General features: G+C 39.8%; 1 protein-coding gene across 1 annotated transcript; it reads left to right on the forward strand.

Moving 5' to 3' along the window:
* The first annotated feature begins 20,410 nt into the window (after nt 1-20,410).
* Vps29 (vacuolar protein sorting 29) lies at nt 20,411-59,683 on the forward strand. Its single transcript, XM_067158674.2, has 5 exons — nt 20,411-20,573; nt 20,653-20,844; nt 27,626-27,861; nt 48,403-48,535; nt 59,435-59,683. Exons 1-4 carry the CDS (start codon nt 20,571-20,573, stop codon nt 48,518-48,520), a joined length of 549 nt encoding a protein of 182 aa, XP_067014775.1. The 5' UTR covers nt 20,411-20,570; the 3' UTR covers nt 48,521-48,535; nt 59,435-59,683.
* The last annotated feature ends 12,406 nt before the right edge of the window (nt 59,684-72,089 follow it).

Genomic DNA, 72,089 nt, shown 5'->3' on the forward strand with positions numbered 1-72,089 from the left:
ATAGGAGGTTGATCTACATAAAAAATAAACAGATACGTGCCTGAAGCTTTGTGCTATTGGTCATTTAAATTCCAGAAACTTCCTCAAGAGTTGTATACCCTAAAACAGTTGGCTGGCATGTGATGGATGGTGTGGTGAAGGGTATTACAAAGGATCTCATTCGTTATCGGTGCCCTTCTGTCAATTCCTTTAAGTATCTGCTTTGCAATCATACTTCCCCCAGAACCCAAAAGCTTTGGTTTCCAAGGAGCTGCCCGCCGAGTCTTCCGACGATCCAAGAATTTCATCTCTAATGTCGCAATACAAATGCCCCCACCTGTTCTTGTAAATCTTTACCTCGGGTTCCGAAAACCAACAAAATAGAACCGACGTCCTGTTGCATTATTCCATACACACAGTATTTCATCATGCGGGCAAAAGCCAAGGACATGTGATGCCAACAGTGGTTATCGTCCAGACTTCTCCCCGGCACAGCTTGGACTGCAGAAACATTACACTTCATTTTGAGGGCATCCTTCCATTCGGAGCAAGAGAGTCCATTGTGGTGCCAGATACAATTATTAGCAGAAGTATAGTCTTTATGAAGAACACCACCATGCATGAGCTCAGTCCTAACTTAACAAGCATCTATACAATACTGTGTAGGGTCTCGCCATTGAAGGAGTTGCCTTGTTGTATTGAAATCTAAACTGAAGAATAAGACTCTGCCTCCACGGCAAGGATTAATGATTAAGGAGAGCTACTAGAAGGAAAGAGACAGATTAAACCATAGATCCTGTGTAAAGGCTTTCTTTGCCCAGTGTAGTGAAAGCTGGCTGAGCCTAGCATCAGGCAGTTTCTTTCAGAAAGTTGTCTAACTTTGCCACTGTCCCTTCATTTAATTTGTTAAAGAGTTCAGCTTGTGTGTTGAGAGCTCAGTTGTCCTCAACTAATCTCCTTCCTTTGTGAAATGCAATACTTTGTTTTATCTATATGTATATTATATTTACTTGAGTGGATGCTATGATGTATAATTTTGAACTCTAACGAAGGGTATATAACAAATAAATGAAGTAATTGGTTCTTTAAATGGTTCAATAAATAGTGTTCTCAGCACTGATCATGTGAGTGATAACCAATCATAGCGGGTATAACAATATTTTGACATTTTAAATGTGCAGTGTATGCTGTAGATTGTACACTACTAGGTGCCTATGTGTTGTATGAAATACAGCTTGATAATAATATTGGAACCACACTGCCACATTTATTTCCTAGTACCTCCTCTGCTTATTGGCCTTTTCCTTTTAATGTGACAGCGCATCACTCCACAGGCCTGCATCTATGGGAAGTTGGTGTTATGAAAATCAACTTATTTATGAGAGGCTGTTTCTGTAAACTATAAGTAATACGCTAGTGTAGTGGTCCACAAAGTGGGGAGGTGGTATCTAAGATCGGCAGAGTACAGTAAGCCAGGCGAGAAGTTCTTCCACTCCTATTCAGCACTACGAAGGGAGTTCAATATATAATACAACACTTTTTTTTTCCTTCTAAAAGCAGGTTGGTTTTATTGAGGATTCAAATACACCATGTTATTCCCCAATCCTTTTGCTACAATACCCTATTTTTCAACATAATCTCCATTCAATGCTACGGTCTTATGCCACCGTAATGTAAGGGCATGTATGACTGTATGGTACCACTTGACTGGTTGATGTCGGAGCTAACGTTGTGCTGCATCGATAACTTCCCCGTCATCCACGTAATGCTTCCCATGGAGTGCATACTTTATTGGGCCAAACAGTTGGAAGTCGGAAGGCGTGAAATCCGGGCTGTAGGGTGGATGAGGAAGAACAGTCCACTGAAGTTTTGTGAGCTCCTATTGGGTGTGCAGACTTGTGTGAGGTCTTGTGTTGTTATGGAGAAGAAGAAGTTCATTTGCATTTTTGTGGCTATGAACACGCTGAAATTATTTCTTCAGTTTCCTTATTTATTTATATCGTGTCAGAAGCATACATAAGTTTAAAATTAAAGATAAGGAAGAACATAAAATAAAGGGTGGGCTTCCGATGTCAACACCTTTCTCTTTTCTTTCTTGGCTGCCACTTCACTGCGAATATCGGGAGGTGCTATCCCTGCAAGGCAATACACTTTTTCCAAAGGTGTAGGTCTCAAACATCCAGTAATAATGCGGCAGGTTTCGTTGAGTGCTACATCAACTGCTTTGGTATGGCAAGATTTGTACCACACCGGGCATGCGTATTCAGCTGCGGAATAGCAGAGCGAAAGGGCAGATGTCCTCACTGTGTCTGGTTGTGCTCCCCAAGATGTTCCAGTTAGCTTCCGCACAATATTGTTTCTAGCAGCCACTTTCTGCTTGATGTTCAAACAATGTTTTCTGTAGGTTAAGGCACGATCCAGAGTGACTCCGAGGTACTTCGGGGTAGGATTGTGTTGTAATGCTATGCCTTGCCAATTGACCTTCATAGTTCGGGAAGCTTCTCTGTTGTTTAGATGAAAAACACAGGTTTGCGTCTTAGTTGGGTTTGGTGTTAGTTGATTCTTCTTGTAATAGCCAGCAAGAGTGTCTAGATCTGTGGACAATGTTTGTTCAATCGCCTCGAAGTTATACCCCTGAGATGTGATGACACAATCATCAGCATAGATGAAACTATTCGTCCCGGCAGGAAGAGGCTGATCATTTGTGTAAATATTGAAAAGCATTGGTGCCAACACGCTTCCCTGAGGTAGTTCCGTTCTTCTGTATCCTCCACCTGCTTCTTTTTCCCTGGAACTCAACGAAGAAACTTCGATTTTGAAGTAGGTTTCTAATGGCACAAGTCAGATGGAAGTCCTTTGTCATGCTGTATACCTTTCCAAGGAGAATTCGGTGATTAACAGTATCATATGCTGCTGAGAGATCTATAAATGCAGCTCCTGTGATTTTCCGGCTTTCAAAGCCATCTTCTATGTGTTGACTTAATTTCAACACCTGCGATGTGCAGCTTTTCCCTCTCCTGAATCCAGCTTGCTGTGGAATCAGAAGTGGCTCAATTTTATCAGTCAACCTAGTAAGGATTAGTCTCTCCAGAATCTTAAAAAGATGGCATAATAAGGAGATTGGCCTGTAGCTCCTAGGGTCATTTTTATCTTTGCCTGGTTTTAAAATGGCTATGACCCTAGCCTTCCTCCATATTTTAGGTATCATGGAAGACTGAATGCAGTTATTCATGAGTTCTAGCAACCAGCACTTCGCAGTAGGACCAAAGTTCTTAATTTGTTCCATTCGAAGGTCATCGAGTCCTGCTGACTTCCCAATCTTACACTTACTGAGAGCTAATTCCAGTTCAGTTAGTGTGAAATGCTTAGATAACTCATTGCTCTCGTCTGGTTGTCTGACTATAGGATTCTTCCCTACTTTCATGGAAAGCTTTGGTTTTCCATTAAGCAAAAGTTGGTGTGCTATTTGAACTGCACTCACACTGACATGTGTGTTACCTTGCGTAGGATCATTGCTCAAGTGTTTTAAAAGTCTCCAAGCTTCTTGACTGCTCCTACCCATATCGACTTCAGACATCAACTTCATCCATGTCTCCTTCTTTGCCTGGGAGATAGAGGAAAGAACACTTTGTGCTGCTTGAATCGTTTGCTCACTAAATGGGTCTTCTTCGTGAAGCCTGTAGTAATCATGCAGCAGAACAGTTGTTTCACGAGTTATACCTTGAAGGTAGTGTGTCCTGCAGCCTCTGGGAATTGATGCCCGTGAACAGAACTTCACGATATCAATGAATTTGTCATAATCTTGGGGTATAGGAGAGACAGTTTTTATTCTCTCATCCAACATACTGGATAACCTTTTCCAGTCAGCCTTTCGAAAGTTATATCTCCGTCTGAACCGAACTTCGTGTGGTCTTATGGGTGAAGAGAGGTGACATATTAATGGCCGGTGTTGTGTTCTTGGGATTGGTGAACCCATTTCTTTAGAACATTGCTGCACAAAGCAGTTGCTCACAAAGAGAAGATCTGGGTTATACCCTCGGTGCCATCTTCCACTGTTGAAGGAGGAGGGAAGCTTACTGTCATGAATAAGGGAAAACTCCTGAGTTTCAGCCCATGCAATGACGATCTCTCCATTCTCATCTTCTTGAGCATATCCCCAGACGTGACTACGGCTGTTAAAGTCACCGATTACTATTGACTTTGTTTGATTACCAAAATTTGCAGGTGGTAAGAAAGAGAACTTTTCATTTGGAGGCTTGTACACAGATGTAATGGTCATGTTGCTTAACTCCACGGTGATTATTTCGATGTCGTTATCTTCAGTATGATGAGTACTGATGATCTGGATGTCTGGCTTTACAAATACAGCACTACCATATTTCGCATGAGGCCTTTCTGCAACTAAAATCATTCCTGAAATCTTTGGACATTTCTGATGTTCATCCCTATGCGTTTCCTGAATGCACAAGACGTCACATTTCTGATCTTGGCATAGTTTTTTCAAGAGTTCCTCTTTGGCAGCTGACAGGCCTTCAATATTTATGGATATTATTGTCATGGATGGCTCTGAAAAGAGCCGTTTCTTAAAATACATTTTAAGATTGATTAGTTCTGCTTCTGGTGTGAGAGAATCAGCCGTCTAGGAAGAGTCCTAGTCCGTTGCCCAGGAGACACCCGGATGTATAACAATATCACATGCAAATACACCCTACTGGGAGGTTTCTCTCGTGTCCCCCTTCAGTTTCCTTAGAGTAGCACAATACACTTCAGAATTGATCATTTCACCACGAGGGAGGACATCTAACAGAAGAACCCCTTTAGTATCCCTTGAGAGCGATGATGAAACATGCCTCGCACAAAGACTCACCATACTTTTGCCCACTGCCAGGTCTCCGTAGACATTCTGCAAGCACCTATGAATATCTGTGATACCCTGGTTTCTCACCAAAAGAAAATAACTGCTCTCTGTTTGGTATGCACCTCCATTATAGACGCCATTTGTAAAGCTAGTTATAGTGCCACCACCTATCAGAAATTAATGAAATACAAGATGAAGCAGGAATATTCAAAGATGTCTCACAAACAAAATTCCAATTTTCAGAAACCGAAATTGGCTGAGAAATAAAATGTGATGCATTATACATTGAATGCCCCTCGTAATATACTTTCAAGGAAACACAATTACCTTATTTTCGAATTTAAGAAGTGCTGACCAGAACAAGTTCAAGAGATTAGGCGTTGTCACACGTCTTTGACCGCAGCAATCCAAATCGACCACCTGTGGCGCCAACTTCCTCTCATTGTAGCTTTGATGACATAAAGCTACTCATAATACCAATATAGCATAGCACTTCAGTATTATAAATTTTGCTCATTTGGGACAAATATTTCAGATTCCCTGTGGGAATCAATATCTATATCATAAAGCTACTTGACAATCATTTTACTGCCACTATGTCACTGTGCTATGAGTGTGTTCTTTCTCAGCTTGAAACTGGTTGTCAGTCAATACAAGTGAACAGTACACTGTTCTGAGTAGGGGTAGCTAGCCTGATTTTAGTGGTAAATGTACTGTCATGGCCATAGACAAGTGGCTGATTCACAGTAGTAAAGACTGAGCTTGTGTCTTGTTGAGTGTGTTCTCTCCCAGGAAAATACCTAATAAAGAATAGGATTCATCTACTTCCTTTTTTGCCAGTAAGGTTAATTATTCAACAAAAACAGAAGTGTGCACATTTTACTAACATCCTTGTGAATAATTAGGAACAGTCACAATGTGTTCCTCTCTCTGATATTTTAGCCAATGTTAGTTTGAAACCTACAAAACTTACAAGACACTTCCAGACAAAACCTTCAAAACCTTCAAAACATGTGAGTAAACCTACAGACTTTTTAAAGCGTCATTAGCAGTGATGGCTCATGGGGTTCAAAAGAGATTGGGCACAATGATTTAGACCTTTAGCAAAATAACAGGTTAGTTAACTGTGAGGTTTTTTTTTTTTTTTACAATTGGTTTTATGTCACACTGACACAGACAGGTCTTCTGGCGACAATGGAATAGGAAAGGGCTTACAGTGGGAAGGAGGCGGCCATGGCCTAAATTAAGGTACAGCTCCACCATTTGCCTGGTGTGAAAATGGGAAACCACGGAAACCATCTTCAGAGCTGCTGACAGTGGGATTCAAACCTACTATCTCCCAAATGCAAGCTGGTAGCTATGCGGCCACTTGCTCGGTAGTTAGTTGACTGATAACCACATATTCGTTTAGAGATCAGTCTATTTTTTTAATCTATTTTTATTCTTTAAACACCTGACTTAAACAAAGTTTGGGTTGTGGTGGACCTAATTGCTTTGCAAGTAATTGACCCTCGTCAGAGTCCGTATTGTCAACCTTAATGAGTTAGGAGGTAGCAAAGCTATTAGGGAAATGCTAAGAAATGAGGAGTTTAAAAAATGGTCGCTCTTCCTAAAAAAAAAAAAAAAAAAGGTAAATGAATTTCCCTCTTCACACCGCACCCTCAAGGAAATAAGTGGTTTGCAGAAAAGATAGGTCTTTCAACTTCCAAAAACCAAACCCCACGGGACTTAACACCCTTGAAAGGGCTTTGGCCTGCCCAGCGACTGCTGCTCTGCCCAAAGGCTTGCAGATTACGAGTTTACGAGGGGCCATGTGGTCAGCACGGCGCATCCTCTTAGCCGTTATTCTGAGCTTTCGAGACCAGGGCTGCCATCTCACCATCAGATAGCTCCTCAATTCTAATCACATAGGCAGAGCGGACCTCGAACCAGCCCTCAGGTCAAGAGAAAAATCCCTGACCTGGCAGGGAATCGAATCCGGGGCCTCCGGGCGAGAGGCAGGCACGCTACCCGTCCACCACAGGGCTGGCTCCTTTCAACATCAAAAGGATAAAAGCATCAAAATTATGGCAGACGTGGTTCCAGTAAGAAGCTTGTATGGTAGAAGCCAGGAGAGCAACTACTGCAGGCGTTCCTGTGGTGAGATTGAAACTTTGGGACATGTTCTCGTCTACTGCCCAACAAGCCTCCATCGCTCAGGCGGCAGTGCGTCGGCCTCTCACCACTGAGTCACTCCATGTGCGGGACCGGGTGCTCCGGTTTTTCTTGTCATCTTTCATTCCAGCAACACTCTCCAATATCATTTCATTCCACTGTCAATCATTAATCATTGCCGGCACAATTCCTATCCTCGCCGCTAGATGGGGCTTCATTCATTCCATCCCTGACCCAGTCCATGACTGGAAAACAGGTTGTAGATTTTCATTCATTCATTCTTGGCTACTGCCCATTGCTTAGGAATACTCATCGTCACGCAATTTGCGGCCTTATTGCAAAAACCTTACGCGATAACAGGTGGGGAGTATATGAAGAAGTGAACTGCTTAGCATGAGAAGAGTAGATATTCTAGCCATCGAGAGATCGTTTAAAGTTAAAAATTTCATTGTTCCGTATTGAAGAATATCACATTTAAAATTGAAATAATTGATAAGGAGAGATTCCACCTATTCAATACCAAAGAATAAGAAATGTAGTGAATTACATTCTCATTTAATAATAATTAGAAATGGTACCGGTTTCGACCCTAGTCCAGGTCATCATCAGCCGATTAAGAAATGGAAAACAATGCATATGATCAGTAGAAGAGGCAATATGAAAAGGAAATGAACGGGGGTAGACACTGTAAAACTTAGAAGAAGTAAAATACAAGTCATTCAAAAGAAAAACAGTGCGCAAGAGAGAATTGCTGATCCTATGCATTGTTTTCCATTTCTTAATCGGCTGATGATGACCTGGACTAGGGTCGAAACTGGTACCATTTCTAATTATTATTAAATGAGAATGTAATTCACTACATTTCTTATTCTTTGGTATTGAATAGGTGGAATCTCCTTATCAATTATTTCAATTTTAATTGAAACAGAGATCGTGCTGTAATATTGGACGCAACAGTATGACAACAGCCACACGATGTACACTCTGAGAAGCAGACAATCTACGTTCTAGATTCCAATTACATCATGGAGAAATATCATGTAAATTCCATCACCGTCTACAAATTGTTAGTGGGCGCAAGAGGCACCATACCGGGGATGATGGCCGAGTTCTGGAAGAGGTTTGCCCTCAAAGAAAGCTATCTAGCCACAACTGCTGAGGCAGCTGTGCATTGGTACGTGCTTCTGATAAGGAACCATTTATATTATAAAGTGTACAACACTTATGGCAAACCTGTTGAGGGCCAGTTTCCTAAGTAAAAGAGTTAGCCCAGTTTAGACAGCCGGATACCCTTCCTGTCGCCAACCTATGTGGAGGGATGTAATCGATATGGCATGTTTCTGTGCTGGTTGGTAGGGTAGTGTGTTGTCTGAATATGAAGAGAAGAGTGTTGGGATGGACATAAACACCCAGTCCCTGAGCCACAAGAATTAAACAGAAGCAATTAAGATCTCCAACCTGGCCGTGAATCGAACCCGGGACCCTTTGAACTGAAGGTATCAACGCTGACCATTCAGCCAAGGAGTCAGACACAAATAACACGTGAATATTCACCTTTTGTAAAATGCATCAAACAGTGACGTGCGTTAGAATAAACTGTGACCATGTGTTATCATTTGTGTTTGGCCAACACAATTGCATGGAAAACCAACAAGCACGAAACAAAAATCTGCTAAATTCCTTTTTCATAAACGAAAAGTAATGTTTCTTTGCTGCTAGAAGAAGCTGAAATAGCCACAATTTTTAATTTGTCTTGCTAAAGACATCTCAAATCTGCTAGGTCCAGTGGAAGAATTGCTACATTGGCACCACTGGTGAAAGTTAATACTGCACGATCATTTCTCTCTTCAGCTTTTTATTATTATTTCCATTTCTAGTTTTGTACATTTTCTATCATGAGAAAGATTTTCTTTGTTGATGATAGAGGACTGAAACTTTTCACACAGAAAAAAGTATTTCCTTCAACTTACCAGACTCCTCTAAAGAAGTTAGCAAAACTGTTCTTGTCACCATCTAGTGGACTGTGTGGAAGATTTAAGTATCTGCTCTCAAAATCTTTGTGACGTTAGTCAGTGGATTTCACCATAAACCCCTTCCTCCTCTCGAAGCAGTAAGTGTGGGTATGGTGCTGATGAATGAGAGGAATGAAACCATTGCTATGTTACCAAGTTTCTTCTAATATAAGATAAAGGAGCATAACACATGAACGCTATAAAAATCACCTTTGAAAGAAAAATAATGTCATAAATACGTATTAAATTCAATGTTTCATGGTCAGTAAAGCACGTGACCATATGACCTAAGGGTAGAACTGCACCCCGTCATTAGTAACTATCATATTCCTAGTAAAGCATGCTACAGTTCGTAAGAAGGCACTAAGAGCATCATAGAGGTTTTAACTAGCATCATTTGCTGTCGCAGGCCACTAATAAGAATTATTATTATTAACAGAAGTTCTTGTGAGCCGGAATTTTGTGCAAGCTAAGGAGTAATGAGAGGGAGGGAAGGAAGGAACGGGGAGCCTCCATGGCTGTCAGAGAGACCTTTCGAAGGGGTCAGAATTGATATTTAAACAACAAAATCACACCGGCCGCTCACCGCTGGGTTCTGCGCTTCAAATCCTTCCATGTGGACAAAGCGGAGGCAGGACAGGTTTTTGTCCGGGTACTCCGGTTTTCCCTGTGATCTTTCATTCCAGCAACATACTCCAATATCATTTCATCTGTCAGTCATTAATCATTGCCTCAGAGGAGTGCGACAGACTTCGGCAGCTGGCACAATTCCTATCCTTGCCGGTCAATGGGGGCTTCATTCATTCCTTTGCTGACTGGAAACAGGCTGTGGATTTTCAAGGGCCATATTGTAAAGGTGGATCATTTACCCTCCAGGGTTGGTTTATCCCTCAGATTCAGCTAGGGATCCCACCTCTACTACCTCAAGGGCAGTGTCCTGCAGTCTGAGACTTTGAGTTGGGGGATACAACTTGGAAGGAGGACCAGTAGCTCACCCGGGCGGCCTCACCTGCTTACTGGACAGGGGCCTTATGGGGGATGGGAAGATTGGAAGGGATAGACAAGAAAAGCGGGAAGGAAGCGGTCATGGCCTGAGGTTAGGTACCATTCTGGCATTTGCCTGGAGGAGGAGTGGGAAACCATAGAAAACCACTTTGAGGAGGGAATCGAACCCCCCTCTACTCAGTTGACCTCCCAAGGCTGAGTGGACCCTGTTCCAGGCCTCATACCACTTTTCAAATTTCACGGGAGAGCCGGGAATCGAACCCGGACCTCCGGGGGTGGCAGCTAATCACACTAACCACTACACCACAGAGGCAGATGAGACTTTAATGTTAATATTCATACAAAGAGACACACTGGGGGAATGATAGAGTAAAGTGAAGGGGAAAAAATGGCATGGAAAACATCTAAGACTGAAGAAAGTAGAAGAAAATATGTGACGGCAAAGAATGTGGCCAAGAAAGTAGTGGCAGAAGGAAAGAGGAAAAGCTGGGCCTTATTCACACAGAAATTGAGAGGTGATATGCAGGGCAGCAAGAAATTATTTCATGGTACCAAACAAAAAGAGAGATCAAGTAAGCACAACATTTGTGAAGGATAAAGGTGGCGTAATATTAACAAAGCCAGAAGAAATAAGAAATAGATGGAGAGAGTATTTTCAGAAGTTACTGAACATGAGAATTAATGACTCATTCAATGGACCACCAGGAAAGGCAATTAGTTGATGAAGAAATAGATAAAGAAATTACAATGAATGAAATTGAAATGGCAGTAAGAAAGATGAAGAATGGAAAAACTGCTGGAATAGATGAAAGTTCAGTGGAGATGATAAAGGCAGCTGGAACTGTAGGCCTGCAGTGGACATATCGAGTTCTCAGGATTGTCTGGGAGAATAAGGAGGTCCCTGAGGATTGACAAAAAGGAATAATCATCCCAATTTTCAAGAAAGGCGATAAGAAAGTATTGAAGAACTACAGGGGAATTACTCTTGATATCCCATGTTGCTAAGATAATGGAGAGGATACTGGAAAGTAGGATAAGGTTGAGGGTTGAAAATCAAATTGGTTTCAGAAGTGGAAGTTCAACAATAGAGCTTATTTTCATTATGAGACAACTAATGGAAAACAGTGGGAATATGGGAATGATATGGTGATGACATTCATGACACTGAAAAGACATATGACAGTGTCCCCAGAACTAAAGTTTGGGACAGTCTGGTGCAAAAAGGAATTGGACAGGGATTAATAAAAATGATCGTGGCAATGTACAAGGAATGTTGTAGTTGCATGCAAACACAAGTTGGTTCAAAATCACTAGTGGGCTCAGACAGGGAAGTGTTCTATCACCAATCCTGTTTACAATAGTAATGGATGACATAATGAAAACAGCAAAAGCAGGATATGGAGAAAGAGAAATGAACATGTTGTTATTAGCAGATGATATTGTGATTTGGGGAGAAGACAACATGAAGGTTCAAAAACAGTTGGATGTGGAGAATGGGAAGATCGAAGAATGTGGATTGAAAATAAGGGTAGAAAAAAAATAAAACTCCTGTTATGACTAGAGGGGAGAAGGAAGGGAAAGGTCAGATTAGACTTGCAGACAAGCCCCTGGAAGTAGTGGAGACGTTCAAATACCTGGGGAGTGAATTAATGGAGAATGCTCGACTAGATGCTGAAATTAGTAAGAGGATTCAAGCTGGAAGCTGTTTCTATCATAGTGTAAGAATCATGTTATGGGACAAAGATGTGCCAATGAAAACAAAGGATACTATGTACAAGATGTATTACGTACCCATAACAACTTACGGGGCAGAAACTTGGACAATGACAAAGGAGGATGAGAGTCGAATACAGGCAGCCGAAATTAAGTTCTTGAGGAGTATGATACAGAAGAGTAGAAGAGACAAAATAAGGAATGAGAAAATCCAGAAAGAAAATGGAGTGGAAAAATTAATGGTAGAATAGAGGAGAGCCGATTAAGATGGTTTGGGCACATAAAGCAAATAAGTGATGAAAGAATGTCAAAAAAAGTGATGGAAATGCAAATGCAAGGAAGGAGAGGCCGTGGACGACCACGATTGAGATGGAACGATACCATCCAACGCAGTATTAGCGAAATAAACCTGGACTGGGACACAGTGTTGGAGGAGGAGTGGTGGAAAGAACCAAGAAAGTGGAGAGGAACCATGTTTGCCTCTATCTGGCTACAGCTGGATACTGGGAAATGATGATGATGATGATCTTTAAACTGTTCACAGTTGACAATACGAGATAAACATGTCGTATATTACTTCTACTGTAATAATATAAAAAGTTTGCGGAGGACTGTATTAGTTACATGTTATAAACCTCATTTTAGGTCCGTATTGAAAATTTTTTAACAGTTCAACAATAATAAAGGTGTTTTAATTTATTCCACCTATTCAATACTTATATTTTCACTTATAGTTGTTACATAATTAAATTCTTAGTTACATGGGACATGTTTCGCCCTCAATTAAGGGCATCTTCAGCCTAAATACAATAATCAAAAATACAACTAAATTAAAAGTGGAAGTTAAATACAATCATCAAAAATACAACTAAAATAAAAAGTGGAAGTTAAAAGTTTAGTCTGTTATTAAAATTCGGAACAATAAAAATGTGAAAAATGATAAAATAAAAAGATGCTAATGGAAAACTGTCTTATGATTAAACTATAATCTTGTCGGAGACTAAAACTTCTATTAAAATTCTAATTAAAATTGGAAAATCAAAGTGGTAGTAATAAAAAGCCAACGACATGAGGGCGTGTACACAAGCATAAACTTGATTGTCATGAATACAATCTTTTCAAGGCCGCTGATGAAATTCGTAGCAAGTAAGGCAGAAGCGTCTATTGAAAAATTGTAAGAGGCCGTTAGCACCGGTAGGTAATAAAATGGCTGAATCCTTGCCAGAAAATGTCAACAGATGCAGAAATAAGTTTTCTGTAAGAGAAGGAAAAGAAGAAATAAGAAATTGAACGTAAGGAGAGAATTCAGTCTTACATAATTTTGAAACAGATGAGGACTTACATGTAAGTGGAAGTTGTTATTTGTTAACTACTATTGAGTTGGTTGCTGCCCGTCTGTTGGCTCTGAGTCTGGTGTTATAACTGTGCTGCAGAGGCGGTAGTGAACTCGGAGGGGAAGGAATAGGGGAGTGCGGAAGGGAGGAGAGGATGGGTGGAGTCAAATGTGACGAGGCTGACAAAAGGGCGGAGTCAACTGTATTGCTGGAAGTAGGCCTAATATCTGTAGGTATGGGAGGAGTATTAGGGTTTGAAGAATTAAATATATTAGGTATCCTAAATTTATTCGAACTAACTGACTTTAATAATTCCGGCATTAATTCATGTAGCATACTTTTATTGTCCGTGGTTTCATTGAGATTCATTTGCTTATTGTACGTCTGATCTAAATAGATGTATAAACTTTCTAATTCGTTCAGCATTCTTCCTTTTTGTATGTTTCTAATTATCGCTAAGTCTTTCTCTATGGATTCAAATCTGTGACCAGTCTCCCTCATATGCAAACTCATCGCTGAGTATTTCCTATGTTTTTCCGCATTAACATGTTCCATGTATCTTGTCATAAAATTTCTCCCAGTCTGTCCAACATATGAAAAATTACACTGAGTACATTTAAGCTTGTATACTCCTGATCCTAAATAACGATTCTTATCATAATTAACTTTTTTATGATTAAAGAATATGGACTGGTTAGTATTAGTAGTTCTAAAAGCTATATTAAAATTATGTTTCTTGAATACGCTAGTAATCTGGTGTATAGCTGGATTATTAAAAGTGAATGTAGCATACTCAGTTTTTTTGGTCTTTTCTGGTATCAGATTCGTAGATAATTTGTTCTTAATTTTATTGATTAATTTGTTGATCATTTCTATTTTGAAACCATTTTATTTAGCGAGGTATCTAATATAATTTAATTCTTTCTTCAAATTCTTGGGAGATAGAGGGATTCTAAGTGCTCTATAAATTAGACTGTGAAAAGATGCTTGTTTATGTGAACTCGGGTGTAAAGAGGAATTGTTTATAGTTGTAGATGATTGTGTCGGTTTTCTAAATACACTGACTGACAGAGCAAATGCAACACCAAGAAGGAGTGGTCAGAACTTTATGCCAATTGCAGGGTAGACTGACGTCACTGAGGTATGCTCATGATGTGAAATGCGCCGCTGTGCTGCGCACGTAGCGAACGATAAATGGGACACGGCGTTGGCGAATGGCCCACTTCGTACTGTGATTTCTCAGCCGACAGTCATTGTAGAACGTGATGTCGTGTGCCACAGGACACGTGTATAGCTAAGAATGCCAGGCCGCCATCAACGGAGGCATTTCCAGCAGACAGACGACTTTACGAGGGGTATGGTGATCGGGCTGAGAAGGGCAGGTTGGTCGCTTCGTCAAATCGCAGCCGATACCCATAGGGATGTGTCCACGGTGCAGCGCCTATGGCGAAGATGGTTGGCGCAGGGACATGTGGCACGTGCGAGGGGTCCAGGCGCAGCCCGAGTGACGTCAGCACGCGAGGATCAGCGCATCCGCCGCCAAGCGGTGGCAGCCCCACATGCCACGTCAACCGCCATTCTTCAGCATGTGCAAGACACCCTGGCTGTTCCAATATCGACCAGAACAATTTCCCGTCGATTGGTTGAAGGAGGCCTGCACTCCCGGCGTCCGCTCAGAAGATCAGAAGACTACCATTGACTCCACAGCATAGACGTGCATGCCTGGCATGGTGCCGGGCTAGAGCGACTTGGATGAGGGAATGGCGGAACGTCGTGTTCTCCGATGAGTCCCGCTTCTGTTCTGTCAGTGATAGTCACCGCAGACGAGTGTTGCGTCGGCGTGGAGAAAGGTCCAATCCGGCAGTAACTGTGGAGCGCCCTACCGCTAGACAACGCGGCATCATGGTTTGGGGCGCTATTGCGTATGATTCCACGTCACCTCTAGTGCGTATTCAAGGCACGTTAAATGCCCACCGCTATGTGCAGCATGTGCTGCGGCCGGTGGCACTCCCGTACCTTCAGGGGCTGCCCAATGCTCTGTTTCAGCAGGATAATGCCCGCCCACACACTGCTCGCATCTCCCAACAGGCTCTACGAGGTGTACAGATGCTTCCGTGGCCAGCGTACTCTCCGGATCTCTCACCAATCGAACACGTGTGGGATCTCATTGGACGCCGTTTGCAAACTCTGCCCTAGCCTCGTACGGACGACCAACTGTGGCAAATGGTTGACAGAGAATGGAGAACCATCCCTCAGGACACCATCCGCACTCTTATTGACTCTGTACCTCGACGTGTTTCTGCGTGCATCGCCGCTCGCGGTGGTCCTACATCCTACTGAGTCGATGCCGTGCGCAATTTGTAACCTGCATATCGGTTTGAAATAAACATCAATTATTCGTCCGTGCCGTCTCTGTTTTTTCCCCAACTTTCATCCCTTTCGAACCACTCCTTCTTGGTGTTGCGTTTGCTCTGTCAGTCAGTGTATTTGGAAATCAAAAGTGTTAACCTTACGCGTAACTGTTATATCTAGAAAATTCAATGAGTTATCGACTTCGTCCTCTCTCGTGAATTTCAAATTAGGTTCGATTTCATTTAATTTATTTAAGATTTCTTGACTATTAGTGACATCTTTGTTTATGATTACAAATGTATCATCTACATATCTCAACCATAAATCTATTCCTTTAATTTTTGCTATTATTTCATTGTGTTCGAATGAATCCATAAATATGTCAGCAAGGATGCCCGATATTGGGTCACCCATTGCTAATCCATTCTGTTTATAAATATTATTGTTAAATGTGAAGTAATTATTGTCTAATACAAACTTTAACAATCTAGTGAATTCTTCTACTTCCATTTTACTAAGATTACTGTGTTTACAAATATTATCATGAATGATATTAAGAGTTTTATCTGTCGGAATATTCGGGAACATATTCACTACGTCATACGAACACATCATCTGGTTTGGAAGTACGCCAAATCCAAGCAAAATGTCACACAAGTCAATGGAATTTCTTAATGGTTGTTTATTATTAAAAGTGTAATGTCTTTTCAAAAAATTGTGAATGTATTTGGAGACTTTATACGTGGGAGAATTGCGGCATTTGATAATCGGACGAATCGGAATATCTTTTTTATGTATTTTGGGCATAGCTCTAGTTTCCGGGAGCCTAGGATTCATATTGACAAGTTTTAATTGTTCTTGTTCAGTAAAGAGAGATGTGGATCTTTTAAGTAAGGCTTTTAAGTTGCGTTGAATTTTAGCTAGCGGAAAAACATAGGAAATACTCAGCGATGAGTTTGCATATGAGGGAGACTGGTCACAGATTTGAATCCATAGAGAAAGACTTAGCGATAATTAGAAACATACAAAAAGGAAGAATGCTGAACGAATTAGAAAGTTTATACATCTATTTAGATCAGACGTACAATAAGCAAACGAATCTCAATGAAACCACGGACAATAAAAGTATGCTACATGAATTAATGCCGGAATTATTAAAGTCAGTTAGTTCGAATAAATTTAGGATACCTAATATATTTAATTCTTCAAATCCTAATTCTCCTCCCATACCTACAGATATTAGGCCTACTTCCAGCAATACAGTTGACTCCGCCCCTTTGTCAGCCTCGTCACATTTGACTCCACCCATCCTCTCCTCCCTTCCGCACTCCCCTATTCCTTCCCCTCCGAGTTCACTACCGCCTCTGCAGCACAGTTATAACACCAGACTCAGAGCCAACAGACGGGCAGCAACCAACTCAATAGTAGTTAACAAATAACAACTTCCACTTACATGTAAGTCCTCATCTGTTTCAAAATTATGTAAGACTGAATTCTCTCCTTACGTTCAATTTCTTATTTCTTCTTTTCCTTCTCTTACAGAAAACTTATTTCTGCATCTGTTGACATTTTCTGGCAAGGATTCAGCCATTTTATTACCTACCGGTGCTAACGGCCTCTTACAATTTTTCAATAGACGCTTCTGCCTTACTTGCTACGAATTTCATCAGCGGCCTTGAAAAGATTGTATTCATGACAATCAAGTTTACGCTTGTGTACACGCCCTCATGTCGTTGGCTTTTTATTACTACCACTTTGATTTTCCAATTTTAATTAGAATTTTAATAGAAGTTTTAGTCTCCGACAAGATTATAGTTTAATCATAAGACAGTTTTCCATTAGCATCTTTTTATTTTATCATTTTTCACATTTTTATTGTTCCGAATTTTAATAACAGACTAAACTTTTAACTTCCACTTTTTATTTTAGTTGTATTTTTGATGATTGTATTTAACTTCCACTTTTAATTTAGTTGTATTTTTGATTATTGTATTTAGGCTGAAGATGCCCTTAATTGAGGGCGAAACATGTCCCATGTAACTAAGAATTTAATTATGTAACAACTATAAGTGAAAATATAAGTATTGAATAGGTGGAATAAACTAAAACACCTTTATTATTGTTGGACTGTATTAGTCTTGAATAACCGAGGTTTCATGTTATCTGAATCCAATAAAAGAATGAATTTACTCCACATGACATTTGTGCTGGACAAAGCAGAGGTGTGGACATCTAAAGCAGCACTGGCATGACACAGTAAATGTTGATATGAAGACTCACAACTTAAGATCACACGATGCCCAAGATTGTGCAAAGTGGCAATGCAAGATTAAAACAGTGGACTCTGCACCAGCAACAAAATGCTAGGAAGAACAAGATTATACAATAGAGAATACAAGTGACTGTAAAGATTGAAAATTTGCAACTAATGTTTCAAATCTTGACAATTTTGCTGTTTAAATATCAATTCTGACCCCTTCGAAAGGTCTCTCTCAACCTGAGGTAATTGCACCACAGTCCTTAAGAACAGAATTATATGGGGTCGAAAATGTGAGAATTTCCTTCATTATTCAACTAGCTCACGCAGCACTGAAACATTCCAGAAATAACAGATATAAAAACTTCATAAATAATATGATCCAAAGGACCAAGTGAGTTAGCCATGGCACAAAATCAATGGAACTATATAAGTAATTAAATTTGCAGATGATCAGGCCATTCTAGCAGGCAGTGATATCAAGAGTTTCATCAACAGTGCAGAAATATGGTATGAAAATAAATACCTTCCATTCCTCACTGCATTACTACAATTTTCTGCTACATTCCATATGAATTTAATTACATTTTTTAAATTACTTACACTACAATTTGGATTTTAATTCATAAGGAAAACTACCAGTAATTTTACTAATTAAGAAACCTAAAGTCCACCTCTGTGGTGTAGTGGTTAGTGAGATTAGCTGTCAACCCCGGAGGCCCAGGTTCCATTCGCGTCTCTGCCATGAAATATGAAAAGTAGTATGAGGTCTGACCCACTCAGCATCAGGTCAACTGAGTAGAGGGGGTTCGATTCCCACCTCAACCAGTGGTTTTCTGTTGTCTCCCCACTTCTCCTCCAGGCCAGAATGTTACATAACTTAAACGCTATGGTCGCTTCCTTCCATCTTCCTTGTCTATCCTTTCCAATCTTTCCATCCTCCAACAATGTCCCAGTTTAGCATAGCAGACGAGGCTGCCAGGGCAAGGTACTGGTCATCCTCCTCAGTTGTACCTCCAATCAAATGTCCCATGTTCCAGGACACTGCCTTTGAGGCAGTAGATGTGCGATCCTTCACTGGTCTGAGGGAAAAACCAACCCTGGATGGTAAACTGACTAAGGAAAAAAAAGAAACCTAAAATTAAATTGTTATGCTCACCAAAATTTTTATTCTTGATAATAGGTACTGTAGCAATAATAATAATAATAATAATAATAATAATAATAATAATAATAATAATAATGAGAAAAGTCCAGTAGGATGACCGAGATAGAGTTGGCTTCACACCATATACGAAAATCTAAAAATTGCATGCCTTCATCCTGACATGGCAATCGTATAAAGTGGCGACAGAGAGCCAAAAATGCAGACCCCCCCAATAGTATGTAGGACAAATGCAAAAGAAGAAGGAAAATAAGATCGTTATACCTTACGGAACAGCTTCGCACTAGTTACTGTCAACTATTGGTATATTATCAACACTACAGTATAGTAAACTGGTATTAAAAGGATTGTATTTCAAGGGTCGTCCGCCTCTGTGGTGTAGTGGTTAGCGTGATTAGCTGCCACCCCCGGAGGCCCGGGTTCGATTCCCAGCTCTGCCACGAAATTTGAAAAGTGGTACGAGGGCTGGAACGGGGTCCACTCAGCCTCGGGAGGTCAACTGAGTAGAGGTGGGTTCGATTCCCACCTCAGCCATCCTGGAAGTGGTTTTCCATGGTTTCCTACTTCTCCTCCAGGCGAATGCCGGGATGGTACCTAACTTAAGGCCACGGCCGCTTCCGTCCCTCTTCCTTGCCTATCCCTTCCAATCTTCCCATCCCTCCACAAGGCCCCTGTTCAGCATAGCAGGTGAGGCCGCCTGGGCGAGGTACTGGTCATTCTCCCCAGTTGTATCCCCCGACCAAGAGTCTGAAGCTCCAGGACACTGCCCTTGAGGCGGTAGAGGTGGGATCCCTCGCTGAGTCCGAGGGAAAAACCGAACCTGGAGGGTAAACAGATGATGATGATGATGATGATGATGATGATTTCAAGGGTCAAACGTAGTTCACTACTACTAAAAATGTTTTCACTCTGTACACTCCGGGCCTCCTAGAGGGTTATGCCCTCTCTCAGATCAAGGAGATTTCAAGTGGCGATTTATGGTGTGGAGAAGTCGACTAAGGTGGTGACCGTGGCCTAAAAAAATATATGGCCCTGCATTTGCCTTACTGCAGGAGGATGGCAAACCACGCAAAACTATTCACAGGATGGCCGACGGTGGGGACCTGCCCCTCCGCCTCCCGAATGCAGAGCTGCTAGCGCTGTTGAACCGAAGTCCACTCTGCTCGGTGACGTAGTTCAGACGAAGCGCTTTTGTCATCGTAATGACTGAATTGAAACGTTTGTGTCGCGGTCTTTGAAGCAACACCTGTACAAAACTGCCCGGTTATGGAATGCAAACTTTGAACTTCCCACTGTGCAAAAGTTAGGTTCTAGGAATAGCTACTACCTCGGCCGAGCGCTGACATAGAACTTTTACGGCGTCAAATCAAAGTAATTACTAAGTTCGAAGATGTTCATTTACACTTCTATACAAAATGCGTCTCTTTAAGAATTATAAGAATATTGAAAGTTGAGCTTTGAAACACAAAATAATTTTTATTTCGATGATATGAAACTTCAGAAGTTATCTCAACATCGAGTCAAAGCTAGGACACTCTTTGATAGAAGCAAAATCGTGAAGTGTACCATCTTTGTAATGTACGAGTAACGAGTGGCTCTATCTGTAAACAGAGGCGTTTTCCCATTATAATTCGTTCTGATTTTTGTGATACACACCACACTTGCAATTACATTAGTGTTATGTTCACATTGTCCAAAAGTAGATAATTTGTATAACGTTGACTACAAGTAATATCTGGAAATGGTAAATATTTAAGGGTTGTGTATTGGATGCTTTATAGTCTGAACTTAACCTGTTCTAATCATGTAATTTCTCTTGACAGTTGGTTTTGGTGCTTGGGGACTTGCATATACCTCACAGATGCAGCAGTTTACCAGCAAAATTCAAAAAATTACTAGTACCAGGAAGAATCCAGCACATTCTCTGCACAGGAAATCTATGTACGAAGGAATCATACGACTATCTCAAAACATTAGCAAGCGATGTTCATGTAGTTCGCGGTGACTTCGATGAGGTACGGTACCCTAAATTACTGGTTGATTAACCTTAAAAACATTACATTTGTTTTTCTTCAAGTTACCGGGCACCTACAGAATACCGTTAAATTAGAGACCGTGACCAATTTTCAGACAAAAGAGAATTATTATTCTACTTCACTTACCAAACCAGATATGAATATAAACACACACACACTTGATCACATGAGCATAGTGCCATAAATACCACGACTCGCTGCTTAGCATAGCCTAGTCCTTTCGTGTTAATTTCAATGTTTCATGGTCAGTAAAGCACGTGACCATGTGACCTAAGGGTAGAACTGCACCCCGTCATTAGTAACTGCCATATTCCCAGTAAAGCATGCTACAGTTCGTAAGAAGGCATTAAGAGCATCATAGAGGTTTTAACTAGCATCATTTGCTGTCACAGGCCAGTAATAAGAATTATTATTATTACTAACAGAAGTTCTTGTGAGCCGGAATTTTGTGCAAGCTAAGGAGTAATGAGAGGGAGGGAAGGAACGGAGAGCCTCCATGGCTGTCAGAGAGACCTTTCGAAGGGGTCAGAATTGATATTTAAACAACAAAATCACACCGGCCTCTCACCGCTGGGTTCTGCGCTTCAAATCAAATCCTGCCATGTTCTTGTCAATAGCCAAAAGTATTGTTACTAACCTGGCCTAAGTTCCGAAGCTTGCACCTGTGTGTAGAGGGCCATGACGCTGTGCGAGCCACACCATGTTGCATTCTTAAACTCTCTTTTGCAAACTAGTTTGTTAAGATTTACCACTGGTTTCAGGACACATTAGAGTGCCAGAATGTTGCATTAAAATGAAGTTCCATAACATGCATGGCTTTCATATCACAGCATACTTGAACATTAACCAACTCCGCTGGTTTTTCACCCAACACTTTGAGAGCTTTTCTCTTTTTATTCACACAGATCAATTGACGTATCCAATCGAAGACAACTGTGAAGAGGGGAGCACTTGCACTAATTAAACCAGACAATGAGGCTGACACCATAAAATGAAATAAGACAACATATTATGATGATGTTAATGTAAATTAAGTAGCATAGAACAAATACTGAACGTGTGTACTCTTCAAGATCAACAGCCCACACCAGTGAACATACTAGAATATTCGGCAAACTACAAATTAATTAAATATTTTATTGACACAGATCAAAATGCTGTTAATGTGTACTATAAGAATGCTATAGAACAATTTTAAGCTAGAAGAACATTATACACCATTATTTTGATGGATATGTGGCATTTAGGAATAGATTAAATGGAGTTTCAGAGAATCACATTGCAAGTCATAATGAACATTTTAGACTTAGAGAAAAACACCTAAACAAATTTTAACACTACAGTATTATTATTTGTATTATGTGATAATCATTATTGGATTCAGTGATGCTTTGAATTGTACATTATGTTAATATTAGGTTCTATGATCAGCTGAAGATGACCTGAATAGGGTGCGAAACCAGTCCTGGATACTAATGTGATGTAGATATTTTTAAAAGCTATGTATATATATATAAAATAAGAGTTTTGTCTGTCCATTGCTCAGAATTTGATAAGAATGGTATTTCTGTATCAGTCATGTTCACAGTAACAAGGAAATGCACTTTTTACTTTTCCGTAATTTCTGTCTGTCTGTACACGCATCACTAGAAAATGGCTAAAGAGAATTTAATGAAAATTGGCATGCAAAGTCGGAGAATAGGTCGCTACAATCTAAGCTGTAAATAATTTATTGACGCTGATAAAAATGGTAGTTTAGGGGAAGCCCTAAAATTTAATTTTCAAATATTTGTTATTATTGGTCCTATCTTAATAAAAATTGGTATGTAAAGTCTGAGAATGAGTCGCTACAATCTAGGCTATAAATAATTTTATTCACGCTGACTGAAATGGTAGTTTAGGGGAAGGCCTAAAATTGAATTCTTAAATATTTACGTCATTAGTGGTTCTATCTCATTGAAAGCTGGTATACAAAGTTGAAGAATGAGCCACTACAATCTAGGCTATAAATCATTTTATTCACGCTGAATGAATATTTATATTATTAGTGGTCATATCGATAAATCCTACATAACTGATGTTATATAGAATTAAATTTCCGACCATTTATGTCCTATACGTTTTTACCGTACCGGCTATGATAACACAGATATTCATGAATTTGTATTTTTGTTGCTAAGTCCATATCGACAACGAACCACGAGAAAATGGGTTAACAGAATTTAATGAAAATCGGTATACAGAGTTGGGGAATAAGAAACTGCAGTCTAAGCTATAAACAATTTTATTCACTCTGGATGAAATTGTAGTTTAGGGGAAGGTGCGTAAATTTAATTTTTAAATACCTATGTTTTTGGTCCCATCGAAAAGTACTACATAACAAAAGTTTCAGAGAATACAATTTCCGATCATTTATGTTTTATTCAGTTTTACCGTACCGACTATGATGAGTGGTATTTCAGAGTCGGAAGGAAACTAAATGTCAAGGCCTACAATATCAAAAGCGCATAACATTGATGAACAATAACATTACATTGGCCATTGTTTGTTGTGATGTTCTTCGTGCCTCTCAACTCCGATAGATGGGATTACTGCTGCGTACCGCGTATAATAGCCTGACTGAATATTGGCGGGAAATAGCCGGGGAGGTAGGAAACTTTCTTCTTTAGCATGCCATTCCTCTGGTTCATACATTTTTTGATACAGCTGGTACGTAAGACACTGGTTCTTCATAATATTCCAGTTATTCGAGCCCTACTCTGAAGCACTGTTTTGAATGAGCAGAGGCTGACTTAGTAGTAGTAGTAGTATGGCCTGGTCTAGAATAACAATTTAGGCCTATTCCAAATTATAGTGCCACAGTTCACAAAATAACTCAAATTTCAACCCTGAAAAGAGCAGTTTCTTACGAAATGCTTCTTTCTCTTCACTTTTATTAAATTCCACATTCATTTTATTCCAAATTATCAGTGAAGAGGGGGTTTCTCCTCTGGTTTGGAGGAAAAATTTACCTCCAAGTCAGATAGATTTTTTTCCTCCACCCGTGTAGTGAATTGATATTTTCAGACTCATCGGGTACTCCTAGGAAACAGATTAAAAAAGGGCATCGTTTTTGTCCTGGGAGTCTCCACTATTCGACCCTCTCCCCGCCGAAAAAGGACAAAGTGTTCACGAATCGCGGCTGTCTGCGGCTCTGGAAATTTGGACTGTTAGATCAGCAGTGTAGTCCTGTTCATTAAAAGTGAGAAAATGTGCGGTGTTTCATTTGATTGAGTATTTCACACGAAAGCATTGCTTTTAAACACGCCGTTCCTACTGACGTCATTGTAATGTATGCTCATTTCGGTTGGGAAAATCACTGACAGTCTTTCTGAGGATATAAAAGTCAGGTTGTGAGTGAGTGTCTACCATTATAATGAAAACTACCCAACCTGTTGTTGGTATGCAAGCGGGGTCTACCATTACAGTGAAAATTCCCTAACTCGGTCTTCATATGAGAAAAGATGTTTGGTGACTTCCCCGTCGCGTTTCTAGGGTAACGTTAAGAGATATGCAATTTAATACAATCTTGCCCACAACGTGTACACTACAATTCCATATACAGGGTAGAATTCCGTAGCGAAGCATGGGTACATCAGCTAGTATGTCAATAAAGTATTGATTTGGTGGAGGATTCCCATCTTTTTAATTGTGCATAAGTGACATTATCACAAAAAAAAAAGAAAAAGAAATTCTACAAAGAAAGAAGGGAATGCTAATGAATAGTTTCAAGCATTACTGTGAAACCCCCTCGTCTCAATGCTTGTGAGTTGGCAACAATACTTCTATCGTCACTTCCTTTTGCTACCCGTGAGCATTGCGAAATGCATTAGTGAATGAAGGAGTTCTGCTCCGCTCTTCTCTGCTATAAAATGTAATGTTTTTGTTGTAGTATTGTGTATCTGGCAGTATTTCTCCCACATAAAGAGTTTTCAGGGTTAATAGGAGAAAACTTTCAGGCCTACGTTAAGCGCATCTACATTACAATTGCTAATTGTTCAGAATGTTAAAAGAAGTAAAAAGCAACAGTTCCACCTGATCGATACTGTTTATTTGCTTAAGGCAAATTAAAAACTGTAGAACATGTTTCAGCTACATATGTTTAGAAAATATTCCTGTTATCTTAATGTTAAAACACACATTAATACCTTTTTAAAAATTTACACTTACCATAATTATACTAAAAAGTATGATTGTGTCATGGAAAAAGGCAGGGGCGTGGAATATAGTAGATAAACTAATTCTCATTAAAATATCCTGTTAACAAAAATAGCTTAAAGTCAAAATGTTTGCCTGTTGTTGCTATTCATATGTTATGTAAAAAACTTCTTGTAAAATCTTTGTGGCAAATCTAGCTACAGTTCACTAGGTGTACAGTTGTTTGGTATCCTTCTTTAGAATGCTATTCTTGTTGTTGTGTTTGAAAGGGAACCATTGTCTTGTGACTGTCCTGTATTTAACTGCTGGCAATTTAGATTGTGGTTTGCAACCAGTCCTGCAATCGGGAAGAAAGGAAAGTGTATAAACACTTGTGTACGAAGAAATTATTTGTGTGAATAACTGTTGTAATATATTAATTTAAGTTCACAATGAATATTAAGATGTGGCTTACCTTCTGATCTCCCCGAGTTACTTATCTAATATATTTTCGAGGAGCGGTTTACCTGTCCGTGCCTTAGCTCTCTGCCTAGTGTTGTACTGGTGCATACGCGCAGAGTCTCGTTCGTTACGGTAGCGAGGTGGAGGGGGAGGGCGTGTCTTTAGCTGTCTACTACTTGCGGAGAGGGGACTTCATGTTGTGACCACCACCATTCTGCATTTCATTCCCATATCTCTCAAATGAAGTAAAAGATGGTCATACAAGGGATTTTTGTCCCAAAACATCATTTAAATTATTGTCTTTATTAAAAAGTTAATCTAAATATACTGTATGTATAGAAACTCTTGTGATTATTCATTAGGCTGCCCTTATTCAGTCTTTTTATAATTTCAAGATCTTGCTCAGTGCAAACGAATTTGTGACTTGTTGCGGTTTTAAGAGCTCCCATTGCTGAAAACCTGTTACGCCTTATTGCATTGATATGCTCTTGGTATCTAATCATAAAACTGCATCCAGATTGCCCAATGTATGATTTTTTGCACTGAGAGCACGTTAATCTGTAGATTCCTGAGTTGAGAAATTTTTGGAATTATTATTAGAATTATTAATTTGTGATTGAAAAAACCTATGATTTGTAGTTTTATTGGTTGAAAGTGCAACTTTGTAATTATGCATATTAAACTGGTTTGTTATCGGTGTATACTGGGATTTAATTTGTGATTGAAAAAACCTATGATTTGTAGTTTTATTGGTCGAAAGTGCAACTTTGTAATTATGCATATTAAACAGGTTTGTTATCGTGTGTATACTGGGATTTTTATAAGTGAATGTCACATAATTCTCGATTGGTTTTGATTCCACAATAACCAGGCGAGTTGGCCGTGCGGTTAGGGGCGCGCTGCTTTGAGTTTGCATCCGGGAGATAGTGGGTTTAAATCTCACTGTCGACAGCCTTGATGATAGTTTTCCGTGGTTTCCCATTTTCACACCAGGCAAATGCTGGGGCTGTACCTTAATTAAGGCCACGGCCGCTTCTTTCAAACTCCTACGCCTTTCCTATCCCACCGTCGCCATAAGACCTATCTGTGTCTGTGCAACATAGAGCCACTAGCAAAAAAAAAAAAAAAAAAAAAAATCCACAATAAGATTTGTTTTCTGTTTAGTAGTAAATTTATTGATTATTTTATCAGCATCCTTAAGACTGAATCCATTCAAAAAGGCCTGTTGGTGGATAAAATTGAGTTATTTTCCTGTTCATGTTTTGAGAGAGAAATCATGAATGACCTGTTAATAAAACTGAAATAGGTCAATTTTTTTTTTTAGCTTTAGGGTACAGGGACATTTTCTTAATGGTATTTAAATCAACATGGGTTTTCTGTAAATTGGATGATTGCTTGCGACACATTGTTCAGGCGAAAACGTCATCACAGGGGAAAAGATGCTTCAAGAAAACCCACACAGAAAAACAGGAGCTACAAGGAATATTTTATGACAGATCTAACTGGTAATGTCCAAATTTTATTTCGTAATACGATATATTTTAAAATAGATTGCTGTCGTGAAGAGCAAAGGGGGTGTTATTATTGAGAAGGGAAAAGGATCTTTGTATTTAACTCGAAATTTTTCTGAGGGAAGGATTACTGAAAAGCCACTTCAAAGGTTGGTACATCTTGTCAACCACAAGTGAGATGGATAGTCATTAAGGATCTAGAGAGATCACAGTTTGTGAAAAATTGTAAAATGGTCTAATATCTTGTGTATTCCAGAATTTGTTCTCAGCGATGCAATTTGTAACATTGAAACACCTTTCATTATTTTATTGCAGACTGTTAAATCCAGCAATCCAGAGTTATAAATTTTTAAACATGAATGTACATTACAAATTCTGTATAGCTTGAGAAAAGTTACACTTAGAGAAGTCTGCTTGCACCTTGATTGTTCCTGTTAGTATACTACCATCCTGAGGGAGTACACAACCACCTGGCCCAGTATCGTATTTCCTACCTGACATTCAGTCCTCTTAGGTTTCTTCCCTACTGACACTGATTTTCATATGCTACTAGCTGCACCCCTTTTCCAAGCGATATGTCTTGAATATGAACCATAATGTTGTTCTTTCAGAACTTGAACTATCCAGAACAGAAAGTGGTTACCGTGGGGCAGTTTCGGATCGGCTTGTGTCACGGACATCAGGTGGTACCGTGGGGGGACCCAGAATCTCTTGCCCTGATCCAGCGACAACTTGACGTGGACATTCTCATCTCCGGACACACCCACAAGTTTGAAGCCTATGAGCATGAGAACAAGTTCTACATCAACCCTGGCTCAGCTACTGGAGCATACAACCCTCTTGACACGTAAGATGAGTTTTCATCGTAAATGTTTTGTAATCTGGCATTGGAGCTCTTTGTTCTCTAGTGGTACCTGTAAAATGTTAACAGATCAGGAATGTGGGGAAAATGTGCACCAAGAACTCCAAAATATGTTTAACAATTTTGTATTGAAATACAGGTGGGATAAAAGGATCATCTCATTGGCCTTAGTAGCCTTGTATAGCACCACAATTCCAAGGCTTCAGTCCCGCGGTGCTCTGCCGTTTTCACAGTCCCAGTTTCTGGCACATCTGTTGTGATGGGGAAGACGAGGGTTCACACCAATCTGAGTTTCTTCTTCTTGGTGATGGAGGTGTTCTTCCAGATGCAAATGAGCTTGACTGTTGAATTTCTTACCTCCACAATACGGCTGCTGATTTCATCCATATTTCCGCCTGCATTACCAAACTTTCACCGCATACATGTATGTATGGAATGACTGTTCTTTGTTTACATCTCGCGGCCTTCTCACAACAGATGTGGTCGAGCGGTGCACAAGGCTGCCAACCTCTCTGCTTAGAAACTAGGGCCATAGGATGGAGCTGGGAAGCCAGTCATATGAGGACGAGCAAAGGGGGTCTGTTAGGCCTCTACCTTCCTGTGCATACTCGATTGGTCTGTACTGGTTAGGATAGGGGCTGGACAAGACCACTGGTCTGTACTGGTTAGGGTAGGGAATGCCCAAGACCAGTGGTCTGTACTCATTAGGGTAGGGCCTGAAAAAGACCACTGGTCTGTACTGGTTAGGGTAGGGGCTGGACAAGACCAGTGGTTTGTACTGGTTAGGGTAGGGCCTGGACAAGACCACTGGTCTGTACTCATTAGGGTAGGGCCTGGACAAGACCAGTGATCTATACTGGTTAGGGTAGGGGCTGGACAAGACCAGTGGTCTGTACTGGTTAGGGTAGGGGCTGGACAAGACCATGGGTCTGTACTGGTTAGGATATGGTCTGGATGAGACCAGTGGTCTGTATTGGTTAGGGTAGGGGCTGGACAAGACCAGTGGTTTGTACTGGTTAGGGTAGGGCCTGGACCAGACCACTGGTCTGTACTGGTTAGTGAAGGGCCTGGACAAGTCCAGTGGTCTGTACTGGTTAGGATAGGGCCTGGACAAGACCAGTGGTCTGTACTGCTTAGTGTAGGGCCTGGACAAGACCAGTGGTCTGTACTGCTTAGTGTAGGGCCTGGACAAGACCAGTGGTCTGTACTGCTTAGTGTAGGGCCTGGACAAGACCAGTGGTCTGTACTGCTTAGTGTAGGGCCTGGACAAGACCACTGGTCTGTATTGGTTAGTGTAGGGCCTGGACAAGACCAGTGGTCTGTACTGGTTAGTGTAGGGCCTGGACAAGACCAGTGGTCTGTACTGGTTAGGATAGGGCCTGGACAAGACCTAGGATAGGGGCTGGACAAGACCAGTGGTCTGTACTGGTTAGGATAGGGCCTGGACAAGACCAGTGGTCTGTACTTGTTAGGATAGGGGCTGGACAAGACCAGTGGTCTGTACTTGTTAGGATAGGGGCTGGACAAGACCAGTGGTCTGTACTGGTTAGGATAGGGGCTGGACAAGACCAGTGGTCTGTACTGGTTAGGATAGGGGCTGGACAAGACCAGTGGTCTGTACTGGTTAGGATAGGGGCTGGACAAGACCAGTGGTCTGTACTTGTTAGGATAGGGGCTGGACAAGACCAGTGGTCTGTACTTGTTAGGATAGGGGCTGGACAAGACCTAGGATAGGGCCTGGACAAGACCAGTAGTCTGTACTTGTTAGGATAGGGGCTGGACAAGACCAGTGGTCTGTACTTGTTAGGATAGGGCCTGGACAAGACCAGTGGTCTGTACTTGTTAGGATAGGGCCTGGACAAGACCAGTGGTCTGTACTTGTTAGGATAGGGGCTGGACAAGACCAGTGGTCTGTACTTGTTAGGATAGGGGCTGGACAAGACCAATGGTCTGTACTGGTTAGGATAGGGGCTGGATAAGACCAGTGGTCTGTACTGGTTAGGATAGGGGCTGGACAAGACCAGTGGTCTGTACTTGTTAGGATAGGGGCTGGGCAAGACGATTTTGCTATTTTTGTGCCCTGGTTGGTAGTTATTATGATTGACGATATTGGTGCCACATGCGACTTAACGTTGGTCAATAGGAATGAAAGTTGTTACGTCAGGAAAGGAGAATGGTGTGCATTTTCCTTCTTTATGTTATAAAAAGAAATGTGTTTGTGGGGGTGGGATGATGGGTTCCTGGACATCTCAAAGGACACCTCTCTCCTCTGACACTCTTTCCAAGTAAGATTTATTAATTTCTACTTCTTTAGAATGTTACAAACATAGGGTAGTACGGAATAAATTTATACCCAAATTTCATATTCGCAGTCCCCAATAATAGTGACGATGGATCCCAGGAACAATACAGTTTACTCACAGACAGTACATAGCGGTCATCCTCAGCTATTAGGAGTACGAAATAGTGACGTCATAAACGAATTGGGGTGGGGTTGTAAACCTCTTAGTTGAGGCTACAAACACGTAACTACACTAGTGTTCACATTAATATTCTGAAAGATGTCTGAGCCAGGTGCTTTGCCATGATGAAATTTATTTTTCCAGAGTTGGGGGCTCGTTTAACTCTGGTTAAATAGTAAGGCTAAAGTGCATCATTACAAGGAAGATCGGTGCTTTGCCTACATGTATTCAAAACCTCGATGGAATATTCAGCCCAGCATCCAAGAACATCATGAGGCTCACTGAGTGGAGATACAACTTAATTGACCTTCGGAAAAATGTCTGCTCTGCCTCAGAGAACACAACGTACCATTTTTGCAATTGGAGGGAATCACCACACTTGACAACAATTTTTCTGTGCATTTTACCAAGCGTCTCCCACTTCTTTGTTCCTCCTGATGGTGCAAACTCAGTTCAGAGTGATGTGAAGAGAACCCATGTATGTGAGAACAGCTGTGTGGAGTTTATCCTTGTTGTTCTTTTTTGTTATTTCCTGTACCCACACTAGCTCCTTTCTAGCTTCCTGCCTTTAATGTACACTAGCAGGAAAAAAGTTTAAACCCACCCGAAAATTCTCTGTATTTTCTTGAAACTGATTACAGTGGAACCTCAATTCTCCGCTTTTGAAAGGACCACCGTAAAAAAAACGTACAACACGGGAAAACGGAAAATCCGGTAATGAATGAACCATGAACAATTTGGCTAAACGTCACAAAAAAGAAATATGTATACTTAAAATCTTACAAACAGCCCTAAACCAAACCAAACTACAGCCACAATGGGCCTTCCGCCTACCAAGCGACCGCTGCTCGGTCCGAACGCCTGCAGATTACGAGGTGACGCATGGTCAGTGTGACGAATCCTCTCGGCCGTTATTCCTGGCTGTCTAGACCGGGGTCGCAATCTCACCATTAAATAGCGCCTCAATTAAAGGTAATCGTAGAATGAGTGAACCTGGAACCAGCCCTCATATCCAGGTAAAAATGCCTGACCTGGCCGGGAATCGAACCTGGTCCTTCGGGTGAGAGGCAGGCAAGTTCGACCGCGGGGCTGGCTTCAAACATTAGTTACTGGTAAGCGGCTTAAAAGTCTCGCAACTTTACATTCAGTTTTACCGGGGAAACTTTGTCGGTTTCCTCTGAAAACTACTTTCAGATCAGCAACTTTGATCGGTCAAACTGTTCGAAAAACACATCAAGCCAAACAATCGACCACAAGTATTTTTTAATTCTCGAATCTCATAAAATAAAGCACATTGGATACAAAAGCGCCCAACATGATGGCGAAATCCCTTTTTCTTTAAATCTTCCATTGTAATTTGGTCACCGGTACCTAGGTACTGTTCGTAGTCAGTTTGTGGAAATCTTGTACCGCGCAAATTAGGCCTACAGCCTATATCGACTTTTAAAGGTTATGTTGAACTTGAGAATATTGTTTCGAATGTAAGTATCGATTCTCAAGCTTTCGAATGCATTATATTCAATTATGTTCGTCACTAATGACGATTACATTGGAAAGAGAAAAAATATCATCAAAACTTCCGAATTTACGGTTATTCGCGACCTTGAGCTCAGCTGGAAAACGCGCTCGCTGTCCAAGTCGGCACAAGTGCGAAATGATGCAAAGGTTTTTACATGTAACGTGAGCAAATAAAACAAGTGCGGTTTTAACATTTTAACACAATAACGTGAAATTCCTAGTCTTACATTAGGACCAAAACAGTAAAAGATAATCCCAAAACCTCCCATGGCTTTATGTATGTAAGGTGCAACATCTGTTCAGGTCTCGATGACATATTATTATAGGCTACGATAATATTAAGATACCGGTACTCAATTTGTGCTACTGTACTTAAGGAGCAGTTTAGATTCCCGCCTGAAAGCTCAGTGACTATACAGTGCCCTGAGGGAAGTGCCGAAAACCTGTTCGGCGATACACTCGGGGGAAACATCTAACCCTGGACATAATGTACACGCTTTGCAAGTACGAACATTTGACGAAACTCGTTCCATCTTCAAGCAGAGCTGTCGAAATGCATTCTGTCTCCTTCCAATTGTTGTGGACACTCTCTGCTTTATTATTTCGATTCTCTAAACAATACCACCCGAATGCGATGCTAAAATGGTCCCTTATGCAAGTTCACCGCCGATCACTTTTCCTCTTCCTCAAATTACCGCAGTGACTGGACGTTAACACCAAGATCCGCAAGTATGCCGTAGCCGTCCTTTCGCAAGATACAGTTTCTTGAAAAACAAGTGATCGAGGATTTAGCGTTGATGGGACTGAAATTTCTGAACGGTTGATGCGGGAAATCGTTTCTTCGAGGAACGGATGATGCGGGATTTTTACAACGTGATTTAATTAGGATGCTCGCGGGACCACGTAATTTGAACGGATAATACGGGAAAACGTAGTTTCGGGGAACGTATAATCGAGGTTCTACTGTATTGTATTTCTGTTTCATTTTCTACTGCAGATATTTGTCCACTCTGATCTTGGCTGTAATGCAAGCTACTTACCTTCATTTTTTATTATTACAGAATGGCGTAAGCCTACGTTAAGTAAGAAATCAAAAAATAAGATACTCTGTCAATAATATTACACTACTGTTGCAGTTTAGTGGGAAATGTGGGCTTCTTTACTTTTACCCAACTGTTTGATGCAGGAAAGATTCGCAGACCAACACACCCGTAATTCTTGGTCTATAGAAAGCAGTCATTCGTGTTTCTTATTTTGATTGCAGGTCCGTGCTGAAAATTCCTGTTCGTACAGATATCTTGTTGAAAACTGTGTTAATATAGATATGGCGTGCTCCGATAACACGGAGAACTTTGTTTTCACTGAAATCCAGAACTGAAGTAGTGTTTCTTCCCTAAATTTCAGCTTCAAAGTTTGATCAGCTTTGCCAATTCTTCTGCCTCTTCTAATGAAATGGCATATGGCTTTTAGTGCCGGGAGTGTCCGAATACATGTTCGGGTCACCAGGTGCAGGTCTTTTGAATTGACGTCCTTAGGCGACCTGCATGTCATAATGAGGATGAAATGATGATGAAGATAACACAAACACCCAGCCCCCTTGCCAGCAAAATTAATCAATAGTGGTTAAAATCCCCGACCCTGCCGGGAATCGAACCCGGGACCCCTGTGACTAAAGGCCAACATGCTAACCATTTAGCCATGGAGCTGGAGGCCTCTTCTAACTGTACATGTTTTGTGACCTCAGCAGTAACAGCAAAGGGATTGCGAACCTAGTCGCATTCGTTCACACAAGGGAAGGAAAATTTTTTGCAGTTGATTCTCCAAAACAGAAAGCTTTTAAAGTTAAAAATTTAATTGTTTTTCTTTTGAATGACTTGTATTTTACTTCTTCTAAGTTTTACAGTGTCTAACCCCGTTCATTTCCTTTTCATATTGCCTCTTCTACTGGTCATATGCATTGTTTTCCATTTCTTAATCGGCTGATGATGACCTGGACTAGGGTCGAAACAGGTACCATTTCTAATTATTATTAAATGAGAATGTAATTCACTACTTTTCTTATTCTTTAGTATTGAATAGGTGGAATCTCCTTATCAATTATTTCAAAACAGAAAGCTGTTTGAAAATCAGACTGGAACATATGTCTATCAGCTGTGAGAGGAAACATTTCCAGATCTCTTTTTTCAAATTTTTACTTCCACAGTTGAACTTTTCATAAGAACCCATTGAGCTTGTCAGTTCATGTAAGAATATTCTCTTTCCTTCCCTGCATACTGGTATTGAGGTTATTCAAATGTCTAAAATTATCAGCTAGGTATGCAACTCTGGAACACCAAGTTTTATCGGTAATGAGGTCAGCAAACTCAAGTTTTTCTGTGGCAGATATTTCTAAGTTCTTAAAATCTGGAAAGTACACTTCCTTTGGACAACCAGCGAATTTCGGTGTTAAGGATCAGAGTTTCACGAACAGCTCCTGCTTTCTGACACATGACTTTAAGTCCAGTTTTTAGAGCTCTACTTTTAATGTAATTAACCATTTCAACAACCAAGCTCATTACGTTCCTTAGACCTGAAGCTTCCCGATGTAGAAAAAAAAAACAATGTGTGCAAAATTTTGCTTCAGCCTTGAAGTAGAAGTCCATTAGAATGAGAATTTACAACGGCGAAAAATCTACTCACTTTATACCCGATTTTCCGCAAATTTCAGAAAAGATACTCAAAAAGACAAATACTTCACCATGCATATATCATGGAAACATATTGTACATCCCAGCAAAATAATAATAAATTTACGAGGGAACAGCCTTTTTGAAATTTAATCCAACGTGGTATTACACAAACTAATCTTTGAAATCAGTGATGCATACTCTCGTATCTTGACATGTGTCACATTTTTATTTACTTACTGTACCTTGTACTAAAATAACTGCTGGACTGAGTGGCTCGGACGGTTGAGGCACTGGCCTTCTGACCCCAGCTTGATAGGTTCCATCCTGGCTCAGTCTGGTGGTCCCAGCTTGATAGGTTCCATCCTGGCTCAGTCTGGTGGTATTTGAAGGTTCTGAAATATACCTGTGTCAGTGCGACGTAAAGCAACTAGCCTCGTGTGTGTAAATTTACTGGTATGTAAAAGAATTCCTGCGGGACTTAATTTTGACACCTTGGCGTCTCCGAAGCCCACAAAAGTAGTTTGTGGGACGTAAAGGGAATATTATTAATATTATTATTATTATTATTATTACTAAAATCAGTTTATTTCAGATTTTATTTTTACTGAGCTAACGAAAGCTATCTGTCACATTATTTACACACTTGTGATGATGAAGAATAATTTTGAAGGCATGTTTTCTTTCGTTTCGAACTCAGATGTTTCTTTTCACCAGTGAATGGGGGTTAAACATCGGCAGCGCGAGATAGCTCACTAGTGTGGGTAGTGGATGTATTGAGAAATCGATATGGATGATTGATTGTGTTCAGTTTAAATTTAGCCTTCAGAAACACGACTAAAAATGCCTGTTATATACCATCACATTTTTCTTTCAGATCAATACTTCAGTAGAAAAATTGTTCAACATTGCTGAAGGTTTGACAAGATTTGAAATGATTTGGCAAGGTTTGATAGGATTTTGTTTTAATGTGGAGGAAAGTCAACCTTTAGATAACCATCAAATTGACAGGTGACTTCCAGCTGAGAAGAGACCCGATTCCAGCTATCTGGCACTTCAAGATGAGGATATTCCTCCTCTAACTTTGCTTTCTGTTTCACTTCGTCAGAAGCCAGCACGTCTGAAACATGCAGAAATTGCAGTGGGATATGGTTTCCCACCACACTGCAATACCTCAGATAGCTTCCAGTACATTCCATTTCAGTGCTCATTTTACCTCAAGCCTACGCATCAATGAGTTGACCAGTATGCTATAAAAGCGGTGTTTAAGAAGTTTAAATATGCCCTGATGAAGTGGTTGTAGCACAATGCTACAATTGGGTAGTAGGAGTACCAGTTCAATATTCCGTAGCTCAACATTTTAATAAAAACGATTTTTCTGTTCTTCTATTCCATTCTCGAATCAAACGCTTGAAGCCACTGCTTAAAAAGCGCTGATGTCATCCATGCTTTCGTGTTCGCTTCAAACATGCCCAGAATATTTCGCGTGCCTTTAAATGCTCACGGGTTGGATGGCGTGCTGATAAATGGTTTTGGTTTATCACTACCGTCTATGTTGTAGCACAAAAGAACGGTTAGTTGGTTCTTTGCTGCGTTTTCCACCTTTGCAGCGGTCGTCCTTCACCGCAAGAGTCCGTTGGGGTAATAAATTATAGAAAAGTACAGATTTATCAGCATTGTAGACATCTTTGGACTCGTATCTTTTAAGAATTTCACAGATAATTGGAAGTCGGTCATTGGTGGCTTTTTTGTCTACGCTCATGGTGTGGGTTAGTGGGTTACTGCAGTCACGTCCTAGTTCGTGAACCATGGGCAACGGCTGAGTGGCCCAGTAAGTGGTCCTGAGAGTTGGGATACCTGTTGCTATGGATTGGGAGTGGGCATCTGAGACATATTCTGAGTCCTGGCCCTCCTTGTGCTCAGGCGACTAGGACTATACAATTCACCGGTGGTCCATAACCCGTTAAAGGAGAGATCCTCACTTGGACTATGTGCAAGTAGGGCAGCATCCTGCTTCATGAATTTACCCAGCTCAGAACACTTTAAGCAAGCCTCGGACCTATGGGAGTGATGGAGTCCCACTCCCATTTGACAGGCGAGGGACTCCTTGGAAACAACTTGGCGAACGAAATGGAATTCGATGCGGAGCTATCAATATTAATGGGGCTTATGGAAGAAAGAAGGTAGAACTGGCTGAGTCAGCAAAGAGGATGCATCTGGATGTGCTAGGAGTAAGTGATATTCGGATAAGGGGAGATAATGAGGAAGAGATAGGAGATTATAAAGTGTACTTGACGGGTGTTAGAAAGGGAAGGGCAGAGTCTGGGGTAGGGCTCTTTATCAGGAATACCATTGCACGCAACATAGTTTCTGTTAGGCATGTAAATGAGCGAATGATGTGGGTAGATTTGTCAGTGGGAGGAATTAGGACAAGAATTGTGTCCGTGTATTCACCATGTGAGGGTGCAGATGAGGATGAAGTTGACAAGTTTTATGAAGCATTGAGTGACATCGTGGTCAGGGTCAACAGCAAGGATAGAATAGTGCTAATGGGCAATTTCAATGCGAGAGTTGGGAATAGAACTGAAGGATACGAAAGGGTGATTGGTAAATGTGGGGAAGATATGGAAGCTAATGGGAATGGGAAGCGAATACTGGACTTCTGTGCTAGTATGCGTTTAGCTGTTACGAATACATTCTTCAAGCATAAGGCTATTCACCGCTACACATGGGAGGCTAGGGGTACCAGATCCATAATAGACTATATCTTAACAGACTTCGAATTCAGGAAATCTGTTAGGAATGTAAGAGTTTTTCGGGGATTTTTCGATGATACAGACCACTATCTGATCTGTAGTGAACTAAGTATCTCTAGGCCTAGGGTAGAGAAAGTGAAATCTGTCTGCAAACGAATAAGGGTAGAAAATCTCCAGGATGAGGAAATTAGACAGAAGTACACGGATATGATTAGTGAGAAGTTTCGAACAGTAGACAGTAAGCAGGTTCAGGATATAGAAAGTGAATGGGTGGCATACAGGGATGCTGTAGTAGAAACAGCAAGGAAATGCCTAGGAACAACTGTGTGTAAAGATTGGAAAAGGCGAACATCTTGGTGGAATGATGAAGTGAGAGCAGCCTGTAAACGTAAAAAGAAGGCTTATCAGAAATGGCTCCAAACAAGGGCCGAGGCTGACAGGGATTGCTACGTAGATGAAAGAAACAGAGCAAAACAAATAGTTGTTGAATCCAAAAAGAAGTCATGGGAAGATTTTGGTAATAACCTGGAAATGCTAGGTCAAGCAGCTGGGAAACCTTTCTGGACAGTAATAAAGAATCTTAGGAAGGGAGGGAAAAAGGAAATGAACAGTGTTTTGAGTAATTCAGGTGAACTCATAATAGATCCCAGGGAATCACTGGAGAGGTGGAGGGAATATTTTGAACATCTTCTCAATGTAAAAGGAAATCATCATGGTGGTGTTGCAAACAGCCAAGCTCATGGGGAGGAGGAAAATGATGTTGGTGAAATTACGCTTGAGGAAGTGGAAAGGATGGTAAATAGACTCCATTGTCATAAGGCAGCAGGAATAGATGAAATTAGACCTGAAATGGTGAAGTATAGTGGGAAGGCAGGGATGAAATGGCTTCATAGAGTAGTAAAATTAGCGTGGGGTGTTGGTAAGGTACCTTCAGATTGGACAAAAGCAGTAATTGCACCTATCTATAAGCAAGGGAACAGGAAGGATTGCAACAACTATCGAGGTATCTCATTGAATAGTATACCAGGCAAAGTATTCACTGGCATCTTGGAAGGGAGGGTACGATCAGTCGTTGAGAGGAAGTTGGATGAAAACCAGTGTGGTTTCAGACCACAGAGAGGCTGTCAGGATCATATTTTCAGTATGCACCAGGTGATTGAAAAATGCTACGAGAGGAATAGGCAGTTGTGTTTATGTTTCGTAGATCTAGAGAAAGCATATGACAGGGTACCGAGGGAAAAGATGTTTGCCATACTGGGGGACTATGGAATTAAAGGTAGATTATTAAAATCAATCAAAGGCATTTATGTTGACAATTGGGCTTCAGTGAGAATTGATGGTAGAATGAGTTCTTGGTTCAGGGTACTTACAGGAGTTAGACAAGGCTGTAATCTTTCACCTTTGCTGTTCGTAGTTTACATGGATCATCTGCTGAAAGGTATAAAATGGCAGGGAGGGATTCAGTTAGGTGGAAATATAGTAAGCAGTTTGGCCTATGGTGACGACTTGGTCTTAATGGCAGACTGTGCCGAAAGCCTGCAGTCTAATATCTTGGAACTTGAAAATAGGTGCAATGAGTATGGTATGAATATTAGCCTCTCGAAGACTAAATTGATGTCAGTAGGTAAGAAATTCAACAGAATTGAATGTCAGATTGGTGATACAAAGCTAGAACAGGTCGATAATTTCAAGTATTTAGGTTGTGTGTTCTCCCAGGATGGTAATATAATAAGTGAGATTGAATCAAGGTGTAGTAAAGCTAATGCAGTGAGCTCGCAGTTGCGATCAGCAGTATTCTGTAAGAAGGAAATCAGCTCCCAGACGAAACTATCTTTACATCGGTCTGTTTTCAGACCAACTTTGCTTTACGGGAGCGAAAGCTGGGTGGACTCAGGATATCTTATTCATAAGTTAGAAGTAACAGACATGAAAGTAGCAAGAATCATTGCTGGTACAAGCAGGTGGGAACAATGGCAGGAGGGTACTCGAAATGAGGAGATAAAGGCTAATTTAGGAATGAACTCGATGGATGAAGCTGTACGCATAAACTGGCTTCGGTGGTGGGGTCATGTGAGGCGAATGGAGGAGAATAGGTTACCTAGAAGAATAATGGACTCTGTTATGGAGGGTAAGAGAAGTAGAGGGAGACCAAGACGACGATGGTTAGACTCGGTTTCTAACGATTTAAAGATAAGAGGTATAGAACTAAACGAGGCCACAACACTAGTTGCAAATCGAGGATTGTGGCGACGTTTAGTAAATTCTCAGAGGCTTGCAGACTGAACTCTGAAAGGCATAACAGTCTATAATGGTAATGTATGTATGCATTTATGTCATATATTGTTATTGTACCGGCTTTGATAACACAGATATTCATGAATATGAATTTTTGTTGCATAGTCCATATCAACGCCGAGCCACGAGAAAATGGGTTAACAGAATTTAATGAAAGTCGGTATATAGAGTCAGGAAATAAGAAACTACACCCTAAGTTATAAACAATTTTATTCGCCCTGTATGAAATTGTAGCTGAGGGGAGGGCGCCTAAAATTTAATTTACCGGGCGAGTTGGCCATGCGTGTAGAGGCGCGCGGCTGTGAGCTTGCATCTGGGAGATAGTAGGTTCGAATCCCACTATCGGCAGCCCTGAAAATGGTTTTCCATGGTTTCCCATTTTCACACCAGGCAAATGCTGGGGCTGTACCTTAATTAAGGCCACGGCCGCTTCCTTCCAACTCCTAGGCCTTTCCTATCCCATCGTCGCCATAAGACCTATCTGTGTCGGTGCGGCGTAAAGCCCCTAGGAAAAAAAAATTTAATTTTTAAATACCGGTACCTATGTTATTGGTCCTATCGAAAAGTACTATATAATTAAAGTTATAGAGAATACAGTTTCCGACCATTTATGTTTCATTCAATTTTACCTTACCGACTATAAGAGTGGTATTTCAGAGTCGGAAGAAAGCTAAATGTGAAGGCCTACAATATTGAAAGTGCATAACGTTGATCAACAATATCATTACATTGACCATTGTTTATGGTGATGTTCTTTGTCTCTTATGCTCCTGTTCAACTCCGATACATGGGATTACTGCTGCTTACCGAGTATAACAGCCTGACTGAATATTGGCGGGAAATAGCTAGGGAGATAGAAAATTTCCTTATTTATCATGTCATTCCTCTGGTTCATACATTTTCTGATATCGTACTTCTGGTACGTAACTCACTGGTTCATCCTAGTATTCCAGCTATTTGACCCCTACTCTGACGCACTGTTTTGAATGAGCAGTGTGCACTCTTATGGCAGAGGTTCAATTAGTTGTAGTAGTAGTAGTAGTAGTAGTATGACCTCGTCTAGAATTACAATTTAGGCATATTCCAAATTATAGCACCACAATTCACTAAATAACTCAAAATTCAACCCTGAAAACCATTTCTTCAAAAGAGCTTCTACCCCTTCACTTTTATTAAATTCTACATTAATTTTATTCAAAATTAGCAGTGAAGAGGGTTTTCTCCTCGGGCTTGGAGGGGAAAATTGCCTCCAAGTCAGACTTTTCCACCGCCAGTGTAGTGAATTGAGATTTCCTACTCGTCGGGTACTCTTAGGAAACAGATTAGTAGAAGGGCATAGTTTTTGCCCTGGGACTCGCCACTATTCGACCCTCCCCCTCTGAAAAAAAGACTGAGTGTTCACGGATCACGGCTGTCTGCGGCCTGGTCATTCCAGCTCTGGAACTTTGGACTGTTAGATCAGCAGTGTAGTACTGTTCCTTGAAAGTGAGAAAATGTGTCATTTTTAATTTGATCGAGTATTTCATATGAAAGCCTTGCTTTTACTCTCGCCATTCCTACTGACGTCATTGTAATTACCTATGTTCATTTCAGATGGGAAAATCACTAAGGCAGTCTTTCTGAGGATGTAAAAGGCAGGTGGAGAGTGAGTGTCTGCCATTATATTGAAAACTCCCCAACCTGATTGTGGCTGATGGTAGGCAAGCGGGCCTACCATTACAATGAAAATTCCCTAACGCAGTCTTCATATGAGAAAAGATGTTTGGTGATTTCTCCGTCGTGTTTCCAGGGTAACGTTAAGAGCTATGCAATTTAATACAGTCTTGCTCACAACGTGCTACTCTACCTAACCTACAATTCTGTATACAGTGTAGAATTCCGTAGCGAAGCAAGGGTACGTCAGCTAGTAATGCATATAACAAGTGCATTGAGAATTGATCGAAAAACAATTCATTCAAAAGTACAGAGTTACACAATACATTTTCTTACTTTACCTTACCTTATTCCAGCTGAAGTATCCATGTTACAGCACTCCGACACTCGTCATTGTCACTAGAGCTGTCACCAGAAATATCCTCGTCACTAGACTCCCCACTGTGGCTGTCGTCCCGCAGATTTATGATGATATCATCAATGACTAATACCACGTGTCTTTTGTAACCGTCCTCCTAAAATTTTTCAGCATGTGACACATAAGCCCCGCACTCCTGTTTGGTTACTTCATCCAGCTCCTCTTCCATTAAAAATTGGACGTCAGCTAGTTGGAACATTTTGTTCCTTTTCCTTACAGCATTTTTAAAGTTTCCCCCAAACCAACTCTATGGTGTTATATTGAGGGTGATAAGGATGATAGGAAAAACTTAAAACGGTCCACCTTTTCAATACAAAAAGTTATATTTTATTTATAACATGTATTTGTACTTGGAACTAGTTTCGACGCTGTGTTTGCGTCGTCATCAGCCAAAATGGGAAACAGGCAAGCATGTAGGCATTTATGTTACACAAGGCGTTACATTAAACAATACACATCTTACAAGGAGATAAAAACAGGGACGAATATAGGAAACAAATGAATCGTTGAGAAAACAAAAGTTATACAAATTAAAAATAACCTTAACCACACATCTTGCAGTGCGAAAGTGTTCTTCTTGAATGATTCCTGAATGTAAAACACACGCGCATACATTTCTGAGGAGCCAGCAGGCAGGACAAAGTAAAGTGAAACCTTAATAGTTCTTCTGAGAAGAGTTCATCATTTTTCTATGTTCCGACTAACTAATGAAGTCTCTCTTGAGTTCCTGATAAACATACACAACAGGAAATTCTCCTTCACTTTCAACAATAGCTATAAAGAACAACGGTAAAATTTTAAATATTGCGCAGAGACGTGAAAGCATGATTTTGAACATGATGTAACTCCTTCAGATAACCCAGTTTTTACACAAGGTGTTACATTAATTAATACGCATCTTACGAGGAGATAAAAACAGGGACGAATGTGGAAACACATGCATCGTTGAGAAAGCAAAGTTATACATATTAAAAATAAGCTTAACCACACAACTTGCAGTGCGAAAATATTTGCCTTGAATGATTCCTGAATACAAAACGCACGTGCACACACTTCTAAAGAGCCAGCAGGCAGGAAAAAGTAAGGTGAAACCTTGAGAGGAGTTCAACATTCTTTCTATGATCTGACTAACTAATGAAGTCTCCCTTGAGTTCCTGATAAACATACACAACAGGAAAATTAAACAATACACATCTTACAAGGAGATAAAAAAACAGGGAAAGTTATACATATTAAAAATAACCTTAACCACATATCTTGTAGTGCAAAATATTCGTCTTGAATGATTCCTGAATACAAAACACACGCGCACACATTTCTGAAGAGCCAGGAGGCAGGAAAAAGTAAAGTGAAACCTTAAGAGTTCTTCTGAGAAGAGTTCATCATTTTTTCTATGTTCCGACTAACTAATGAAGTCTCCCTTGAGTTCCTGATAAACATACACAACAGGAAATTCTCCTTCACTCTCAACAATAGCTGTAAAGATCAACGGTAAATTTCATTTTAAATATTGTGTAGAAACGTGAAAGCATGATCTTGAATATAATATAACTCCTTCGTCCCTGTTTTTATCTCCTCGTAAGATGTGTATTGTTTAATATAACACCTTGTGTAAAAAATTGGGTTAAATGAAGGAGTTATATTATATTCAAGATCATGCTTTCACGTCTCTACACAATATTTAAAATGAAATTTACCGTTGATCTTTATAGCTATTGTTGAGAGTGAAGGAGAATTTCCTGTTGTGTATGTTTATCAGGAACTCAAGGGAGACTTCATTAGTTAGTCGGAACATAGAAAAAATGATGAACTCTTCTCAGAAGAACTCTTAAGGTTTCACTTTACTTTTTCCTGCCTCCTGGCTCTTCAGAAATGTGTGCGCGTGTGTTTTGTATTCAGGAATCATTCAAGACGAATATTTTGCACTACAAGATATGTGGTTAAGGTTATTTTTAATATGTATAACTTTCCCTGTTTTTTTATCTCCTTGTAAGATGTGTATTGTTTAATTTTCCTGTTGTGTATGTTTATCAGGAACTCAAGGGAGACTTCATTAGTTAGTCGGAACATAGAAAAATGATGAACTCTTCTCAGAAGAACTATTAAGGTTTCACTTTACTTTGTCCTGCCTGCTGGCTCCTCAGAAATGTGTGCGCGTGTGTTTTACATTCAGGAATCATTCAAGAAGAACACTTTCGCACTGCAAGATGTGTGGTTAAGGTTATTTTTAATTTGTATAACTTTTGTTTTCTCAACGATTCATTTGTTTCCTATATTCGTCCCTGTTTTTATCTCCTTGTAAGATGTGTATTGTTTAATGTAACGCCTTGTGTAACATAAATGCCTACATGCTTGCCTGTTTCCCATTTTGGCTGATGATGACGCAAACACAGCGTCGAAACTAGTTCCAAGTACAAATACATGTTATAAATAAAATATAACTTTTTGTATTGAAAAGGTGGACCGTTTTAAGTTTTTCCTATCATCCTTCTCAGTTCAATACGGACAAAAAATGAAATTCTTAGGTTTAAATTGAGGGTGACAGGCGAACAACGGTAGACCCCTTCTGTCAGCAAGTGTATCAATTTTGTACATTTTTGCCTTTGGCTTGACTAGTTTCACAAGAGTTAACAGTTCAACTCTGATGTGATTGCTGTCATGAGGAATATTCCTAGCAGATAGCCACAATAGAGAGAGAGAGAGAGAGAGTGTGTGTGTGTGTGTGTGTGTGTGTGTTTTTCATTGTAGGGATTTGTTCTAGCTGTACTGAATGGTAGTTGGCATTGTCCATTGCAATCACTGGGTCTTCGATGTTCCTTTCGTCAAGAGCATCTAAAACCTTCAAAAACTATTCTTTAAAAACCATAGCGTTCATATCAGTGTGGTAGTCATCACGGGTCGATTTCACCTTTGGCCTGAAAAACAATGTACACATCTGTAGAAAACCAGTGTGACTGGAACCTATGTAAAAAACAGTAATTCATCCACCTTTCCCCACAGGAACTTTTAAACCTCCTGTACCCTCTTTATCTTGCAAGATTTTTGTTGGAGCATAATTCTGATGAATGTAAGTCTCATGTAAATAAAATATATTGGGCGAAGGGTCCTTATTCCTATTCCTCAGAAGATGCATATTTCTCAAACGTTACTCTTGCTGTTTCTATATCAGCTGTCTCCATTGAAAATCTCCCCTTGTTGCTTTTTTTATACTTGAACCCCATAGACCTCAGTATGCTCCACAGTGAAGTAACTCCCCATTTAAGTTTTATATCTCTTTCTAAATCACCGCATAATTTGTTCACTGTCGGGTATTTACCCTTATGTAATAACTGAGGAGAGTTCTTCTTATTACATTTTTATGGAATCTGTCGATTGCCTTTGTTATACAATTCCTTATCATTCGTTTGCGCGGCGATTGAAATGAGATGGAGCCAGATAACTGGATACTGTCTTTATCTTCCTTTAGTATATGCTGAACGGTTCGCGTACTAACGCGACAAGCTTCCGGCATTCTCTGCTGCACTTTATACACACTCGCTGATGCTTCCTTTTGAAAATATTCATGAACATTGCTGATCATTTTTCTACCCTGGCTCCTGATCTCCTTCCTATTCGCCATTGTAAGATATATAGTGCAGTTATTACATACAACAACAACAACAACAAGAACATGGAACAACGCAAATAGAAACAATAGAATAAAAACACAGACAGATATCGCATGCCACGAACATGCTAATCAAAGAATGCAGTAAAGGACGTGGCAAGAATTACTCATAAAACAAGAATAATTCTAAAACAAACTCGTCAAACAAGCTCTTTGTAATACCCAGACGCATACTGTAAGACTTCTCGGCAACACAGCAGTTCGTGGAAGGAAGTGAGCGCGGCAACTGAGTAGTTTCCAGCGCCGCCGCTACGCGATCTTTTGTCTGATTGGGCAGTAACATACTGCCTGCACCCCACTTCCCCTGATAGCATGTAGGTCGCCCGCCATCAGAGCAGAAAAGACCTATAATAGGGCCTACACGACTTCTTCACACGTTACAATAGCACAGCCTGTTCATATCTCACACAGAAAGCACTAAGGAAATCATGACTCGAGCAGCACAAGAAGTGATTTTACTCTGCATATGACAGCAATAAACAAAAGCGTCAGATTCAGTCGCACCATGAGGAACGGCAGTTTTTACCAGCAAACTCTTCATTGCGACAGTGCATTGCTATAACAGGTTGACCAACCCAACGAATCTGTGACATCCGAAAGAACTATCACTTCATGTGAATGTTTGGTACGAAGAGAGTATGATAGTGCCAATAAAATCCTTTGCAAGAGACCCGCTGCTGCAATGTTTGTGGATCTTATCATGGTAGGTTTTATAAATCTAATTGTGTAAAACGATCGCACTAATATACAAATATTTACCATACTTTAGTTTGTGAAATATCGAGAGTTATGCGGTCAAAAATAATCTACAGTGTTTTGCTAGCTTTTTACGCTGAAGTGTGTAAATATCAATAACGGAAAATAAAACACGATAAAATCACTTGTAATAACGGATGACTCAGTGAACGGGTTCTCATTGTAACCGAAGGCTATTGTACAGGTTCTCGTTATATCTCGTACTCACTGTAACAGACTTTTACTGTAAAACCTCTCATTCGACCAGTCATTGCAGCTTCTCCTAACATGGATTGAACTATTTCTTTACAAGCAGGTAAAATCAAAGTTTCTGCTGCTGTGTATGACTACATATTCCTGGCAATTATTTCTGCTTATAGCTAGCTATTAGCGCTTTTCTGTAGTTGTAAATTATTCAATGCCTTGCCCTCTTTAATTCGAGAAGAGAGTAAACGACGGAAATAAGCTTTATCTTCATTTTCCGAAGTGACTGTGTTTCGTTTTCAAGTGTGTCTAGTTTGCTTCGAACCATACATTCATTGCTTAATTTTTCACCACGATTTCCAGATTCACTCTGCTTTGAAGCGAAGACAAGGGAGGAGCACTGGCAAAGACTGAATACGCAGTGGACACCCTAGAAGATAAACACACTGTGATCTTAAGCAGACATAATTGAAGGCTTACAACAGTTATAAATTGGACTCTTCCAACACTAGTTGCTCTTTTAGTTGCCATCTTGCATCTCTCTTGACTGATTCTCTTTATTTGGCTTTCTGGAAATGGGAGTGAAGAAACTTCACTTGTAAGACTTGAAGGCTGGTCCTGTGAAAATAGCTGCTTCACGATTGTCACCATACATGTTGTAGAAGACTGGAAAAAAGATCCATCTCAGAGAAGGTGACATTCAGAGCGGCAGATATGTGAAGCAGTTTGCTTCTCTCTTGTTTGATGAAGATATAGCTGAAGTTGATATTTTTGTGTTCAATGATCGTAAGCTTTCTCTTTATCCAGAGAGATCACAGTGACTAATTTTTTTTGCAGTGTTTTCCAAGAAGCATTCTGGTCGTATACCTAAATAAAGTCTATGGTTCATCTGCCATACTAGGAACCACATTGCTATGCCTAAAGTTTAGGTTCTACAAAAAATTTTAAATTTGGGTTTTACCGATTGGGTATATTTATTTATTTATTTTATGCCTTTGTATGTGGTGAAGTTAGGGCTCACGGCCCTCTCTTACACTTAACCACTACGTACAGTACATAATCACATACTTTGGTAAAATAACATTAGCAGACCCTAGGAGCTACCTAAATTTATGGAGTAATATTATAACAGATTATAATTGTTATTTTTAATGATTAATATTATCTAGCCTATCTACATCTACATCACCTAACAATAGTTCTAAAACACGCTTGCAATCATACACACTAACATTCATACAAGCTGGTCACGTATTTAAGAGGAAATCTCGACAAGACTGTTTAAATGAGACTGTTGAAGTGCTATTACGTATACTGACAGGGAGTGTGTTCCATAGCCTTGCCCCAGACACTTGGAAAGAGTGACTGTATACAGATGAATGATTAACCGGTATCATAAGGGTAGAAGTCGATCTGGTATTATGTCCATGGAAAGATGAGAGGAAGTTAAAATGTGAGGATAGGTATTCAGGTGTAGATTCGTTCAGAAGTCGAAAAATTAGTGTCACAGTATGTAAATTCCTTAGTTGATCAATTTTCAGCCAGGATAGCTTCTCATAATAAGGGGAAATATGTGTCCTAAAATTCAAAGAAAATATAAATCGTATGCAAGAGTTCATTGCCCTTTGAAGTTTCATAGTTTGTTCTGCAGTTGCATCGGTTAATACGACATCACAGTAATAAATTATTGGGAAAATGAGGGTTTGAATAAGTTTTATTTTCATACTGTGTGGAAGAATGGATTGTTTCATTTTTAGGGGGTGAAGAGATGCATATACTTTTCTGCAGACACTTGTTATATGGTCATTCCAGTTTAATGTGTCATTCATGACAACGCCTAGGTTTTTTACAGACTTCTGAAAAGGTATAGCTTCTCCACAGAGCATGAGGTTAGGCTGTTGTATGATGTTTAGCGTATTTAACAGTATGTAAAAGAGTTATTCCTGTTACCGAACTCAGTACGAGGGTTAGACTGCTTTTTCAAGCATTTTTGGCATATTTACGAATGTCAATCCCAAAAGAAGCCTTCTAAATACTCACTGCCATACATGTAATGTTCAAATTGTAATGTGTGTTAAGTTTGCCATGAGAAATAATCTCTTCTATATTTTGAAGTATTGATCACCACAGTGGTGTTGATTTGCTGTTACAGGAACATCATTCCCTCCTTCGTGCTGATGGATATCCAGAGCTCGACTGTTGTGACTTACGTGTACCAGTTGGTGGGTGATGAGGTCAAGGTAGAGCGTATTGAGTACAAGAAGAGTTAAGGCGTTAGAGGAAAGGTAATACTTTAGTCACTCATTTCTTTTTTGGATGTTAATTATTTAACTGTTGTATAATTTTGAGCAAATATGTACTGTACATTGAAACAGTAATTGAAAATCTCCATAGACATACCTGGTAAGTTGAATATTCTCAAATTTTAAAAGTATTAATCTGTCCCGAAAATGTGTACCGTAATGTACGAGAATGTACAAGGCTTGATAATATTTTCCTCTGGTCCATGCTTTATGAGAAAGTAAAGTAATGCTTAACCCTCAAGCAGGTGTGCAGTTTTTCGTAACAGGAGTGGACGCGCAGCGTACTTTGTACATATGTAAGGAATAACTGTTTCTGTGTTACCAAGGTGAACATTTATGAGCTAAATTATCAACAATAAGATAATGCTACCTGTATGCAGATTTTAGGAATACTAGCTCTTTTGACAAACTGAGGGAAAATCCCTCTCTTTTTTTAAATTTGCCTAATTTGCATGGAAGATGATTTGTGCATCAATCCTGCTATGTCTATCAAAGCATAGGATACAATCAATGGCCATCTTGTCACTTGTAAGACAGAATACGTACCACTCAGCTGATTGACTGTTTAGACTCCTCCCTAGGCTAGAGGATTTTGAACGTGCTCCTGATATAAAGGTATGGCCTAATGAACCTGGAAACGTAGGACAAGTATCAATACTTATGTTTGTGAGGACTTTTTCATTATGTAGCTGGGCAGACAAACTCATACTATGAGCAGAATTCACATTCTCATAACGTATCCCGTAAAACCTAAAGTGGACTAATGTCCCTAGGAGGGAAATTAAAAAATTGTTTTGTGTATATTGATAGGGCAGATTAAGAAACCGTATCTGAAAGATTACTGGCCAACCGATCCCCTAATAGAAAACCATATATTTCGGAAAACTATGAGCCAAAATAGATTTCAGCAAATACTTACCTAACTGCATTTCAACTACTAACCAGGAATGCCTCCAGAATAAAACACAGTAGTCCTTGAAAGACTAGTGAAGTTCTGGCAGTTTATTTGAATGCATGCACTCCAGTTTGGAGGTAGTTAGAAAGTGGCCGGGAACAGGGATGTGCATGGGGTGAAGGGCACCCGGTCCGCAATGTGTTAACAGTGTGAGAGGTATAGTGTGGAACCGGGACGTCCCAGAGAAATGTAAGAAAAATCTGCACTCAAGGTATTACACACCAGTTTTGACATACACTGTAGGCGCATGGACAGCAACTGAACATGGTGAAAGCAGAATCCAGGCAGCCAAGATGAAATTCCTTAGAGGAATAATTGGGAAGACATGAAGGGATAAAATCAAAAACATGGAAATCAGAGAGAGGAATTGGATTTCCTAAACTACAAGGTAAGATTGAGACCAGTAAGCTGAAATGGTATGGGCACATGATGAGAATGGAAATGAATAGACTTCCAGAGTGAGTATCTACGGAGAACATAATAGGAAGAAGGCTCAGAAAGAGGTGGATGAAAACGGTGAAGGAGACTGTAGAGAAGAGAGGAGTTAAAAGTGGAAGAAATATTGGAGGAAGAAAGGGAATGGTGGGGAGATTGATAGCTGTGGAGTCCTTGATTCACAACCCAACCCAGAAGACTGGAAACAGGAAATGAAGGCGTACGACACTGTCATGTCATATTCTGGAAGCTAAAGAGAGAACTGAATAGCCGTACCTCTGTGAGGCAAGAATTCTAGTGGGATCGTGCTTTTTGTTTTTTCCTCAACGTATCTTCACAAAGAATCTGGTGTTTAGGTTGTTCCATATTGACTATATAATTTCTAAGGAGGCAGCTTCAGAGACGAATACAATTAAATTTCATGAAAACAGTCTATTTTCCAGAGATACAATTATCTCAGACCTACAATCTTCAACTTCCACAACCACATTTCATTGTAGGACAGCAAAAGTACATCAAAGTACAAAGATTGTAAGATATTGACGGAAATAATTTTCCATTTTCTTCAAAAATTCAAAACGTATGAATTTAAGTTGCTATTCAACGGAAGTAGAAATCCGCTGACACTCGTATCGAAAGTAAGATCGAGCTTCAAATACTCAACAAAATATTAGTCACCAGAAAATGAAATATACAATGTCATGATCACAAACAGCATAGTGTGACAAAGTCCAGCAGGAATAGACGTTTAAAGCTGCAGAATAGTCCTCTCTCTTTCTCCCTCCAACAGCTGTAGCACATCTCAAAATGGAGGCCGGGTGAGCAAGGTTACATAGACGAGTTGAAGGGAAGAGGGGCAAAGGGGACTCACACCATCACAGAACAGATACACCGTAAATCAAACTTACTGGAACATATGAGGCATAGCCCTTTATAGGGCAAATTTTTTAAAATTCATAATGGCCAAAAAGTAACATACTTAGCTTCTAAAGTAAATACTAGAACCAACAAACCCTTAATCAATAGCAGATAAATCCTTTTATGATATGGGCGAGGGAATACAAAGCTTTGAGAACTATTGGGATCTTTTGCTCTATTAGTAAAATTATACTGTGGAGGCTCGCGAAGTGGACTTGAGGAGTCTGAGTCTGGTTCAGTATCAGAATATGGATCGGATGTTGAAACTAAAGATTGCTGGCTCTTATCTGCTTGGCCCGGGTCAGCTGGATCGTACATGCTCCCATCCGAATCCTCTTCCATCAACTGTGCACTGCTGGTACCTGCCAGTATTTCGCCACTGCTCGTACTAGTACCTGCTACAAGGCATCTTCAGCATCAGAATCACCACCGGCTTCTGAATCTGTTCCTAGTGTATCCAAGAGTTCCTCAATTTCAGATGTTCGTAGACTGAGAAAGTACGTGTAAGAAAAACTGATTTATTAAAATAAAAGATATAATAACCATTAAGTTTTTTGGTCCTAATCTATCTAATATGAAAAATGTCCAAAACTAAAATGGATCTTCTTTTTGGTAAAGAGGACTAAAACCTGTATTAACTGTATTAACTTATGTTACCCATCTTAAGAGTTCATTAATGTTTGTATATAGTGTATATATTGGTATGTTTATATTGGTTAAAAAGGTCCCAGACCTTGACCTAAAGGTTGTTTACAGGCTGAAGATGCCCAAAATAATGGGTGAAACATGTGCCTGACCTAAATAAGTCTACATAAAATCATGTAGATAATAACCACATTAAACGTGGAAAGTATTGAATAGGTGGTTTTTTATTAAATTATCCTTGATATCTATGCCTAACGTCATCTTCAATACGGAACAATAATGAGAGTTGTTACTTGTAATAAGGTCAGTAATACCGAGCCCTCCCAAGACATCCATGGATGACAGATGATTGGGAGTTTGGGGCAAGAAATAGGAAAAAGAGAAGATTGCAGAGAGATAAATTGACAAAGTATATTTAGGTTGAGAATATGAATATCCTACACACACAACATGGAGTCAGCATTGATTCATAAAGTGCTTTCTCTACTGTTGAAGGATGAAAATTGTAAGCTGGCTCATAACAATAAGGACAATGCAGAAATTCTGGCTAAATATTTCACCAAGCTTCTAAATTGTGAGGAACCTACAGAATTCATCATTTGGACACAAGCACCCCGATAAAAACACCACCAGAGAACATCAATCCCCCCACAATAAAGGAAGTCTACCAAGCACTGAATAAATTAAAAAACTACAAGGCGCCAGGAGAAGATCAGACCATTGTGGACCGGGCGAGTTGGCCGTGCGTGTAGAGGCGCGCGGCTGTGAGCTTGCATCTGGGAGATAGTAGGTTCGAATCCCACTATCGGCAGCCCTGAAGATGGTTTTCCATGCTTTCCCATTTTCACACCAGGTAAATGCTGGGGCTGTACCTTAATTAAGGCCACGGCCGCTTCCTTCCAACTCCTAGGCCTTTCCTATCCCATCGTCGCCATAAGACCTATCTGTGTCGGTGCGACGTAAAGCCCCTAGCAAAAAAAAAAAAAAAAAGACCATTGTGGAAATCTGGAAATATGCAGGAAGATCAGCAAAAGTTGCCCTCCATCAACAACTTGTCTCTATCTAGTTTAAAGAAGAACTGCCAGAACACTGAACAGCCCTCATTCACCCACTGCACAAAAAAGGATACAAAACCGACCCTAATAACTACAGGGGAATCCCACTCCTAGACATAACATACAAAATCTTTGCAACTTGAGAAAGAACTAGGAGAATATTAAGGAGGTTTCAGACCCTGGAAGAAGCTGTCCTGATCAGATCATGGGTCTTAAGTTGGTAATGGACCATAACAGGAGAAGGAACAGAGATATGGTGATTGCATTTGTAGATTTCAAGAAAGCTTTTGATTGCATCCATAGAGAATCTCTGTTTAAAATTTTAAGACACCTTGGACTACACCCCAAATTAATAAACATGATAAAATTGACTCTCACTAAACACCAAATCAAAGGTAAAGTTTAGGGGTGAAACATCGGAGACATTTGAAATTAAAACTGGACTACGGCAGGGAGATGGGCTCTCGCCACTATTATTTAATTGTGCTCTAGAAATGGTAATGAGGGAATGGTTTAGGAAATGTCCCCCAAAAATAAAGATTGGCCAAAAAATCAAAACAAATTGTCTGAGTTTTGCCGACGATTTAGCAGTACTAGCAGTGGACATGAAATGAACTGAAAAACCCAGATATCAGAACTTCAAAACATTGCAAGTAAAATTGGTCTCAAAATATCATTTGAAAAAACAAATCATGCCCCAGAAACCAACACAGCTAAAAGAAGTTACCATAAATGGTAATAAAATCAAAATAGTAACTCAATTTAAATATCTTGGAGAAATAATAACATATAGCCTAAATGAAAAATTCTCATTCCAAACAAGAACAAATAGATTCACTAAAGCACAAAAATTAACTTGGGATATCTATAGTACGCGAACCTTTTCTTGAGCTCTGAGCCCCATAGTGCTGAATGGGAACTAGGGCTCAAGAAAAGGTTACCGTACTATACAAAAATAAATGTTTATCAATAAATGCAAAAGTAAAACACTACAACACAGTTATAAAACCAGAAGCTACATATGCAGCAGAAACACTTTTTTACCTGAATAAACAATCAAGGGCCGACAGACTTCAGAAAATTGAAAGAAGGATTGGAAGAACCTGCATCAACAAAAAATACCAGAAAGATGGACAGTGGCGGATAATACCTAATGAAGTCGTGTACAAAGAGCTAGGACCCATTCCAGATACTATGCGTAAGAGGAGACCGGAATTCTTTGGACATATCATGAAGATGCTGGATTTGAGACTTCTGAAACAATTAGGACAACACAATCTCATCTCAAAAAATACCACGACAGGATGTAAATGGGTCAGAAGTAAGAGAGGATCTGAAGGAAATAGGCCTTACAACAGAAGACACCACAAATAAGATAAAATTGAATACAAAACTCAAGAATACAAACCTCCGCTTTACCTTCACACGAAACAAACCAACGACACGCATATTTTCAACCGAGGAAAGGGCACGAAGATCAGAGCGTCTGAAGAAGTACTGGGAGGACCGCAAAGCCCGAACAATCCCTTCAAAGAGACCTGAACAATTGACTGACTAAAGTGATCCTGTGCAGTCATAAAAGAAGGAGAATAAGAATAATGCGTAATCATTTTCATCCTTTTTAAAAGGGATCAAAACATGCTAAACAAGTTTTGCAATTTGTGATTGGATATACGCACTAACATCAATAGGGTTGTCACTCAGTGATATAAATTTCATCTTGGTGCCTAGCTTGTGCTCTATGATTATAAAAACATTGATAGCTAGATTGAAATCCAGCAACCCTAAACTACACTCTAAACATCTAAATTAATTTGCAATAAAGATTAACAAGACAACATAGGAACATGTCTCCTTGGACCAAATATTGTCACATGAAGGAAAATTTACAAGGATTTTAATTTAAGGAGGGCCAAAATGTTTAAAGTGCACTCGATGAGTATTTTGTTAGTTGATTTCCTCCGTGAACAAAGAACACTAAATGCTGTTTTACTGCCAACTTCTTGATGACACACGCCTTTCACAACACATGGCGTTGGTAACTGATCTGAGACATTGTTATTCTCCACAATAATGCTGCTGCTATAAAACGTGTGATGTTGTTGTTTGAGTCATCAGTCCATAGACTGGTTTGATGCAGCTCTCCATGCCACCCTATCCTGTGCTAACCTTTTCATTTCTACGTAACTATTGCATCCTACATCTGCTCTAATCTGCTTGTCATATTCATACCTTGGTCTACCCCTACCGTTCTTACCACCTACACTTTCTTCAAAAACCAACTGAACAAGTCCTGGGTGTCTTAAGATGTGTCCTATCGTTCTATCTCTTCTTCTCGTCAAATTTAGCCAAATCAATCTCCTCTCACCAATTCCATTCAGTATCTCTTAATTTGTGATTCGATCTATCCATCTCACCTTCAGCATTCTTCTGTAACACCACATTTCAAAAGCTTCTATTCTCTTTCTTTCTGAGCTAGTTATCGTCCATGTTTCACTTCCATACAATGCCAGGCTCCACACGAAAGTCTTCAAAAACATCTTTCTAATTCTGATATCAATGAAGTGAGCAAATTTCTTTTCTTAAGAAAGCTCTTCCTTGCTTGTGCTAGTCTGCATTTTATGCCATTACTTCTGCCATCGTTAGTTATTTTACTACCCAAGTAACAATATTCATCTACTTCCTTTAAGACTTCATTTCCTAATCTAATATTTCCTACATCACCTGCCTTTGTTCGACTGCACTCCAGTACTTTTGTTTTGGACTTATTTATTTTCATCTTGTACTCCTTACCCAAGACTTCATCCATACCATTCAGCAACTTCTCGATATCTTTTGCAGTCGCAGATAAAATAACAATATCATTGGCAAATCTCAAGGTTTTGATTTCCTCTCCTTGGACTGTGATTCCCTTTCCAAATTTTTCTTTGATTTCCCTTACTGCTTGTTCTATGTAAACATTGAAAAGGAGAGGGGCAAACTGCAGCCTTGCCTCACTCCTTTCTGGATTGCTGCTTCTTTTTCAAAGCCTTTGATTCTTATCACTGCAGACTGATTTTTATACAGATTGTAGAAAATTCTTCGTTCTCGGTATCTGATCCCTATCATCTTCAGAATCATAAATAGCTTGGTCCAATGAACATTATCGAATGCCTTTTCTAGATCTACGAATGCCATGTACGCGGGCTTGTCCTTCTTGATTCGATCCTCTAAGATCAGGAAGATAGGAAACTCTAAGATTAGACGTAAGGTCAGGATTGCTTCACGTGTTCTTACATTTCTTCTGAAGCCAAATTGATCTTCTCCCAACTCAGCTTCAACTTGTTTTTCCATTCTTCTGTAAATAATACGTGTTAAAATTTTGCAGGCATGAGATACTAAACTAATGGTGTGGTAGTTTTTACACCTGTCAGCACCGGCTTTCTTGGGAATAGGTATAACATTTTTCCGAAAATCGGATGGGACTTCTCCTGTCTCATACATCTTGCACACTAAATGAAATAACCTTGCCATGCTGGTTTCTCCTAAGGCAGTCAGTAATTCAGAGGGAATGTCATCAGTTTCCAGGTGCCTTGTTCCTATTTAGGTCGCTCACAGCTCTGTCAAACTCTGACCTCAAAATTGGGTCTCCCATTTCATCAGCATCAACAGCCTCTTCATGTTCCAGAACCAAATTATCTACATCTTTACCTTGATACAACTGTTCAGTATGCTCCTGCCATCTTTCTGCTTTTGTCTTCTTTCCCTAGAAGTGGCTTTCCATCTGAGCTCTTAATATTCATACACCTAGATTTCCTTTCTCCAAAGGTTTCCTTCATTTTCCTGTATGCAGCATCTACCTTTCCCAGGACCGTACAGCCTTCGACATCCTTCCACTTCTCCTTCAGCCATTCTTCCTTAGCTACCTTGCACTTTCTATCCACTTGATTCTTTAATTGCCTGTATTCTTTTCTGCCCTCTTCATTCCTAGCATTCTTGTATTTTCATCGTTCATCAATCAGGTCTAGTATCTCCTGAGTTATCCGCTGATTCTTAGTTGATCTTTTCTTCCTTCCTAACATTTCTTCAGCAGCCCTACTGACTTCATTTTTCATGACTCTCCACTCTTCCTCTATAGTGTTTCCTTCAGCCTTTTCATTTAGTCCTTGTGCAACATGTTCATTGAAACAATCCCTCACACTCTTTTCTTTCAACTTGTCTACATTGCATGTTTTTGCATTCTTTCCTTTCTTCAATTTCTTCAACTTCAGATGGCATTTCATGACCAACAAGTTGTGGTCAGAGTCCACGTCTGCTCCTGGGAAAGTTTTGCAATCCAACACCTGGTTTCTGAATCTCAGCCTAATCATAATGAAGTCTATTTGATATCTTCCAGTGTCTCCAGGTCTCGTCCACGTATACAGTCGTCGTTTGTGGTGTTCGAACCAAGTATTGGCAAGGACTAAATTATGATCAGTGCAGAATTCAACCAGCCGACTTCCTCTTTCGTTCCTTTGTCCCAATCCAAATTCTCCTGCTGTACTACCTTCTCTTCTTTGGCCTACCACTGCATTCCAGTCTCCCATTACAATTAGATTCTCGTCACCTTTTACATATTGTATTAAATCTTCTATCTCTTCATATGTTCTTTCGATTTCCTCATCATCCGCTGAGCTAGTAGGCATATAGACCTGCACTAATGTGGTGGGCATTGGTTTGGTGTCTATCTTGACGACAATAATTCTTTCACTATGCTGGTCGTAGTAGCTTATCCGCTGCCCTATTTTCTTATTCATTATTAAACCAACTCCCGCATTACCCCTGTCTGATTTCGTGTTGATAATTCGGTAGTCGCCTGACCAAAAATCCTGTTCTTCCTGCCAACGTACTTCACTTATACCAACTACATCTAACTTTAGCCTATCCATCTCCCTTTTCAGATTCTCTAACCTACCACAACGATTCAAACTTCTAACATTCCACGCTCCGACTCGCAGAATGTCAGTATCCATCTTCCTGATGATCGCCCCCTCTCGTGTAGTCCCCACCCGGAGATCTGAATGGGGGACTAGTTTACCTCCGGAATATTTTACCCGGGAGGAAGCCATCATCAGTACATCATTCATACAGAGAGATCTGCATGTCCTCGGGAGTTAGTTACGGCTGTAGTTTTCCGTTGCTTTCAGCCGTGTAGCAGTATCAACACAGCTAAGCCATGTTGAGTATTATTACAAGGCCTTGTCAGTCAATCATCTAGACTGCCGCCCTTGCAACTACCGAAAGGCTGCTACCCCCCTTTCGATGAACCATTCGTTAGTCTGGTCTCTCAACAGATACCCATCCGATATGGTTGCATCTGCGGCTCGGCTATCTGCATCATTGGGACACACAAGCCTCCCCACCGTGGCAAGGTCACATGGTTCGCAGAGGAGGAAAACGTGTGATAAGTTGCAAGAAATCTAATGGAAACCCCTAGAACACCCTTCTTACAGCTCAGATATTATTACCCTTCCACTATCATTTGTATGAACCATTTAAAAAGGTATTTTTTATTATTATTATTATTATTATTATTATTATTATCATATCATTGTTACTGATATTAAAAGAAAGCAATAGAACAGTGGTAGTACACGGCTGTAGTTCCCTGTTTAACAATCCTTATGCCGACCCCTATTCTGGTCACATGCTACGCAGAAACGGTTCTTCAGTTGCGAGAAGGGCATTAAACTTAAGTCCTGAGGGCCGCAGAGCGCGAGGGCGACCAAAGAAACGCTGGCTCGACACTCTGCCCATGGTCAAACGGAGTGAGTTGGCCATGAGGTTAGGGGTGCGCAGCTGTGAGCTTGCATTCGGGAGGTAGTGGCTTCGAATCCCACTGTCGGCAGCCCTTAAGATGGTTTTCTGTGGTTTCCCATTTTCACACCAGGCCACAGCCGCTTCCTTCCCACTTCCAGCCCTTTCCTGTCCCATCATCTCCATCTGCGTCATGCGATGTAAAGCCAGTTGTAAAACAAAAATTCCCTCAATATGAGATATTTCTGACCGAGCTCGATAGCTGCAGTCGCTTAAGTGTGGCCAGTATCCAGTAATCGGGAGATAGTGGGTTTGAGCCCCACAGTCGGCAGCCCTGAAAATGTTTTTTCGTGGTTCCCATTTTCACGCCAGGTAAATGCCGGGGCTGTACCTTAATTAAGGCCACGGCTGCTTCCTTCCAATTCCTAGGCCTTTCCTATCCCATCGTCGCCATAAGACATAGGCCTACCTGTGTCAGTGCAACGTAAAGCAAATAGGAAAAAAAAGAAAAAAAAGATATATTTCTGGTAGTGAAATTAAATGATAAATAATAGTACTGTAATCCAGATTATTGTTGTAATTTTTTGTGCTTTAATATCTTCATAGCTATGATTTTATTGTACTTACGAAGCAAAATGTTGATATATTTTATATTGTGCAGTACATTCGGTATTTCATGTACAATAAGATAGCAGAGTAGCATAGTCATTTGTTTCAGGTTTTTTTTTAAATTCCATGTATTCACTGGTAAGTTGTAAGACAGGGACATGTCAGTAACTTTGGCAGTTAAAATTATCTATGATGGGACAGTGATTCAACAATGATTTGGGAGTAGAGAAGTTTGTACGCAACTGGCTGCAAACACATCCCCATTCTTTCTTTCTTCTTCTACTTCTGCAAGTAACTGCAAGTTTCATGGGGAAAAAAATGTGTTTCTAAAAGAAGAGTGAAATGTTATTTTCACACCTCTCGGCTGAATCCCAAAAATGAAAGGTTGAAATTCCAGTTTTATGTTTAATCCACCCCTGTATTTTCTTTTTCCTTGATTCTTCTCTCTTTATGGACTTGGTGTAATATTTGGTTCTTTTATTGTTTTAGGTATCTCAATGCCCAAGATATTCAAGAAGTGGAACAACATTCAAGAAGCTCACGATTTATTTAGCTCATCAGTCATCGCTTTCAGAATCCTCCTCGTTTTATATATATATATATGAATTACTTGTATTTCTTTGAGGAGCAGATTAATTGTATATATTGAGGACTGTTCTGTAGGTGCATATTACCTACATTATTAATTTCTGTTCTGTTATGTATTCATATTGATCACTAAATCTTTATATTGTTTCATTATTGTATTTATTTTCTCACTGCTAGTTTTTTGACCCACTACCATGAAGTGACTTGGTTTAGGGCCGATTTTACCATTTTCTTGTAAACTGGACGGTAACCACACTGGACATTCAAGTGTACGCCCTCCACAGAGAGAGATACTGTGCGGAAATAGGTTGTTTACTCGGTAAGAAGTGAAGGTTAAAAATCCTGTGTTTGATGAGGAGAAAGGAAATTAAATTGGAGAGAAACTAGAATATATGCCTACATAATCCCTACAACAACTTGGACGAGAAACTGTGAGTTTTAAAGAGCTCAGCACATGGCAAGCTACGAAGATGTTAACATTGAAATTGTACAAGATAACTAATACACGTGGTCATGGAAAGTAGGTACGTTTTTCTTGGATGTTGCAAAATGTTCACGATGAAATAATTGATCCACACTTAATAATGTTCTTTGACGAAGCATGGTTCAATTTATGTGGGTATGTTTTGATACAGAATAACATATGTTGGACACGACATTCCTTTGCAGTTTGGTGCGCAGTGAACTTACTTTTTAGGCCACAATTAATGCACATTACATTTGCAGATGATGATCTCATTTAGGGAGAAAGTGAAGCAGAAGAACAGGAGAATCTAAATCTTTGGAGGGACAGGTTTAAAGAATATGGACTGAACATCATTGAAACAAAGGAAACAGGAAAGGTACAGATGAACATTTTTTCTGGAAGTAGTTTGGTTACAATCTGTTTTAAATACTGCACCGCACCCGGGAAACTGGAGCTAGAAATGACGACTATGAATTAATGCACAAAGAAACAGGGATGATATCTGTAGCTGAGATCTAAATCAACATTTTATGAAACTTAGAGCCATATAAACGTAAGTCCATTGTCATTTTATTTTTATGGCAAGAAAATAATAATTAACCATTTTAAGTGCAAATTATTTTAGCGAATATGATCAGTGATCAAAATTGCACAAAATATATCAAGAACAATGATGCCTAAGTCACAATGCTGCAAAAGTGCTCTTCAACTGACGTTATCCTTTCTCCTGTAAAATGACTAAAATGTGACTTAACGTTGGTTTAGTTCTCAGTACAGATATACTCAAAGAATTTTTTGATGAAGTGACTGACATTGACTGTTGAAATTGATATTTCCGCTAGACTCTGCCACCGCACAAACAGCTAGACACATTAAACTTTCAGGAAGTTTTTAAAGATTGTGTTATCAGTACAGACTTATGTCTGCCACAGTTTTCACATGTAACTGTTTGTGACTTTTATTTATGGAGAAACTGAAAGTGTATGCAAGAAACCCCCACAAGTTAGACAAACTGAAAGAATGTATCACGAGAGAAAAGACCTCGCTTACGGCAGACGAACTAATGTGTGTGAATCAAAATTTCCTAACATGATGCCAAAAATGTGTGGATGTAGGAGAACATCTGCCATGTCGTGCTTGTTGCTATTGTGTCGGTGATTAGCTCAGTGGCTTCGCACCTTGAATAGTGAGGTTCAAATCCAGGTTTATTCTGGGTTATTTTCATCTCAAAACTTGCATGGCATAAGGTCGTAAATTCTGGCTAAAACCAAAATGGGCTTAGTTGACCCCTGAAATACCTCGGATAAGCTGTTGAAAGTTGTGTAAGTTAGTATTTGCAGAAGCATTTTCCTAATATAGTGGTAAAGGTGCTTAAATTTGAGTCTCCATTAAGTCTCCTTTCTAAAACTTCATACCAGTTAATTTTATATTCTGCTGTTGTTTTAACAGTGTGCCTTTATTCATACATCCTTTTACTGATAATAGTCAGCCTGCTGCTCGAACCACCATCCCAGATTTTGGTATCACCCTATCTCTAAGGTAAAATTCTATAAAGAGAGATGTCCAAAAGCCACATGGGCAGCCTGTATTCTGTTCTCCACATCCTTCTCAGAGGTACAGTGCATTGACAGAATATTCCTGAGGTACAAGTAATGAACTACATTTGGTGTAATCACTTGTAATTACCGTATCTAGCATAACTCTGGAAAGGGTGGATGACTTCTCGTGGCTTTTGAACGTCTCTAACGTAGAGTATTCCAGAACACAGCTAAAGACTATAAAAGCAATCATTGTCTTAAAGGTGAGCACATGACAGCTGCGCACACTGCAATGGTGTACGAAGCCGATGTTGCCGCCGCAACAACACGTGAGATTTTAAAAACATGGGAGAAATTCTTTTAATGCCATCGTGATGATACACAATATAAATGAAATCGGCCGACAAAAATCGAAGTTTCATCGCACCGATTAAGTTTACAATAAACGATTTCATTACATCATTCCGTATTGACGGTTTTCACTTTACAAAGGTGAAAAATGAGAGTATCCTCCTAATTCAATACAATAAATATTCCGTCATTAGACGGAGTAAACAAATTCAAACATGTTTCGGCTCGTTTGAGCCATCTTCAGTGAAAAATGAGGGGAGATTTGAAATAATTTACATAATATAAGTTGAAAAAATGCTAAAAAACATAATGAAGGAGCAAATGATAAAACAAACAAAAGAGAGCCTAGACGGAAACAAAATTAGTACAAATATACAATATTTACATTAATATGCAGAGCAAAAAACAACTCACTGCGACAAAATTCAGTGAAAAGGTGTTAATTTAAAATAATAATTGAAACTAAAAACTGTTTTAACCTAAGAAAACAAAGGAATGAAAAAACAAATGATGCAGACGGAAATGAACAATAGTAGCACATGGTGAGGTTGTGGACCTCATAGTTTACAAAATATTGTTTAGTAACAATAACAAACAGGTTGAAATCACTGTCGAAAATCATCCTTGTAGAAACCCATCACATTAAATTGGTCAGGAGGGGAGCGGGAGCAAATATTTTTGAGAAACCAAGCCTGATATGACGTGCAGGCGAAAAGCCTGTGACAAGGAAAAAACACCAATGAAATTTAAAGCTTTAGAAACAACAGCATTCTCAAAATCTTCTCAATCTAGCGGTCCCTTTCTTGATTATTGTTTCATAATGTTGACTGGTGTCTTGCCTTATTATAAAGGGTTGGAAGGGCCGTGATATAAAGTTGAGAAGCTGTGTTAGGCAGAAGACAGATGTATAGTAAACTGTAAGTGATCTAGCGGAAACCGTCAATGAAGCTCTAATCTGTAATGGAAAAATGAGGTTGTGTGAGAAACGTGGGGTGATAAGTAAAAAGTGTAGAATGGGTGTAAAGAAAGCTTAAACTTACAGTGTTTAGCAGGTGGTTGTCCTCTCAAATGGCCTGGCCTCTCAAAGTAACGGTCTCGTTCGCATGATCGAGTCTATTGTTGGTTCGACTGTGTTTGCTAGGATGGAAGGAGCGGAGGGAGAAGGGGTGGTCCAGGGCTGGTGTGAGGAGGGGGGAGTGGTGGTGAGTCGGGGAGATGGAGGCGGGGTTTGTTTGTGTTATGGAAATTCTGACATGTATGGAATGAATGTTTCAAGTAGAATGTTCTTTTTCTCACTGACTTCATTTAAATTGTGAGAGGGGTTCATAAACTGATCTAAATCGATGTGGATGCTCTCGAGAACGTTGAGCAAGGTGCCTTTCTGCTCGTAATGCAAGATCTTCAGTTCTTTATCTATTGAAGTGTATTCGTGGCTGGATGCTTTATGATGTTCACTCATAGCTGAAAAACGATTATATTTGAGAGCATTGCGATGTTCGGCGTATCTTATGGCAAAATTGCGGCCTGTTTGACCAATATAGCTGGAATTACAGGATTGGCACTTTAATTTGTAAACTCCAGAGTTCAAATATTTGTTGTTGATGTTGTTATTGTTATTGTTGACAGTGTGTGGATTGAAAATGAGTTTGGAGTTGGTGTGGGAGGTTCTGTAAGCTATTTTGATGTTGTGTTTCTTGAAAATATTAGAAATTTGGTAAATGCTACTAATATTGAAAGTGAATGTGGAAAATTTTTCTTTAGGAGCGGAATCTTTTACTAGGGTAGTCTTGGGTCTGCTTTTATATCTATTGATGATTCTGCTGATGAAGGTTCTATTGAAACCATTGTGTTCTGCAATATTGTAGATGGTATTAATTTCTTTTTTGTAATTCTTGCGAGATAATCGGACAGTTAATGCTCTGAGAACCATGCTATTGTAAGCTGCTTTTTTATGTATGCCTGGTTGCACAGAGGTCTGATGGATGGTATTGATGGTGTGGGTGGGTTTCCTGTATATATTGAAGGATAAAGTGTTGTTGCTGTTGCGCATAATGGTTAAGTCCAGGTAATTAAGGGCTTTATTGTTTTCTGACTCTATGGTGAATTTTATATGTGGGTCAGTGGAGTTGAGAAATCCAAGTACTGTGTTGCTGTTAGTAACGTGGGAGTCTAAAATAACAAACGTGTCATCTACAAAGCGTGTCCAGTGTTGAATGCCATTGATCTTGCCAATGATGTGAGAATGCTCTAAATGATCAATGTAGATATCTGCAAGGATTCCTGAAGCTGGTGACCCCATGGGAAGACCTATCTGTTGGTAAATGATATTATTGAAAGTGAAGAAATTTTTGTTCAAAGTGAATTCCAGAATACGAATAAATTCATCTATTTCGCCTATACTTAAATTACTAAATTTGGAGAGATTGTTCTTGATCAATTGTACGGTGCTGTTAACGGGAACATTAGCATACATGTTAGTAATATCAAAAGAATGAAGAGTGTGGTGTTTGGATAAATGAAAGTGTTTGATCTTATTGCAGAATTCTAAGGAGTTCTTTACTGATGTGGTGGCTTGAAAACGATAGTGTGACTTGAGGAATTTGTGAATGAACCGAGATACTTCATAGGTCGGACTGTTTCTGAAATTGATAATGGGTCTTATGGGGATGTCTGCTTTATAGATCTTGGGTAGCGCTTTGGCTGTGGGAAGCTTCGGATTCATGATAATTATTTTGGATTTTTCAAGGTCATTAAACAGAAATGAAATGTTCTTGATGATGGTTTTTAGGTCTCTTTGTATTTTATTAGTTGGATCTTTTTTAGAGGTTATGAAGTTGTTGTCTGCAAAAAACGTGTGTGCTTTACTTTTGTCCATGATTACGGTAGCATGTCCTTTGTCGGCTTTTGTTATAATTAAGTCGCTTTGTTTCACTTTTTTCTTTAGTTTGTTTACTTTAGCTACGTACACTGTGTTGGGTTTAATGGTTTGTTGTTGATTAAGGATGGAAGATAGCTTGCGTTTGACTTCATATCGGACCTCTTCTTGTATATTTATTGGTAATTTATTAATGGCCAATTCAGATTCAGCTATGGTGGAAATTAAATTATCGCGGTTAGAAGGATTACCCCAATTATGTTTAGGTCCCTTGCTCAGTACATCAAGATCATCAGCATCAAGAATGATTTTACTTAAGTTTACTACAGGTTGGTGAAAATCATTAGGCCTTGTGTTATTTGAGTTGTTATGTTTGCTAAGCATTGTTTTTGTTTTTGAAAGAGCATTCCATTTCTTGTCAAGTGTGTTTTGTTTCTTTAACAAAGTGAGGTTAAGTTTGTTGGAGACGTGTAATTGAAAGGACGTCCATTCGAGGGGGCAAAGGAGAGTGGAAACTTCTAAATGAGTTTCATACAGTTTGTGGTTCAGGAGAGATTTCTTTCTATGGAGAAATTTGATTTACTCTTTAATCCAGATTTTATCGGTTTTAAGTTGAGTTGCACAAGTTTTCGCTGTGTTTCTGTGAGTTTTCTTGGTAAATTTTAGAAAATTGGGGGTTACGTTATTAATCATGCATTTAAAAAAAAAAAACGTAAGTCTTGCCCTAATTTGGCGACCTTTATTTTGAGATTGCAATAAAGGTTAGCTTTCTTCTTTGCCTGTTTGTTTTTTCATTTGCTCTTTCATTATGTTTTTTAGCATTTTTTCAACTTATATTATTTAAATTATTCCAACCCCCCTAATTTTTCACTGAAGATGGCTCAAGCGAGCCGAAACATGTTTGAATTTGTTTGCTCCATCTAATGATGGAATATATGATGTATTGAATAGGAGGATATTCTCATTTTTCGCCTTTGTAAAGTTGCCCCTTTGAGTTGCCTCGTATGGCAAGCAGGGGATACCATGGGTGTATTCTTCATCTGCGTCCCCCACCCACAAGGGGTTACACGAGTCTGTTTTCAGTCCAACTCTGCTTTACGGAAGTGAAAGCTGGGTGGACTCAGAATGTATTATTCATATGTTAGAAGTAACAAACATGAATGTAGCGTGAATGATTGCTGAAAAAAACAGGTGGGAACAATGGCAACAGGGCACTCGGAATGAGGAGATAAAGGCAAAGTTAGGAATGAACTCTATTAATGAAGCTGTATGCATAAACCAGCTTTGGTGGTGGACCATGTGAGGCAGGTGGAGGAATATTTCTTACCTAGGAGAATAATGGACGGGTCCGGTAAAGAAGCTGACCATCGCTAATTTGGGTTTCAGAAATTTTTTAACCTAAGTGTGAATCTTACCATGTCCTAAGAAGAATCTTAGGTGCAAAATTAATGATTTTTCACAATTTGTAAGTGATTATACCCAACGCCTGCGAGCATCAGCGCCCATATGACAGTTTGTAGGGGGGGGGGGGGGGGGGGGGCAGACCTGGGGGTACATAGTATTTTTAATATTTTGGAAGATAAATGGCGACTTGTATTCTGTGGTAGAATAACCCACGGTGTTCCCTGCCTTTTGGTGGTGAACGGTACTACCGCTTCTACGTAATACTGAGTTTTGAATCATTTTCTCGAAAGGAAAACACCTGACTAGACTAGATTTTTGCCTTTCCCAGAGAACTCGCAATGTATCTTTTAAAGGACTTAGTCATGGATTATAAGAGAAGTACAGGGACACCAAGACAATGATGGCTAGACTCGGTTTCTTATGATTGAAAGATAAGAGGTATGGAACTAAACGTGGTCACAGAGCTAGTTAGAAATATAGGATTGTGGAGGTGTATAGTAAGTTCAGAGGTTTGCAGACTGAATGCTGAACCGTCTATAATGAAGATGTATGTAAATAAACTAGTGCATTGCACCATTGTGCATGTTTAAATCACCAATGAATAGTCATTTTTTTTTTAACCATAAATTAATAACAGAATCTCAGAAAGCAAGATATGTAATTGAATGTTTAAGTGACATAGGGTATGTAGGGAAAGAAATATCTTACCTTGGTTAGAATCAAATAACTCTTGCTTAGAGCTATGAATTTGAAGTTGTTCCTCAAGATGTGTTATTAAATCTACTTTGAAATGGAAGTTTGCAGTACACAGAGGTTCCAAACAGCGATTCATTACTTCCTCCTTCTGTCCATGGACTAATTGCATATATCCCCCAATATTTTTAGAATTAATACTCATATTTCACTGACAGCAAAAGATCTGATAAGTCGACAAAGTCCATCCATTCAGAATCCAAGAGAGTGTACCAAATTCAAACGGAGTTAAACGTAATAATGGATCAAGTGAAACATACCGAGCAAATTGATTTATTATTATTAATTAAAAGATCAGAGAACAGTAAATCATGCAAACTTCATCCTGAATCCAAGACGATGTACCAAAAACCAAGCAGAGTTAAACGTAATAATAGACAAGCCCAGAATAATAACTGTAAATCGAGAATTTCATCCAGAATCCAAGACAGTTTTTAACATAAAAATAGATCAAGTGAAACACACAGTGGCATATACTGAGATCAAGACGTGGGCTACCATTAGATTTAGGTTACCCTTTTTTGATGGTTGGTTTAGTGAACGCCAAGCCTTCAACGTTTTCAGTTGCAGCCAGTAGTCAACAGAGAAGCCTGCTGTAATGTCAAGGCTGCTTCACAAGCTACTACCCTGCCCTCTGCCACTGCCAACGCTCAACCCCTGATCAGTGGAGATGGTAGCCTAAGGTTAGCAAATTAAATTCCAGCTTTGTGGCTGAATGGATGGAATGCTTGTCTTTGGTCCGACAGTCCCGGTTCAATTCTCACAATCAACCCAGTCGTACTCTCAATTCACCTGACTTGGGGACTGGGTGTTTATGACGTTTTTGCCATTCATTTTGTCCTCACTAGGTCACTGCCAAGCCTATACAGATGCCATGCACCATTATTATTATTATTATTATTATTATTATTATTAAATACAATTTTGAATTTTACTGTGGTTGTACCCATCGTTCACTGGTTAATTAGCTTTCTCGCGAGATCAGTGGTGGTGTCTGACCCATGATCACTGGTTCGATTCCAACCAACAAAAAAGAACACTGAATCTGAAAGATTGCATTTCATTTTTAGCAGGTCTACCTATAAAAAGAAAACTATATTACTCGTATAACAGCAGCCCTGCAGTGTCTTCCTACAAGGATGTAGAAGTAAACGGGATTGAAATACCAGCACCCTGTTATCGATATAATTAAGTCAGAAGTATGAGGTGAGGAAGTATATAGGCCTACGATGAGTAACACATGGTTGATAGTTAACTGTGGTGATCTGATGTACCAAAGCCTAGCACACTTATCACCCCGGTCCTTGCTCCTATCCAATATACAGCAACAAGCCGTGCGAGGTGAGTCGAGGGGACAGAGACGAGAGTCTGGGCTGCAATATCAGTCTCCGATGCCTTGCTCTCAGAAATACGTGCGAAGTTTTTTCTCATTGCTTTCAAGTTTTGTAAATGGAACAATATGTCAGATGCTTGGATTATAATGTGCTTTAAACTTCCATCATTCCCAGTTGAGGTTTGGGCTTCACTGATAGCCTTGGTAACCCTCAGTATACGCCACTGGAAACACATCAGACGCACAGAAAGCTAAACAAAGTGGCAGGTTATTGCACAACACTACGAAGTACGTCCCTCTAAAAATTCAAATCATCGACCCTTGCCGCCAAACGCTAGGAAGTAGAACGCGGTAAAAATCCAAACTCGCTAGGAAGTAGTACGCAATAGAAATTCAAATCGCCGGCTATTACCGCCATTCTAATAGTTTAGTTGAGTGCTGACGTATGGCACATACAAAACACACTTTTAGCGCTCACACAGCAATTACTGAAACCGAGACTCCTTAGCGCTCCTTACAAGCATTCTCTTTGCTTACAAGTTGTGCAGAAAAGAGGGTGTGTAGCGAGGAATCCAGGTGGCCGAGTGTTAGACTCGTATACGCTACTAAGTCAACACCTCCTAGATAATAAGGCCTAACAACAGCGTGGTGACATCACGCTAAGGAGGCGATGGCAATGCAGAGAAACGCGGAACATGGTTAAACACAGACTTGATTTTAATATTTTTTGCCAATGGAATAATTTATTTACTAACAAATAGCGTTTAAATTTTAAAGGACATTGAATTATACGGTCGTTATTACCGTATTTTAGTGACACTGCCTTTAAAGATAAACAGCAAACAGTAGTAAAACATGACAGCATTTTGCAATGTTAACTTATTTAGGCCAAATTGCTAACAGCACAACAGGATATTACAAATATATTTCAATTTAAATAGGCATTACATGATCTTGAAAGAAAACTAGCGTGTGTAATATTAGCATACGCCTAGCATCTAAGCTGATGTAGCATCACTGGCAGTATTTGCACATGAGCCTACAATGTTTCCTCCCTTGAAGTTCATGTGTGGTTTAATGAGAATTTCACCTACCATCGATGTTATCAATTTGTCATTCTGTTCAAAACCTTGAACTTTGTTTTATGTGTTCCAGAAAGTATGTAAGTTTCTGTCCTAATATTGGACTAACATTCAGACTGGAGCCTACTGTTTTAAAAGTACTGACATGTGGCAACATTAAATTGATACTATGTCTCATAAATTTGTAAAAATCGCACGGCACAACAGCCCTGAAGGGCTTGGCCTTGGCCCTGCTCAGCCCGAAGGCCTTCAGATTACGAGGTGTCTTGTGTTCGGCAGGACAAATCCTCTCGGCCATTATTCTTTGCTTTCAAGACCGGGGCCGCTATCTCACCGTCAGATAGCTCACACATGTAATCACGTGGGGTGAGTGGACCTCAAACCAGCCCTCAGATCTAGGTAAAAATCCCTGACTTGGCCGGGAATCGAACCCGGGGCCTCCAGATAAGAGGCAGGCATTATATCACTTCACCACGGGGTAGGCCATAAATCTGTAAGCATGAGGAGATATCAGACAGAAGGTTGAACAAATAACAAGAAAATCATACACATATTCCTTTAAGAACTAAGAAATATTTTAACTGTGACTATTAAATTACCTGGCGGGACATCATCCTCGGTGTTCCAATTCACCATCTAGGACTAGAATTAACCTATTTCTTGAACCTTTCTACACATTGTTACACTCATTCCTTGTAATGCAGCTATGATATTGTGTAACTAAAGAATATACCACATTTATATTAGTAATTTTGTCCACATATACATTAGAAATATTTTATACCTTAATAAAACCCATTTAGAATAAAGGCCATGTCCTATTAGATGATTACATATGCTATGCAGTATGGTTGCCTGACGTACAGAAAAATTGCTTACGTTCCCTTCATCACAGTACAACAACCATCAGAAAACATGTTTATTGTACTTTTCAGCTGAGTAAAATTGTGGATTGAAATTCTGTGTATGAGATATGAACTATCTTTATTGGTTCTGTTTATTACTCCCCTTTCTATTCTACATTTTTGCCTGCTAATTCTTTTCACCTGCCAGAATGTGACGATAAATATGACGGGCAGTTGGGAAAGATATAAGGCACTGCAGTCTCTGACAGTCGTGGTCTTGGAAGAGGAGTACCGGTAGTTAAAAGTTTTTCCTGAGGATCAGTACCAGTTACTTCCTATAAACATCACCGACCTTGAAGTGTCTGTTGCATACCTGTAACATAATGTATCACCGTGAGTGAAATTCGTGCATTTACACCAGCAGCTCTTGTAGGTGGTATGTTTTAATGCGTATTGCACCGGGCGGTACACCTCCACGCCGCTAATTCAAACCTTGCGCCAGTTGAAACACCCCTACTGGAAGAAGTCTGAACTTTGTCTTATGTGTTAATTTTCAAGTTATCCTGAAGATGTCACTACTTGGAAATTTTGAAGTTTCTGAACTGTGTTGTTTTCGACGTATTTTTGTTTTGCTTGTAGTAAGAAGTGTGAACATTCTCTTCTAGAGGACACTACTGAAGAACTACAACGGTGCACCCTAGTGCGAAGTGAAAGCACTGTTTTTTTTGGAGAAAATTTAATTTCAAAAGTTTGTTCTTTGCTAAATTTCTTTCAGTCATTGTTTAAGTTGGCAATATTAACCCTTTCTTTCCCCTTGTTTTGAATTTAGCCAATCCCGAATTTCTTTAATTAATTTTCCACCAATAATGTGTTTCTTCTTCATCTTGTGTAGGGGTTTTCTTTATCCACCAATAAAATGTTTGTGGGCGGGTGTTTTCCTTCCTGAAACGCCTCGAACTTTCTGCGAGAGTATATAAACTGCTGATTTTAGGGTCTCTGCGCCACTTCAGTAACATCTTTCAGTGTGTAAAGTACATAGCAGGGGGCGGGAAGTGCCTCTTCCTTCGGGCAGCAGTTCAACAACAAGGTAATGGCCGATTAATAACTTCTTTTCTTGCTAGCTCAGCAGTTTAACTCTCGGGGCGGGTCCGAAGCTTTTCCACCATGTAACTTTCCCTAAAATGTAAAGAATATTTGTATTTATTCTATCTTTTAAGCTTCATATTGGGATAGAGAGTGCTTAACCCTCTCGATCTCCCTCTCATATTGCATTGAGGTGAACTTATTTTCACAACCGTTTCTTCCTTAACGTAATGTAAATTGTTTCCTTCTAAAAGTCACCTCTTTAGTATGGGATTAGCCCTTGCATTAACGGCCTAGTGCCAAGTAGGTTTTAAACAAAGTGTATTAGGAGCGCAAGTTCGCCTCCTCTCAAATTGGTATTTTAGAGGCCATGTAATTAAATTTTCTCACTTAATAGGCCTCAGTAGGTTGGGTATCGTTACCCCTGTGTTTATGTCCTTAGAGGACAACTTGAAGGTGGAGTTTGGTGTGGCCTTTGATAGGCTTAACCTTTGAGAGCAGATCGCTCTTTTGAAGTTTGTTTCTGCGCGCCTCGAGGAGGCTTTAGGATGTAATTGGGAGCAAGTGCTCCTGGGCATGATTGGGGTCTTCTGCCCCTTTGTTGAATTCTGTATATCGTAAAGTTGGGCTAATTGCTCAAGAATTGTGTGTCTGGCTCTCGGAGCCCCAAATCCTGTAATTGTACATTCTCGATTAGTGGTTTTGCTACTCTGTACCTGCCATTATTGTTATTTCTTGTTTTTGCTAAGAAAATATAACCTTGTAAAATTTTAAATTCACTTTAATTTCGTAGCCTGAGACCTGTTCACCCCCCGCACCTTCTTTC

Source organism: Anabrus simplex, chromosome X (genome assembly GCF_040414725.1).
Source record: "Anabrus simplex isolate iqAnaSimp1 chromosome X, ASM4041472v1, whole genome shotgun sequence".
Taxonomy (NCBI): domain Eukaryota; kingdom Metazoa; phylum Arthropoda; class Insecta; order Orthoptera; family Tettigoniidae; genus Anabrus; species Anabrus simplex.

Coding starts and splice junctions, on each gene's coding strand:
- Vps29 (XM_067158674.2), top strand. Junction 20,845..27,625: donor TTCGCGGTGACTTCGATGAG/GTACGGTACCCT, acceptor TTGTTCTTTCAG/AACTTGAACTATCCAGAACA. Junction 27,862..48,402: donor GCATACAACCCTCTTGACAC/GTAAGATGAGTT, acceptor TTGCTGTTACAG/GAACATCATTCCCTCCTTCG.